Source organism: Coptis chinensis, chromosome 4, assembly GCF_015680905.1.
Source record: "Coptis chinensis isolate HL-2020 chromosome 4, ASM1568090v1, whole genome shotgun sequence".
Classification (NCBI taxonomy): Eukaryota; Viridiplantae; Streptophyta; class Magnoliopsida; order Ranunculales; family Ranunculaceae; genus Coptis; species Coptis chinensis.
The window spans coordinates 82,160,698-82,232,786 of NC_141459.1; the positions used below are offsets into that span (position 1 = coordinate 82,160,698).

Genomic DNA, 72,089 nt, shown 5'->3' on the forward strand with positions numbered 1-72,089 from the left:
ATTGTTGCACTACCGCCCTAATCCCAAATTACGTGTTACGCTTATGGGCTCCATATTATATGCTTGTTGATTTCCCCGTGTTTAAGATATCTAATGCCCGTTGATTAAGTCAAGTTACTAACAACTACATCAATCAACTTCTTAAGTCCTTGAGTAGTACCACTCAACCTCATTGTCATGTCGGAATAAATCCACCTGCAGGGTTTACATGACAATCCTTATGAGCTCCTCAAGGGGACATCATCAACTCGACTTCCTGCGGGTCACGGATTCCTTCTACAATCAACAGCACACCTTACATACAATGTCATTACCCAATCCATCGAGTTTGTTGATTCACAAATGAATCTCACTCATTGATGATTTAAAGCAATGTACAATGCACAATGCACGTAAGTGCCCGTTATTATATCTGGATTAAGAGGACAAACATCCATAATAACAGAGGTGTTTGTTCTCTTATATAGTCAGTATAAAGAGAAATAACCTCACTTGGTCCTGTTCAATACACACAAAGTGTACTAGTATATATAATCCTATAGTCAAGATAGACTAATACCATATTATACTACAACCTTACCAATGGTTTGTCCAAATGCATCTAGTTTATGAACGTTTACTTATACTTTATAAGGTACTGATGATATGATCTTCTGTGTGTCACCACACACCATATCATCTACAACATAAAGTATTAGACACATGCATATAACTAATAACATATATAATATGCATAACATTTGCCCATATGATTCTCATTCAAAATATAAAAAATTAGAGTTAATACAAAAGTAATGCTTTTAGTATATATATAACCCTATCAAAGGCAACCCTGGGAATTTGACCCACACAAAACCAGTAGTTTGTTTGTGAGTCTCGCAGTTGAAGTTAGGCATCCATCTGTAGAATCTCACCATTTGTCCTTGAAGCTTCCATGGGCCACCAACGAAAATCTTGTTGTGGTATGCCTCATTATTGAACTTGAACAAGATGTAACCTTTTCCCAGCAGTGCAATCTTTACTGCCTCAGTTAAGTCCCACTCCTTGTTGACTGCAGCTCTGAGTGTGTCTAAGTTAGTGGATTTATCCATTCTCGCAATCAAAGCATACTTGCACGCATCAATTCCTCTCTCCACCGAAGCTAATGGAAGTTTGATCGCTGGGTTGTCACCCTTTCTTGTCGGAACAGGTAGAGAGGCAACATCCACCGATTGCTTCAACCTCCCTCAAGCTTTATCAGCATTTGATACTCTGTTTGCCTCCACCGTATTATTGTTGCTCTTGTTGCCTTGCCTTGACTCCACCTCACCACTTATAGGAAACCTCATCTGATGTCTACCCGACCCTAATCCAAATGGAACCACATCCATTTGTTCCTATCAAGAAAGCTAGAGACTTGAAAACTTTTGTTTCTTGTTTCTGCGAACTCTCACTGTATACAGTAGAGGATTTCACCAACAGAGTAAAGAAAACAATTTGTTTCCACTAGTAAACTCGCATTGTCGACAATGAAGGATTTTACTACTAATGGAAAAAAGGAAACGAAAGAAGAAGATAAGAACTAGACGAAGGGTGTTTTGTTTGCTATTATTGGTAAAAAAAGATGGCACCAGATCAAAACAGTTACTTAGTTTATCTCACTCCCTGCCGCTCCTAAAGTTGTCCCCATTCCTCTTTGATACACCTTACCTTTAAGCTAGCACGTAGTTTTAGGGTAGTTTAGGGTAGGATATTTACGTCCCCTGCATACAAGATTGACAAATCCTACCCCACCCCCTCTCAAAAAATAGAGTTATACATCATATCACAATAACAGGATTTATTTTAGCCAATTAAATTTCCATTCATAATCAAACTTCATTTAAGGCATGTAAGTCTAATTGATAAAACATGGTTTGTCCATCATATTCGGGAATACCACTTATCATAACACTAACAGTCATTCATGATACATTCAATAAATACCTTGGGTTATTGCCACCACATTCAAGGAATACCTTTCATAACACTAACATGTCATTCATGGCACATTCAATAAATACTTTGGGTCATTCCCATCATGTTAAAGGAATACCCATCGTAACACCAATAGGTCATTCATGGCACATTCAATGAATACCTTGGGTCATTCCCACCACATTCAAGGAATACCCATCGTAACAACAACAGGTCATTAATGGCAAATTTAATGAATACCTTGGGTCATTCCCACCAAATTCAAGGAATACCCATCGTAATATTTACAGGTCATTCATGGCACATTCAATGAATACCTTGGGTCATTCCTCACATTCAAAGAATACCCATCATAACACCAATAGGTCATTCATGACACATTCAATGAATATCTTTTAAACAACCACTATTACATACACAATTTAATACTAATATTATATATATATAGTTGTCACTAAAACTAATATATAATATGGTGGTTGCACCTTTACATAAGGTCCTCATTATCCAATCTTTCAAGATTAGAATCAAGCCTTACGTAGCTCTTAACCAATCAATATCAATATCCTTATATGTACCTTTAAAGAAAACAACAATTTATACTATATAGAATCACATACAATAAGTTTCAAATACTCCCACAATCATATACGTAAAGTTTCATACCCAGAGATACACTATGAACCTTTAAATCCAAAAACTCAAAAATGGGTATTTATCTACTTTTGATTCTCCAAAAACAATCTTATGAACCATGTCAGTTCCAAATTAAACCACAGTCTAAAAGTAGGCTACAAATACTCTATAAAACACCAAATAAAAGTTTAAGAGACTCTTAGTTCATTACTAGACATATTTCCCAAAACAGATTCATGCACATAAAGGATAACATGGTAGGTTTTCTAGTCAACTTGTAAATGCTATAGTTTTTCCTACATTCATCCAAATGACATGTAACTTAATTATTTAGAAACTAGGGTATGTATAATTACTTTTTCATGTAGAACTTGAAGTCCCAACCTCAGCCCATCTAGAAAAAAACTTAAGTCGAAAACGATAAAAATCCCAATTTTCAACAAACTAGATTTCTAACGGACTATCTTCCGAATGACACAACTCTTTCCACAGGTATCCAAATGCATTGAGGTTTTTTGCATTGAAAATCTAACACACAGAACTTACTTGATAATTTTTACAAAAATACTCAATCTCATTCTAAATATGTGAAAACTAGGCTCGAACACAGTGCCCAAAAACTGATTTCTATCGCACTATTTTCTGCCAGTCAAACTTCCAGACGCCATAATTAATTCCATGGGCCTAGGAATCGAATGAGGCCAAATGAGTTAGAAAGACGACTCATAAAACTCACCTTTTCATGTATTATAAAAACTCTAACTCTCTCCCTAGCTTTATGCAATTTGTGATTAAACCCTATATAGAAAATTGTTTTTCGACGAATATAATTTCTGACGCATAGAATTTTCAAGGTCATATCTTTTCTGTCACTCATCCAAATTAAGTGAGGCTCACTGTGTCAGATAAAATACTCTCTAAGGTTTCATAAGGTTTTGGTTTCACACAAATCTACAAAGTATAGTGTCCTATACGCGTCCTACAATGCAACATGTCCAGAATATGTGCACAAACAATCATCATATATTGAAGTCATTTTTCATAATCTTAAACACGAGTATGAACTCGGGTCAAAGTATGAGGTTGTACCTCAGTGAGTCTAGATTCTAATGGTTTTAGAATCAACATAAAAGAGTAAATGTTTTATTTTATAAGATTTTATTACTGCAGACTGCTCAGTTTCAGTCCCAGTTTTCATGTCAGACTTCAACTTCAATTGCAGTATGTAAAACGACTAGATATGAAATTTTACCAAACATGAAAGTTGTAGATATGTGTGTCTACAGTAAATAGGCGTTGGATTCATATCTAAAAGATCATAAACAAATTTTCTATGCTTAAATTACCAAGAATAGTTCTGAAATTCTAAAAATCAAAACCCTATAACATGAATCCAATGACTTTACATCTTTCAAAACAGTTGGAGGCCTATATCATACTACCAATCAATTAATAAACACATGGTTTACTCAATAACGTATACAAATACTCCTCAACACAACAACACCTATATATCAAGGCTAAACTTTTGGTGCCAGTAACTCAGTATACCGAAAGTCTCTGATTAAACAAATAATTTCGATCTCAAAGTTCCATTATAGAGAATTAAATACACAACTAATCTAAACAATAGTAATAAATCAATTATATAAAAATAAGGTTTAGAATACTCACCTGGTGATATCAAACATAGTTTACGTAGCAAACGAACCCGAAACCGAAAGTACCGAACTCAAAAATCGATTACGCATTAATAAGGTTATCTCATTCCTTCCTTTCTCAAGCATTATCAAGCAGTAGGCCAGGCTCTCTTCTGTTTTTCTCTCTCTTTTTCCTATTTACGTCTCTTTCTATCTCGTTTTGCTTCTCTCCTATTTATTTTTCAAAATAAATAATAGGGTTCGGCAAAACCCCCAAAACACCCGAAACCCTCATCCCTTATTTCTAGCAACTACTCATCCCCTTCCCACGTTTTTATCTTTATCTTTATCTTTATCCTTTCTTTTATTATTATTATTATTATTATTATTATTATTATTATTATTATTATTATTATTATTTAACTTTATATATATTTCAAAAAAAAAATAGATATAAAAATAGGGGGTATTATAGTGGTGCTCAAGCAAGTAGACGTGTGGTCTTTCTATTTAGACATCCTTTGTGTCATCACTCAATAATCATTCAGATGAGACTTTTGGCAAGATTCTTACAGGATATGGAACTTAATTGTTCTAACTTTGGTCTCGGAAACTCACTGTTATATACAATCAAATGTTTATGCATGAAATTCATGAAAAGATGCAGAAACTATTGTACGTATATTAGTCTAAGTTTGAAGAACGAATCCTTACTCTATTGCTATAATGAGAGTTTTATACTATTTATTCATCACAAAAAAAGGAAACAAGACTTTTAGTACTAAACATAAAAATATTTTTGGTCATTTTGAAAAAAAAAAAATTTAAGAAAGAAAGAAATATACTAATATGAGAAATGCCCAATTTTTGCAAAATGTTACTATATCATCCCCAAACAGAAATATGTTTTGTCCTCAAAGTATGAAAAGATAAGAAAAGAGATAACCATAGCAATATGAGCAAAAATAGCAGTACACTTGTATTTTGTTCTTCAGGATGAAAATATTCCACCCCCCAAACAAGTTTGGAGCGTGGGTTGTTGGATATAGAACGAGAAATACATGGGTTATGTAACTAGTAAATTACGTAATTACTCTACTATGAATTTTTTGGGTTTTTGTATTTATTTTTGAAATTATGTATAATGCAGAAAATCAAAATTTTTGGCATGATGTATATATATTATCTTCTATTCATATACCAAATTCCGCATAAGAAAATCTAACATGCATATATGATTATTATTACACTAACAATTGAAGAAATAAAAAGTGTTAAATGTAAAATATGTAAATAACTATCTATACAGACACATATGAAATGTGTGTGTGTGGGGTTTTATTTTATTTTTTATTTTATTTTTAAATATTTTTTTTCCAATTAAAATGTATCTCTAACCATATATAGGGTTTCTACAATAGGATAAAATCATACGTTTATCCAGTATTAAATTTTTTTTTGAGGGTTGAGGTAGATCCCTATGGCCTACCTGTTGATTAAACTTCAAAGAATTACATAGCTCCCTAAGAGTACGTATGATCATTAGAGGGAGAATCATCACTACAACAATACTAGGCTCTAAGCCTTAAAATCATGAGAAAGTCATGAACATAGCCTACTTGGGTGCACACACAAAGAATTAACAACATAAAATCATCTAATGTCTGCCACCAAACAAAAGTTTATCCCTAATTAAGATCGGATGATCATTCCTTAGATGTTTCGCATACCGGTTATAGAAAAAGTCCCACATTCACATGGCGTTTATGTTAAACCAAGAGTATCATCCGAAATCTACTTAATGTATCCATCGAGTTTTAAAATGCAAGAACAGGTCCTCAAAACCAAAAATGATAGCATGGTTTAATGGGAAAAATAGGGTAGGTGAGCAGGTCTATACACCAGTTACACTTGAATTCATCCCTTGCCTACAACTTTTGCCCCCTGGTCGATCTTCTGTATACAGATTTAACAAAGTTGGGCTTGGACTTGGGATAGATGCCACTTTAAAACTCAAATCTATTGGTACAACCATGCAACATTCAATCTCTTGTTGAACTTAGTATGAAGACAACATAATTATGTTACCAATTTATAATTTTCAGAAGTCATTGAGCTAAGGTAGTTTGATAGTACGAGTAACTATTGCGATTGTAACATATTAACTACTCCCACACATCCCCAATCTTTACTATTTTAAAAATCCCACTTCCACCTACAGAGTACTACAATAGTGAAAAAGTAATAAAAAAAATGTGTGACTCTTGGTCACTTTTTCTTGGACAGTTTTATCCTTACTTTATATCATGAATTTCTAGAGTACTATAAATCTTTTACTAATTTAAAAATCCTGACCCTGAACTACAGTCCCGCAACAGTATTTTATTATAGTTTATGTGTAACTCTTCGTCCATTTTTTTGGACGGTTTTCTCTCTATTTAAATTATTAAATTTTAGTAGTTGTTTTGTCACAATACGGTAACAAGTATTGTATTGTAAAGGTATAAAAGGAAATCGAAAAAAGGACAGTTGGTTGTTGCATGCTTCCTGCAAAAAAATCGTGGGCTCCATATAAAAAGATTTTGGCATCACAACGTGCTACTCTCACACGTGCGTCTGCACATGCATAATGCTAGTAAATATTTAAAAATCTCACCTCTACCTACAATATTACAATAACAATAGTGAAAAAATAATAAAAAATGTGTGACTCTTGGTCACTTTTTTCTGGGTGGTTTTATCCTTACTTTATATCATGAATTTCTAAAGTATAGGATTGTAATAATTGTTCTATTGTAGGGTCAAACATATAATTAAGATTGTTGTTCTATTTGTTGCCACGGCTCCATATCAACATTTCCGCACAACATGTTTCTTTCACATTTGCTGATGTCATATTTAACTTTTTAACAAAACCAATTATTTTACCATTTCTATTTCTATAAATTTTACAAATCCTAAAACTCTATTTCTACTTATTTTTTTTTTTTTTTTTTTTTTTTTTTTTTTTTTCCTTTTCCTTTTCCTCTTCTATCTTTTATTAGTTTCCATTTTTATTTATTTAATTTTTGTGAACTATCCTTTTATTTCATGTTTAAAAAATAATATAATACTTTTTTTCGGGAGCCAAAATAAAGTAATAATAATAATGTAATATGCTATAATGTACAAAGTTTTTGTTGTATATATAAAAATATGAAAATTAATCTAGTATAAATTTATATGATACATAATATTTTGGTTTTTGACAGAATTTGGTTGATAAGCGTTCATGCGTATAAGTACACGCTCATAGAGCGTGAATAATACTAGTAATGATATTCACAAGACCTCATGTCCTGATTGGTGGAGAGGCTGCTTAGGAAAACTGTTTACGTGCCCAAAAAAACTGTTTATCTGGGCCACAAAGTGTTTGGACCAATGAGAAGCTGTTGTTTGTGAACAACTCTGTCCACAAATTCGTTGTCATTGTTTTATTGTTTCCAGAAAAAATAAACTTTAGATATGATACTTGTGAGGGACTAATATACACAACCAACATATATTATACACGAGTCCAGCACAACTCGTCACTATATCAAGACTTGCCAGGTCGCTCATACCATGACCGCAACCAGGTCACTTATACCAAGACCACAACCAGGTCTTGTAATGCTCAAAGATGGAAATCCAAACGTTACAACAATTCTGTAACAACAACCATGCCCTTTATTACATCTGCATTAAAGCTCATTCAAGACCACATTAAGTGGATGGACTATAAAATCAAGAGAAGACATGATCTAAAGAGGAGGAGAATTCTATGCTTCTTCTCCACTCTCCATCTTTCTCTTAGGTGCTCCAGAAGAGACAACACCAAATCATTCATCCCAAATCGTGAACTACGTCTGACTTGATTCTGGCTCCCCCTAAGAGACCTAGATACGTAGGCAGTTCGTCCTGAATGAGCTCAGTAAAATCCATATCAAACCTCCTTCTTTCCCAATTATCCGATAATTTTAAGGTCTGACCAAATCTTACCTTTACATTGGCGCCATCTGCGGGTTGAAATTCTTGAGAAAACTACACTTTTTACTTGTTATTCTCAAGCCCACGAAGCATGGTGATGGTTGTTCCGAAGAGATCAATCAAAAAGCTTCCTTACCTATGGAGTTAATCAATACACGAAAGATAAGTTTCCCTCACTATACAAATTTTCTGTTTTGTTTGGCTACAACATAGTACAACCGAAAGTTCAATTCTGTTTTGAATTTTCTTGTTTCGATCCGATCAAATATACAATCTCCAGTTTAGTCATGACTCATGAGTCGGAATAATTGCCGCCTATTCAATAGTTTACGAGTCACATGACTAACAGTTTATGTGTCATTTGCATATTAGATTGCTTACAATTACATTAATTGAATATGGGGTCTGGTAGCATCAATTCCTCATGGTCTGAAGTAGCCTAAGACGCTTAATACATTTGTTGTCGGCGTCTAATCTCTTAGACTAGTTGCAGTACTTCCACACATACATGATTAGTGTTCCAGTTCGTTCAGATCTATAGCGACCTCACGAACATTTCTCATCCTAAGTATTATTATTATTATTTTTTCATGATTATGAGATTAATTAATGTATACAAACGCACCTCATCATGAGTTTAAGGTTGGTAAGTTTCTATACAAACGATTAATTAATGTATACAAACGACTTACAAGTGCATACACGTTACCAATTAATTAATTAATGTATACAAGTGCACCATCAAGTCTTAGACTCTCTTTGTATATTTAATTTTTGGTTTCCGCTGACATGCGACTCACAAATGCATATACGTTACCAACGTACTTGCTGCATATGTTCGAAAACTTCTAATAATTTCTATACACTTCTTTGATTCATTCAATTTATATTGAACCAGTACTACTAAGTTAATAATGTTCTTTTCAAGGATCGATCACCAAAATTGCCGCTCAAATTCTGACTGGAGGCTTCGGCTACGTCCATTGCCTCACGTCGTTAACACCATTAAAATTTTAAAGTTTGCAGATCTTTCGGGCTATAGATCAACCTGCAACCTTTTCAATTACATGCCTAACCATGGCGAACTGAAGCAACAATTGAGAGTCCAGGCAGACCAATTGGCCACTGGCCTAGACATATTGGCAACTTTCGATTTCATTCGAGATTGGGTTTACAAGTCATCTCTTACCATATCTAGATTACAATTTATTGATACATATCATATTATGAAGGACTGACAGTTTCCTGACTCCATTGGAGGGTAGTTCAGGGAATAACCACTAAGCTACTGGCAGCGCTCTCCACATAAATGTCGAAGTAAGTCGAAGCAATTTGGTTTATTTGGCAATAAACCAAGACTACCATAAAAAGGGAGCGACCATATCAGTGACAAGCATACCAAAATCAACATAGAGTACCTCCTAAGTACCACCTTGCAACAACCCCGCCAACTAGTGTCGATCAAACTCGAAGAGGCTACTAGGCCACTCATCCGAATTTGAGTCTCTTCTGAACTTGAAGTTTTCGGAAAGCTCGATCTACTGCAGGTCGATTACACTCTGAGCTGGGGCTCGCACTAGCCATTTGATGCCTCAGTCTAGTACAGATCAAGCAAGCTCTAAACTGGGGGCTAGCCACAACCATTTCCGAACTGGGGCTAGTTATTGCCATCTAAACTTGTTCAATTCAGTTATTATTTGAGCTCAATGATCTATGCTCTATGCATCTCCAGAATTACTAATGTTAGTTGGTACTAACTCTTTGGTGCTAGCTTGCATTTTTACAGGTCAATTAAACTCCAAAACTGGGGCTAGCTATAGTCATGCCAATTCAAGGCTAGCTATCAACTACGATCTCCAAATAAGGATGCTCACTAGAGCCACCCGCTCACTAGAGTAGGCAGACTCACTCGGGTCACGACGCCCACCTGGGTATAATGCTCACTCAAACTAAAACGCTCTCCAGAGCTTAAATGTTCTCCATATTTAAACGTTTACTCAAGCTTAGGGCTACATAGCTTTAACACTTCTCGCTAGTTGGAAACCTATATTTCAAGGGTCAACTAAGTGTAGAACGCTCTCTAAGAGAAAAACATTCAAACGAACTCAAACGTTTTCCAAAGTTCAAACGTTCTGAATGACTAAACGCTCACTCGAGCTCAGAGGCTAGCTACATAACCCATCAATTCTCGCTAATTGAGGACCTACACTTCTAGGATCAATTCAGTGCGGAATGCTTACATAACCGCTAAAAGGTACCTCGACCAACTAGAATAGAACGCTTACATAAACGCTAAAAAGTCCATTGACCAACTGGAGCATAACGCTTACATAAGTGCTAAAAGGTCCTTAGACCTACTGGAGCAGAACGCTTACATAAAAGGTCCCTTGCTAAAAGGCCCTAAAAGGTCTTGACCAACGAGCGTAATGCTTACATAAGCTAAAAGGCCCCTAAACCGAGCTAAAAAATGTCCATTGACCAACTAGAGCATAACACTTACATAAGCGCTAAAAGTCCCTAGATCTACTGGAGTAGAACGCTTACATAAGCGCTAAAAGGTCTCTTGACCAACTAGAGTAGAACGCTTACATAAGCGCTAAAAGGTCCCTAGACCTACAAGAGCAGAACGCTTACATAAGCACTAAAAGGTCCATGGACCTACTAGAGTAGAACGCTTATATAAGCGCTAAAAGGTCCCTTGACCAACTGGAGCAGAATGCTTACGTAAGCGCTAAAAGGTCCATGGACCAACTGGAGCAGAATGCTTACGTAAGTGCTAAAAGGTCCCGAGACCTGCTGGAGCAGAACGCTTACATAAGCGCTAAAAGGTCCCCGCCCTCTATCGGAGCGTAACGCTTTACATAAAAGTTAAAAAGGTCCCTTGACTAACTGGAGCAGAACGCTTACATAAGTGCTAAATGGTGCCTTGACCTACGCGCACTCGAGCAGAACGCTTCCATAAGCGCTAAAAGGTCCCTAGACCTACTGGAGCAGAATACTTACATAAGCGCTAAAAGGTCTCTGGACCTACTAGAGCAGAATGCTTACATAAGCGCTAAAAGGTCCCTTGACCTACTGGAGCAGAATGCTTACGTAAGCGCATGCGCTAAAAGGTCCCTTGACCAATTGGTGCAGAACGCTTACATAAGTGCTAAAAGGTCCCTTGACCAACTGGTGCAGAACACTTACATAAGCGCTAAAAGGTCCCTAAACCTATTGGAGCAGAATGCTTACATAAGTGCTAAAAGGTCCCTTGACCAACTGGAGCAGAACACTTACTTAAGTGCTAAATGGTCCCTTAACCTACACGCACTCGAGCAGAACACTTCCATAAGTGCTAAAAGGTCCCTTGATCTACTAGAGCAGAACGATTACATAAGCGCTAATATATAGGTCCCTTGACCTGCTGGAGCAGAACGCTTACATAAGTGCTAAATGGTTCCTTGACCTACACGCACTCGAGCAGAACGTTTTCATAAGCTCTAAAATTAAAGGTCCCTGGACTAACTGGAGCAGAACGCTTACATAAGCGCTAAAAGGTCCCTGGAACTACTAGAGCAGAATGCTTACATAAGCGTTAAAAGGTCCCTTGACCAACTGGTAAAGAACGCTTACATAAGCGCTAAAAGGTCCCTAGACCAACTGGAGCAGAACGTTTACATAAGCGCTAAAAGGTCCCTGGACCTACTGGAGCAGAACGCTTACATAAGCGCTAAAAGGTCCCTTGACCAACTGGAGCAGAACGTTTATATAAGAGCTAAAAGGTCCCTAGACCTACTGGAGCAGAACGCTTATATAAACGTTAAAAGGTCTATTGACTAACTGGAGCAGAACGCTTCCATAAGTGCTAAAAGGTCCCTTGACCTACTGGAGCAGAACACTTACATAAGTGCTAAAAGGTCCCTTGACCTGCTAGAGCAGAACGCTTACATAAGTGCTAAATGGTCCCTTGACCTATGCGCACACGAGCAAAACACTTTCATAAGCGATAAAAGGTCCCTCGACCTATGCTCACCGAAAGGGCGCTTACTTAAACACTAAAAGGTCTCGACCTACGCCACTCGAAGCGTAATGCTTACATAAGCACTAAATGGTCCCTTGACCTATGCTCACTCGAGCAGAACACTCACTCGAAAGCACTATGGATCCATAGACCTACACTCACTAGAGCAGCACACTCACACGAACTCGAAAATATACTAGAGCAGAATGCTCACTTGAGCTCCAAATGCTCTCTTGAGTTACAATCTTCTCACTAATTAAGGGCCTACACTTCTAGGATTAATTTAGTACTTGTCAAAGCAGCATTATTTTCATCTTCAATCATTATGTAACTGGTGTGTTTCCCACGTGTGGAGTTAATCTCTCATCAGATCGTCCTACGAACGACCTAAATGAGAGGGGGTTATGTGATGGACTAATATACACAACCAACGTATATTATACACGTGTTCAACACAACTCGTCACTATATCAAGACCTGCCAGGTCGCTCATACCAAGGCCTGCCAGGTCGCTCATACTATGACCACAACCAGGTCACTTATACCAAGACCACAACTAGGTCTTGTAACGCTCAAATATGGCTAGACGTTACAACAATTTAATAACAACAACTAAGCCCTTTATTATATCTGCATTAAAGCTCATTCAAGACCACATTAAGTGGATGAGCTATAAAATCAATAGAAGACATTATCTAAAGAGGAGAATTCTATGCTTCTTCTCCACTCTCCATCTTGCCCCTAGGCGCTCCAGAAGAGACAACACCAAATCATTCATCCCAAATCTTGAACTACGTCTGACTTGATTCTGGCTCCTCGAGAGAGAGCTAGATACGTAGGCAGTTCATCCTAAACGAGCTCAATCAAATCCATATCAAACCTCTTTCTTCCCCAATTATCCGATAATTTGTAAGGTCTCTGACCAAATCTTACCTTTACAATATTGTGAATGATCTTGATATTTACTACTCTGTTTGTATTTTATTGTATTTCCCCTATTATTGTTTCTTAACGATAAACAAAGTTTTTTACTGTATGTGGATTTGACATCTTACTTAACTCACGTATTGCAATTCCGTACAAAGAATGATTAATAATTAGGCAACTAACTCATGATTTGTGAGTTGCGTATATGTTTAACCTCACTTGAAAACATATGAGTTTGCCGCTCTGCGCACATTACCGCATGTATAGATACACCCGAAAGATCTATCTACAATTCTACATACTAATCTTTTGTTTTTAAGACATTTTCTCTCCACAGTAGATACCCCCGGCCCCACCACAACTGCCTCCACACACGACACAACTGCCTGATAGGGTTATATACTAAAAGGCATTACTTTTGTATTAACTCTAATTCTTTATTTTTTGAATGAGAATCATATGGGCAAATGTTATGCATATTATATATGTTATTAGTCATATGCATGTGTCTAATACTTTATGTTGTAGATGATATGGTGTGAACACACATAATATCATATCATCAGTACCTTATAAAGTATAAGTAATCGTTCACAACTTAGATGGATTTGGACAAACCATTAGTACGGTTGTAGTATAATCTGGTATTAGTCTATCTTGACTATATGATTACACTAGTACACTTTGTGTGTATTGAACAGACCAAGACGAGGTTGTTTCTCCTTATAATCGACTATATAAGAGAACAAACGCCTCTGTTATTATGGATGTTTGTCCTCCTAATCCGGATATAATAACGGACACTTACATGCATTGTACATTGCTTTAAATCATCAATGAGTGAGATTCATTTGTGAATTAACAAACTCGATGGATTGGGTAATGACATTGTATGTAAGGTGTGTTGTTGATTATATAAGGAATCTGTGTCCCGCAAGAAGACGGGTTGATGATGTCTCCTTGAGGAGCTCAAAAAGATTGTCATGTAAACCCTGCAGGTGGATTTATTCCGACATGATAATGAGGTTGAGTGGTACTACTCAAGGACATAAGAAGTTAATTAATGTAGTTGTCAGTAACTTGACTTCATCAATGGACATTCGATATCTTAAATACGAGGAGATCAACAAGCATATAATATGGAGCCCATAAACACTGACACGTAATTTGGGATTAGGGCAATAGTGCAACAATGGCCTTTAGTGGAATAAGCCATTTGTTGACGGACTTGGGCCGTGTGTTCTGGGCGAACAACATGGAAAGTCCAAGCTTGTGAGGAGGATCAACCATAATTTCTTCTCATGGTCCCTGTTGTAGCCTATAAATATAATACTCTCTCTCTGGCCGAAATTCACTATTCATTGTTATGAAAAAGAGGCAAGAAAAGTAGATCTGAATTCGTTTCTGATCTTGAGAGAAAGAAGGGGGTTGGTAGATCGTTGTCCACACAACATCCAATTTATTCTAAAGGAATACAACAGAAGATCAAGAGGTTGATTTCGGATTTTATAAAGCTTGGATTCTTAGAGTTATCTAAACCGATTCTCAAAGGTATGTTTTCCAATCACAAATCGTAGACACTCATTAATTTCGCTGCGTGTGGTGTTTGCGGTTTGTAAAAATAGTCATTCTGAAATAACGGTTCCTACACTGCCCACCCACCCCCACTAACAAATTAAAACTGAAAATGATCAAATACTTCAGGTACACACAATTACACAACACACACCCCACCATCTTTTAGATTTGCCAAGTCATAATTTAGATATAATGGTTTTTATGTGAGTGTGGGGGCTACACCGTTATGTTTTAGATCTGGGCTACCACGAGAATATCCCTATAGGGATGAGTGTTCTGAGACCGTTGGATCCGAAATCCAACGGTCCGAAAATCAAAAACAAAAAGAAAGAGAGAGAATATGGGTTTGTTTTTTATTTTCGGACAGTTGGATCTCAGATCCAACGGTCTCGGCTGGCGCCCTATGAGGATATCCTCGGGGCCTATGTTTTATTAGATAGATAGGCCAATCCCATTGTCTAATCATGACATGGATGGTAGAAGGTTCCATATTCAAATCAACACACGTGGTTTCCCAAATGTCATATTTCTTGAGTAGCAAGTTGCACGTCAACACATCCAAACACAAGTCTTCTATTATGTCATCAGTTACGTCCACAGGTCTTTCTTTTTTTTCTTTCCGTCCACACGTCAATAAACGAGAATTATCGACTCCTCATACTAATATTTAAAAAAAAGGAAAATACCAACTTAACGTACACTCTCGGCCATGATTCAAAATGATACTCAATAATCCTGGTCCATGTATGTTCTATGAGAGAAATGCTAATAGTCAGTGATGGGATTTTTATGAGTGCTAATTTTTTTATCAAAGATTCTACACAAAACTATTTTCTGGATACTTGAGATTCTGGAATCTGGACCAGCTAATTGTTTTAGTCCTTTTAAGTTTTAACTGTTTTATGGCTTTATCTAACTTTTAAAGAAAACTGTCTCGTGAACAGTGATATTTTCCTCTTATACCCCTGAACATATTTGGTTATTACAATTATTATTAAAAGGATATGTTATGGAAGGATCAGACCGGAAAATTTGGACCATTATCTTCAGTTTTGCAAATGATGTCCAAAAAGCAACACATGGACTGTTTTAGTCCATTTCAGTTTTGTGAAAAATTACAGCATTACCACTGCCCAAAAAAACTGCCGGCTCACGTGGCATAGCCACGTGTCAGTTTGCTAGTATTAGGTAATACCCAAAGGGTACATGGTCCCAGTACCACATTATCATTTATCAACACACTTCTGGATATAAATAGTAGAGAATAGCTGCTTACTTGTACAATTGTACCACACTCGGTATCTAGTACTTAACTAAGGTACACTGTGATTGCATTTGTGCAGACTGCAGCAGGACAAAAGCTTGAATGAAAATGGTGGGGGGAATTCTGTTCACTTTGCTAGTGACTTGTGCTGTTATCTATATTTCTTCATGGGCTTGGAAAGCTTTTGTGTGGGTCTGGTTAAACCCCAGGAAGTTAGAGAAGTGCTTGAGAGAACAAGGCATAAAAGGACCCTCTTACAAATTCTTGTCTGGAAACCTCAAAGACATGGTGAGTGCAACCCAAGAAGCAAGAGCCAAGCCTATGGAGTTGTCTCATAAGATTGTTCCACGTGTCATGCCTTTTGTTCATCAGACTGTTGAAAAATATGGTATGTTCAGCTTCTTATTTATTTATTTTCAGTTTTTCTCAATTATTTGTTCTTGCCATTTACACCATTTTATATCAAGTATTTTGTGTTATGGATTCTGGGGAAGTGGGAAGGAAGGAGGGAGGAGGGTTTCTTCAAAGAGGGCACTCACATCCTCGAACAATAAAAGGAAATTTAAAGAGGGTCTATTTCAAGAAATTAGAAGTGTCCTTTGACTTTTTGACCTTTGTAGTAGTCCAGCTGTCAATATTTGACTTTCTGAACTAGTGTATGCAAAATGTCAGCGTATTCTAGTTTTGAAGCTTTGTAGAACCAACTCCTAAGATGACGATTTGTTCTTGGGTCTGTCCACAATCCGCTGAGAAAGTTTACGTTGAGGAACTTACAGTTTTCTGTAACATTGTTATATGGACCAAGATTTTCGGTTCATTCCAATTTAGAGGCCTTGTCTAGTTTAACAAGTAGAACTCAGTGTATAGTTGGTATAAAATATAGAAGATTGTCTTGTCGTTTCTCCATGCTGTGTGTGTTGTTGAGATTCACTTTCAATGTTTTCATATTAGGCTTAGGAGTTACGAGTTCGGATAGCCCTTATTTTCATAAAATCTGGTAGAAACATTAATGACTTAGGAGCAAAGCCCGTTTTTTGCTCCCTCTATTGATAGATTAGGGGCCCTCCTGCCTTCGTTTTAGTGACTCATAGGGCTTCCCTCAGCTCAGACTGGTGTCGTCACCTCCTCTCCCAAGACCAGAATGATTATCCCTGCCGGATGGGTCTACATCCATTCCTGAACGTCGTCGGGTACTGTACACAATCCGCACAGGTGTGTTGCACCCCCCTGAGTGGACGAGAAAGAAAGGATTTTTCGGAGCAACCCCCCTGCTTGAAAATGTGAGGGCGCTAGCTAGCCCCTAACAACAGTAAGGGGGCCAAAACAACCCAGCGTAGTAGGCGCTTGAATGTTAGTTCCGTCAAGTGTGCCAACATGCAAACTACGGATTCTGACTACACTACATGAGAAAAAGCATACGGCTCTTTTGAAGAATTTGAAGAAAGAAAAGATAGAGACTCAATACAAATGAATGAGTGAATGACTGTTCATCTCTCTGGAATTCCATCTCTTGTTTGGTTTCTGGTACTGGTTTCAGTTTCGTTGTTCGTTCCGTTCCGCCGAATTCTATCTATGTTTCTGCAATGGCTGCAGATACGGGGCCTCTGAAGTCTAAAGAGCTGCCGAGAAGTTTAAGCCCTCACTAGAGCATTTTCAACGAACTGTACCGCTGTACATAATGGTTGGATATGTCAAATAGCCGGGCATGGTCCAAAAACGTCGGTGAACCCATTAATTAAGTGGCTGTTAAAATTGAGAGTATGTAAAATTCCTGTTGAATATAGTAGGAGTTGAACGAGGTTGTTCAAAATTGTGCTTCTTCGGACTGCAAATTATTTGCAGTCTCACCGTGAAACAAAAATACGGAATTACCTATACAAGGACGGCATGCATTTTTTCATCCAATAAGTTTAACAATTGGCCACAATTTACTTGCTGTCCGAACCTTATTATAACAGAGTTTTAACTGTTGGCACAGCTTTAAGACATTGCTAAACTGGCTGTTAAATGTAATATGCCTCTTGTGGATCTTCTTCACAAGCCACATTTCCTTGGGGAATTTCTCCAACGTGTATACATGAGTAACTCTGAAATATTTTCAAGAGTCCAGATGTTTCATTGTCGTGATAGCAACTTGGTGTTGGTTCACCTGTAATCCTCATTTACGCAGTATAATTGGAAGACTAGAAACTTTAAGTCTTGAACAGGTGAGAATTATTCAAAGAATTAACTATAAAATTTACAAGATAGAAACTTATACACATACTATTCCTGGCAATATGAAAACACGGTATTCACAGATGTGTATGTGATGTCCGAGCCATATATGTGAGTTTCAACAATGGCTAAAGTGCATCGCCCAAGTAGGAAGCTTATTCCGACAAGATAATTTAAAAGTAGTACGTGGAAGTTTCTTGAAATGCACGTGAATGACAGAGCAAGTGATGTGATGGAGTGAATTTGCTGGGATGGGCAAGATTAGCAGGAAATGGGTCCAGATAAGTCTCTTGCTGAAGATGCTTTAACAAGTATATTGTTATTTGTTATCGACAGCATGAACTTTGACTGATTAAGAAATTATTTATATAAGACACGATACTTTTTTTTTTTTTTTACTTTTACTAATTGTTAAATGATATTCCTTTTTATTGAAAATTGCAGGTAAACTATCTTTCACTTGGTATGGTCCATATTGCAGGGTAAACATTATGGATCCAGATATGATAAGAGACATTCTTTCCAATAAATTTGGTCACTTTGAAAAGATACGAACGAACCCACTTGGAAAGTTGTTAATAACAGGGGTTGTAAACTACGAAGGAGAAAAATGGGTCAAGCACAGACGGATTCTTAATCCAGCCTTCCATCTTGAGAAACTGAAGGTTGCTCTCTTTTTGCTATTTAAAAACGAGTGCAAGTATGTGGAGATGCACCATTTGTATATCTCGTGGACACCACATGGTGATTGGTTGGTTTGGAAAAGTCTTTTCCTCTTTTAACCTTTCCACTTTTTGTTTTTGATTGGATATTTGAACCAACCAAGGACCATGTCAAGAAGAATAAATGATATCTTCATTTGTCAAGAAGAAGATTCTAAAGATAGTAATATATAAGTTAGATAAAAGTATTGAACCTTAGCCTTATTCTCAGTTGGAATTCTTCTTCTTGATGTTAATTACTCATATCTTCATTGTTGTTCATCTTGATTCCAGATGATGTTACCAGCCATCTATACTAGCTGCTCTGAGATGGTAAACAAATGGGAAATGATGGTTTCGCAGGATTCATGTGAAATGGATGTGTGGCCTCATCTACAAAATCTAACTGCTGATGTAATCTCTCGAACAGCATTTGGTAGTAGCTATGAAGAAGGACGACAAATATTCCAACTCCAGAGTGAACAGGCTGGGCTTGTTATTAAAGCTCTGCAGTCCATATACATCCCTGGCTTGAGGTACTTACTAGTCTTCAATTAAAGTTAGTTAATTTTGGATAGAGCAATAGATTTTCTCCATCCGAGAGAAGTGAATTCATTTATTTGTATATTCATCGCTTTATGTGGTGTACATAATTAAGATTAGTTATTATGCGATGATCCCATTTTTTATGTAAGTCTAGGCACTCTGTATATTATAAAACAAAATAAGCCCTTTTTGGATGAGTCTGTCTTTTTTCTTTATATCACCAAAGAAGTATATATAGAGAATTATAAATAGGAAGGCCATAAAAAATGATTTAATGATCAATCATACTGTGGACGTAAGAATGTGTCTTGTTCGTTGTGACTGAAAGAAGTGCACATCAGTATTTGAATTCTTGATAGGGCTTCAGTGATCTATATTACTGCTAGACTCCTTTTGTGTACTCATTTTTACGTTCTTGATTTAACCAAAAATAACAATGTTTAGACTACCAGTGACAATATGATCAACGCCGTATGATGCTAATCAATCCAATTTACCTTTTCTGTGTATCATGTGCAGGTTTCTTCCAACCAAAAGAAACAATAGGATGAAAGAAATCTATGGAGAAGCACGAGTTCTTTTAAGGGATATTGTTAATAAAAGGGAGAAGGCTATGAAAATTGGAGAAGCACACAACGATGACCTACTAGGCCTGTTAATGGAATCCAATTTCAAGGAGATTACAGATAATGTGAACTCTAAGAATTTTGGGATGACTATTGATGAAGTTATAGATGAGTGCAATTTGTTCTACTTTGCTGGACAAGAGACTACTTCAACTTTACTTGTTTGGACGATGGTAGTATTGAGTATGCATCCAGATTGGCAAGAGAAAGCAAGGGAAGAAGTTTTGCAAGTCTTTGGAGGAAAAGATCCAGACTTTGATGGGTTGAACCACCTAAAAATTGTAAGTGTTATTTTTCACCATCCTATCTGCTTGAGAGTGTATTTCACAATACCTTTTATTGAAATTGGGTTGACCGAATTTTTTGTGTGTATTTAGGGGGGAGACCCTAATTTCCCATCTAGTTGGGGGTGGGGGGGGGGGAGGGGGAATCCTAATTGGCTCATCTAGTAGGGGGGTAACACTAGTTCACCCCTTTATTGTATATATGAAATTTTGACGTGGTCATTGTTCATCACAGGTTACTATGATCTTGTATGAGGTTCTTCGGTTATACCCTCCTGCTGTTTTAATGGCTAGAGGGACTTACAAGACAATGAAACTAGGAGAGATTACCCTACCAGCTGGTGTACAGCTTGCAATGCCAACGCTTTTAGTTCACCATGATCGTGAACTTTGGGGTGAAGATGCTGAAGATTTCAATCCAGAGAGATTCTCTGGAGGGGTTTCTAAGGCTACAAAGAATCAAGTTTCATTTTTTCCCTTTAGTTGGGGTCCAAGGATATGCATTGGCCAAAATTTTGCCTTGCTAGAATCAAAGATGGCTATAGCCATGATCTTACTGCGATTTTCTTTCGAGTTGTCATCCACCTATGTTCATGCTCCGTACACTGTCATGGCTCTTCAACCCCAACATGGTGCTCAGCTGATCTTACATAAACTGTAAGTTCTGCCCATATAAATCTAAATCTTGTGAAGTTGAGATTAAATACAGTTTTACAACTACAGTCGCATACGTGGAGGTTTATTGCTTTGAGGCATCTGTAAGTGTTAATGTGTGAAAGTATATAGTTTATTATGCTTTAAGTCAGTTTGCATAGTAGAAGTGTGGTCTATGGTCAGTTTTCATACTCTGTACTATGAACTGTATTTTATGATACCAGTTGATGGCCATATTTTGAGCTTTCCTTCCAGTTCCTTATTCATGTCAAATGTACAAGTTAAAACATATTTTTGGGTGACGACATTTCCTGTTGCAATACCTAGCATGATCTTCCAATGGTACATTTAATTATGGGGTGCACAATGACGACTCCTATTTGTGTTTATGCTCATGAAATGTCCGGACTCCTCAGTAGGGGATAACCCTATCACTGATGCGTTTGTTAAACGAACACTACTGAGTTAGGTCTCATGACCGAAACTATCTCCAGTCCAGTACTGAGTAGCAGCGTATATAATGACTATCACCCCTTACAGCTTTGAGACGGTCTGAAAACGCAAACAACCACGGCTCCAGGTGCATTGGGGGTTCTGTGCTGGTGGCTAAGGTCGGGGGTATAGTACGTATTCCAACAGCAGATTGCTCAAGGCCTATGGAGCAATTACGCGACACTCCTGAAGATCTTTAATGAAAATTGTTGAAGTATACAGGCGTGTGCTTATCATATGTGTAGTAGGTATATGCGTGCCTATCGGTTCGGTCCGGTCGAACGGACCGTGTTTAGTGTTTTTTCTATTTTCGTGTATTAGACTTATTTTACATGTAACTTAGAGCAGGTAACAGTAAGAATAAGAACTCTAATTCTCTAGCCTCTATTTTAACTTCTTCTTCATCAAATATATTAAAGACCTTTAGTATTATGATGTTGTTATGATTCTCCATCCTAGCATCTCACAACATGGTATCCCGAGAGCGCCTAGTTAGAGATCCATCAAAGACCTATGAATAATCAAACTTAAAGTTTAAAGCTTAAGTCTTTTTCAATCTCATTGTCTCGCTTCAAGACAAATATCTATTTATCTCTTCTTCAGATTCAAGTTTATTTTACAATGGTCAAGTAACAATTGTTCCGGACCCGATGAGTTTGGAAATACATTTGTTTTCTCTGTTGGTATGACTTCTATGAAATTGGAGAGTGTTGCCAATTACCTTCAATGGGCAGAAGCAATTAACGTATACCTTACTGACAAAGGTAAGGAAACACATCTTACAAATTCACCTGTCACCACAGATGAGAAATCAAAGGTGACTTGGACAAAAGATGATGCCTTGGTTAAGAATTTTGTGTGGAATACTATGGAAAAAGATGTATGCAATACTGTTCATTTTTTTAAGACTTCTAAGAAAATCTGGGAGTATCTACAAGATCGAATCGTATATATTCTTAATCTCAAAATACATCTCGTATCTTTCAGTTGTATGAAAATATATTTGATCTGAATCAAGGAGATAGGTCTATTTCTGAGTATTATAATTCTCTTCGCAGCCAGTGGGAAGAATTAAATATTTATCATCCGTTGACTACATATATCACTTTCTGAGGAAACAAAGAGAGGAATTTCGTCTTCTAAATTTCTATCTAGCCTACGCCCCGAAGTTTGCTAATGTGAAGGCTCAAAAGTGCCGAATCAAAACTCCCAACTTTGTCTAAAGCTTATTCTCATATTTCAGATATTACTTCTCCTTTAAAATCCACTAACAAGGCAACCTTTATTAGTTCCTCCAAGTAACAACAACAATACATTTTTTCTTTAGTCGAGGTAGTAGAGGTAGAGGTGGCGTAACTAGTCGGGATGGAAGAGGCCAGAGCTGTGGGAGTGGATCGAGGTCGGTATGGGCATTTGGCCACCATGTGATCATTGTTGTTGGCACACAAACCATGGTTATGATTTTTGTTGGGAAGCATTTGGGCTAACCGGCATTGTCCAAAGCCAACAATGCCACGCTTTACGATAACGGGGATACAAATTCAAATTCAAAAGGTGCAAGACGACTTTGCATCCCTCTTGAAAAGGATACAAGCTATTCCAGCCCGGTTCTTGAAAGTTCGTCTAATGCCCCCACAACAACTCTAGCGAATCAAGTAACATATGTTTTCATACCGCTGGAACCAACTCTTGGGTCATTGACTCAGGGAGCTTCGATCATATGACAAGTAACCCCCTGTTGTTATCCACTATTGATTACACCATTAAAGTATCATATGTTACATTAGCAAATGGTGCTAAAGCTAAGATTCTTGGTCGAGGCTCCATTCAAATTAAATCCTCATGTGTCTCTTTGTCTTGTCTTGCTTGTTCAAAATTTTCCTTTTTAATCTCTTATCCGCTCATAGTCTCACCCAATCACTTAATTGTTTTGTCATGTTTTCCTCCACTCATATTGTTTTTCGTGATCCGCATACAAAGGAACTAGTTGGGGGTTGGTATGAGCGGTATGGCATCTACTACTTTCAAAGTGTTTTAGCTCAACGAAATGTGCCCTTACACTCCTTACGCTCTCGCCTCGCTTCATAGGGCTTAGTCATCTACCTCACAAGAGTCTATGTTGTCTAGTCCCTAGCATTCCCCGCAAGTGTCCAATCTTTTTCAAGGTGAAGTTTGTGAGTTAGCTAAACATCGTCGGTTACTTACAAAACTAGTTTAAATAATTGTTCAAGTGGTCATTTCCAATTAGTTCATTCCGATGTTTGGGGTCCATGTAAACCACCGGCCTCTTGGGAGTCAAGTATTTTATTACTTTTATTGATGATTTCTCTCATGTTTGTTGGGTTTATATAATGGAGAATCGCTCTCAAATCTTTCCCCGTTTTCCAAAAATTATGCTTAAATCACTAATCAATACTCTGCAAAGTTGAAAGTCTTTAGGAGTGATAATGCCAGGGATTATGATTCTACTCTGTTTAAATGTTTCTTTGCTGATAACGGTATTACTCATCAAACCTCTTGTGTTGACACCCCACAACAAAATGTGCGCGGTTGTTGAGAGAAAGAATCGTATCCTAACTTCGAAGTTACCTGTAGCTTAACGTTTCAAAGCAATCTTCCAAAGTTTTATTGGGCGAAGGCAGTCTTTACTCCCACATATTTAATTAATCGTATGCCTTCTTCAGTGTTAGGTGGAAAAACTCCTATGTCTGTTCTCTTTCCTAGTCAACCATCTTTTTCTCTTACTCATAAGGTGTTTGGGTGTGTTTGTTTTGTTCATAATCTTCAACCTGGTCGTGACAAATTAGACCTTCGTGCTACTAAGTGTGTCTTTCTTGGGTATTCTTGTACACATAAGGGTTATAAATGTTACAATCCTCACTTTCGGAAGTTTTATATTTGTGCTGATGTAACCTTCTTTGAGGATTGATCAGCTCCCAAATGTACATTTTATTACCTTTATATTACTGCATTACAGCCCTTCTTACGTATAATGAAAAGACAACTCATAGTTTTTATTGTCTTTTTTAGGTTACAGAGCAATTTAGACTACTTATCATAAAAGCTGCGTCTTAGCACCAAAAAGAGTCTTATTTACACTTATTATGAAGACTCGAAGCTGCTATGAAAAAGTGCTGAAAAAATCAAAGTCAAAGTCAAAGGTCAAGGACTCCAAACCAGACAGCTGAAAGTCAAGTCCTTAACTCAGAAGACCAGAGATAGATGTCTTTGACACAAAAGAAAGCTTTCTCTAAAACCTATCTTGATCAAGAAGAAATCCAAAAGCAAAAGGAAAAAAGGAAAAGCATAAAGCAAACTTGGTGAGGTGTCTCAAATGTAATGGGAGAGGGCAAATCACTCTTTTGTAAAAGTAGGTGTATAAAAAATCAAAAGTAGGATGAGAGAATACACCTAGACTTATTCTAGTGTCATGTAGGATTTTATTTTCAAGTGATTTTACATTCAAGTTATTTACTTTTTGTTCTTCATTTTCAATCTAGTTATTTCTTCAAGTTTTTGTTCTTCATTTCAATCAAGTTATTTCTTTCAAGTTTGTTCTTCATTTCCATCAAGTTATTTCTTTCAATATTTGTGCTTTCAATCAACTAGTCTTTTCTAATGTTCTTCAATACAACTAGAGTTAGTAAAACAAGTCTTAAAGCTAAGAAACCTACCTTTTCTCTTTTAAGACTCCCTTTCATCCAAGTTCTAAATAATTTATGGTGGACCTCATTCAATATCTTTTGAAGACTCCCACAACTACAACTTCAAGGATGTATCATTATTATTCTCTCAAGGGGACAGTGTCTAAAGAACCTTTCAAGGAAGTTTTGCATTCTCCTACTCCAGTACTGGAAGAGCACATAACGTCAGAACATATGCCTGATAGGCACGCGCCTATTCCTGCAGCACAAACTGAGGGCGTGGCCTACTGCCATCTCCTACTTCAGTACTGGACGACTGTTGACTTTCTAGGCCCAATACTGGAAGAGCACACAAGTTCAGCACATATACCTGATGGGCGCGCGCCTATTATTGCAGCACAAACTAAGGGTGCGCACCTACTCGATGCAGCCCAACTAGATCATGTGCCCTCGCCTCCTTGCTCACTTTTGCCCCCACCTCCTGCGCCTTTACCTGCTGATATTCCTGCTCCTCCGTCTGCACTTGACATTCCTATTGCTCTCCGGAAAGTTGTACGCCTTCCTAGTAGCACATGTCTTCCTCGTCAGTATGCTCAATATTCTATTTCTTAGTTTACCTCTCATGATCATTTACCACCGCCTATCAAGGCATTTGCTATCTCGTTGCTCTCTGTCTCTGTGCCTACTAATTACAGAGACGCCTTATCTCATCCTGGCTGGAGGCAAGCTATGGAGGAGTTGAGTGCATTGTACTCTAATCAGACTTGGGTGCTTACTCTTCCTCCTGGGAAGACAGTGGTTGCTTGTAAGTGGGTTTTCACAATCAAACACAATTCATATGGCAATCGCTCTCATTTAAAAGCTTCGGTTGGTTGCTAAAGGTTTCACTCAAATATATGGTATTGATTACTCTAAAACTTTTTCTCCTATGGTAAAGTTAGACTCTATAGTATTTGTTATCTCTCTTGCATTCAATCACAACCGCCTCTATACTAGTTAGATGTGAAGAATGCATTTTTGCACTGATGACCTACATGAAGAAATCTATATGGCAATGCCTCCCCGGTTTTGTTGTTCAAGGGGGCAAGTATGTCGGCTACAAAAGTCTCTCAGATGGGCTCAAGTAATCTCCTAGAGCTTGGTTTGCAAAATTCAATCAGGTGGTAATGGCTAATGGCATGACTCGATGTGAGTATAATCACTCTCGTATTTTTATAGGAAGACCAAGCAAGGCATTATTATATTAGTGGTGTATGTCGATGATATTGTTGTTATTCTTTCTTTGACAAACAAGGCATTGCTCGCCTCAAAATTAATCTCTCAAAGAATTTTCAAACCAAAGACCTTGGAGAAATGAAGTACTTCTTAGGCATTGAAGTCACAAGGTATCCTGGTGAAATTCATCTTTCACAACGATAGTATGTACTGGATCTGCTCAGTGAGACTAGTAGTCTAAGAGCACGCACCGGTGGAGGTCTCTATGGATCCAACAACAAACTCCCACCAGATATGGGAGAGTTGTATGCGGATGTTAAGGGATATCGTCGATTAGTGGGCAAACTAATCTATGCCACTATCACTTGTCCAGATATTTCTTTTGCTGTCAATGTAGTATCTCAGTTTATGCAAATGCCTAGAGTTCCTCATTTTCAGGCTGTTATTCGCATTGTGCGATACTTGAAAGGTTCTCCAGGACGTGGACTTGTCTATCGTTCAAATGGTAATCTTGATGTTGTTGGATATGCCGATGTTGATTATGCAGGGTCAGTTTTTGACAGAAGATCTACTACTGGGTATTGTACCTTTCTGGGAGGTAATTTGGTCACCTGGAAGAGCAAAAAGCAAACAATTGTTGCCAAGTCAAGCACAGAGGCCGAGTATAGGGCTATGGGTCAAGGCACTGGTGAATTAATGTGGATACGCAATATGTTACATGAGTTGGGTTTCTCAGTTCAGTTGCCTATACCACTCTATTGTGATAATCAAAGCCCATTCATATTGCCTCCAACCCAAGTATTTTCATGAGATGACAAAGCACATCGAGGTGGATTGTCATTATGTTAGGCACAAAGTTGAAACTAAGGAGATACGACTGCCATGGCGCCATCCAATAATCAGTTGGCAGATATCTTCACAAAGCCACTGTTTCATCCAGTATCTACTCGTCTTTGCAACAAGCTAGGCATGAGTGATATCTATGCTCCAGCTTGAAGTGGGGTGTTGAAGTATACAGGCGTACGCGTCTTTATCATCTGTAGTAGTTATAGGCGTGCGCCTATCAGTTTGGTCTGTCATAACGGACCGTGTTTAGTGTTTCCTATTTTCGTGTATTAGACTTATTTATATGTAACTTAGAGCAGGGTAACAGTAAGAATAAGAGCCCTAATTCTTTAGCCTCTATTTTAATTTCTTCTTTATCAAATACATTAAGACCTTTAGTACTATGATGTTGTTATGATTCTCCTAGCATCTCACAACAAAAACGAGACTAGAACTAATATAGATAAATTGGTAGCCCCATATACCCCTAGTGGACAGCACGACATTCATTAGCATTGTAGGATCTCAATTTTATAAAATTTGGCAATCGGTTATACCCTATAACTCTTGGAGTGAAAATGTTGTTTCGAGATGGCCATTCCCATGTCTAATTGAAGCCTGCATGGACACTTTCATCATGCCATGAAGCCTGAATGGGCAAACTTAACAGGCCTCATATTATTCCATCATGCAAAATCTGTTTTGCAAGTTTAACTTTTGTTTCAATTTTCATTTTTGTACTACAACTTTCAAGTGGCAAGGTATCCAAATAAAGGTCTCGATTATGTCATAACTTAGAGCATCTTTAGGAGTGATATCAACCTAGCATCAAAACACTAAATTTCCAACAATTTGGTGTTTTTTCAACTTCAGGAGAGTCACATGTTGATGAAAACATCAAAAAAACACCAAACCAAACACCAAATCAACCAATATTTGGTTCCAAGTTTGATGTTGTATCAAATCACTCACGCGGTTTTGCCAAAACCACGCGGTTTTTCCAACACCGCGTGGGCTTAGGCTTCTATAGGCGCGGTTTTGCCAACACCGCGTGCGTTTTTTCTGAAAATTAGAACTGTGATGCTTAGAACTTGAAAAATTATGAATTGTGCGTAGAAGTTGAGAAATTTATAATTGTGCAATTGAAGAAATTAAGAATTGTGATTCAAAATCGAAAAAAATTAAAGAAATTAAAACCCTATGATTATGATTATGATTATGCAGTCCAAAATCTATGATTATGATATAAGCATATAATATCCAAAATGATCCAAAACCTATCATATTACATCAAATTTATTTAGCTCTCTTCTTTCGCCCCTTACCACTGGATCCCTCTCCTCTCTCTATTTGGATATTCTTAAGCTGCTCCTCTAATTTCCTAACCTGAGAACCAAGATCTTCTCTATCTGCATGAAGGTTAACTACCTCAGCCTGAAGTTCATCATATCCCTGATGTTGTTGCGTGTACACCTGCTGAATATCCTCATACGCTTTTGAGTCTTGTCATACGCATTTGGGATTGTTGATATGTCCGAGAATATGCCTCCTCCCTTTTCTTGGCTATAATGATACACGGCAGTCCTCATCCCATCAAACATACAAATATGGTTCTCATATCTTTCCCGAATCTCAGCCTGAAAATCCAAGAAAATACATTGTGAGTACATATTATATATATAATGAATAAGAAAAATAAAATAACTAAACTCACCGCGGTATATCGATCAATCATGCTCTAACTCATGGCAACGAGCACGAGGCACCTCAGGAATGGAAATGTAAGTAGCCTCCCCATCAGGTCCACACACGACAAACATCTGAGGATTACTGGCAGACACAGGAGCTGGATGATATGCATTCAGAGGTTGTGGGTTGTAAACAGGCTGTGGCGGATGAGGAATACGTAGCTCACGTCTCATCCCTTCCAGGCCCACAAACTCGAAGTTGCTAGCCCGACCAACAGGGAGGCAACAACGGACCCATGGAGACACGGTTCCACCATCTATAATACTGATCAGCAGTCTACTCAACAACAAAAGAAGACGTATCTGGCCAAGAACCACCACTAGCATGAACTTCATGAACTTGAATTCTACCCCACGACTTCGCATCACTAACATCTGGCATGGGAGCACATGGAACTCCATAACGTCTAGTCATCTGCCTCCAACGTCTGTCACCACATTACCAAACCATACAGTCATGTGCGGCAAACACAACTCTGTGACGTGACAACACACAAGCATGCTGCACAACTGGATCGTCAAAGGCAATAGTCAAACGCCAAGGTCTCCACTCAATAGATGACAATGATCTAATAGCAATCTGAGCACGAGCCATACAGACATTATTTCTAATATGCCCCCTATTACAAGTCAAGTGAGGCCCTGACCAACTACCAAATCTAAGGCGAGTATCAGCAATCATGTCTATGTTAGGACAAAGAGTTCGAAAGTACTCATAAAACCAAATCTCTAAAAGTCCCGCGAATCCCGCAACTCCGGTGACTTCTACTTCCGAATGTATGTGAAGTTTTATCTAACGCCGCTATCAATGTGGCATATACTGAGCTACCCAAGTCATAATCTCTCATAGCATGCAAATCAGATACATAAGCATAATATCCCAACCATATCAGAGAATGACCATTGGGAAACGTAACATGCCCAATAAAACATCAAAAAGCCCTAACATATACATCAAGACCCTCACTACCGTGTAGAATGATACCAAAGCTAACTCCGCCGTGTATCGGGATCTAAGAGGGTTCCATATATGCAATCTTTTAATATGAGATAGCTTAATACCGAAAGAATCATAAGCATCCGCATCCCAAGCGAGGAAAACTCATAAGCATACTATCCATATTTTCATAATTTGTATGAAAAGGTATCAGTTGGTTATACCGATACTCAACCCAGAAATCATAGTAAAGTCTAGTAGTGTGAACCCTAACTCCACACAAGGGAAATGAAATGTATGAGTCTACTCCACCATCTTTCTACTAAAGCTATGACCACTGTCCAGTCAGCCTTCTCATAATCCACATCAACCAAAAGACCCAAAGGTGTATACAAAATATTATCTCTAATATGTACAAACTCATCCAAACTCTTAATAACCTTCCACCATTCTCTAACACCATGTAAAGCCGATCTAACTCGGTAGTCAATAACATGCTGATATTATGAAAAAAAATAATGCGTATAAGATAAATAATTAATTGGTCCAACTCAACTAATTAATATTCAAAATATTTAATCAAAACTAATTAATTGCCTGAGTATTAGCCACTGCACTCGACACGTGTTTTGTATCACGTGTAGAAAAAACAACTTCCATATCAAGTGCTTCACCGGGTGCAAATTGTCAATCAAAGTCGCTTCATCGATCCGATCGCATCTCGATTACATAGGGATGGCTATCGGTCGGTAGCGACATCCGGTTCTTCTCCCCACTCGTCTTCTCCCCATCGTATTCTACTTCCCTCGGGTTCTTCTCTCATCCCCAATGTCGTATGTGTACTTCCAATCATCACCGTCGAAAAGGTTCAAAAGGATCCATATCAAATTTCAAGAGTTTAGGTAGGTTTTTGTTTTTTTTTTTTTAACTAAGGAGATGGTTTATAATTGAGAGAAGAGTTGAAAGTGATTGAACCGCGCGGCTTTAGTCCCGATTATATAGCAGTAGCACTGTGTTCGAACACCGCGTGGGCTTGGGCCCTTTGTCGGTTGGGCTTCTATGGCACGGTTTTGAAAAACGCGATAAAGATATGGTAGCGGTTTATCCAAAACCGCGTAGTTTAATGTCGAAAATTTGATGTTGCTCCTAAAATTGTTTGGTGTTTTTTTGGTTTGGTGTTTTTTTTGTTCAAGATTTTAATGTTTTTTTTTGTAGCTCTCCTAAAGATGCTCTTACTTCCTATAGTATTCTGTTAATCGGTCCATCAACCGTGAGTCCATAATTGAAACTAGGGGCGGAACTTGGGTCGGGTTAGCCCAAGCCCAATCGGCTAACACCTAATTTTTGTTGGTCGTGGGCTAACATTTCAGATCCGTGGTCCAGATTTGGTCTTGTAAAATCAAAATCTGACTCAATTTCGGGTTGGGCTCGAGTTAGAATACCAAATAACCGAAAAACTTAAGGCCTTTTGTATAAATACATATATATATTTCATTCATTCTATTATGTTATATTGTTTTATTATAAGGATTTGTTCTTGTCAAAAATAAGGTTGAGAATATTAATTTTAGAGAAAATAATTGAATCAACTTTAAAATAATCAAATCTCTTTGATTTAGTTAGAATATTGAATTTCAGTGTTATTTATCTCTTAATTTATTTATTTAATAGTGAAAATGCGTTGAGTTCTTCACTGTTTAATATTAAAATCCGAGAAACTTGACCAATCTGAGTTATGCTTGGGCTGAAAATTTAAGAATTGGATTTGGTCTCGGGCTCGGGTTGAAACATTTGAAACTCGAGTTGAGCTCGGGTTAAACCTCAACCCGACCCAACCCGCCTGAGTTCCACCCCTAATTGAACTCCTCAAAGCAATGCTAAGAAACAACTTGTGAATCCATGCCTACACTGCTCAATTTCCGGGATATAAATAGAGCGATTAGCCGACTACTTGTACCAAAAACTCACTCATTATCTTGTGCAAAATAAAAGCTTGAAAGAAGAATAAAATGGGGAATGCAGCAGAATTTGCTTGTAATTTGTGCTGTTTTTGTGATTTCATGGGCCTGGAAAGCTTTTGTGTGGGTTTGGTTAAAGCCCAAAAAGTTGGAGAAGTGCTTGAGAGAGCAAGGCATAAAAGGTCCACCTTACAATTTTATGTCCGGGAACTACAAAGAAACGATGAGTTCACGTCAAGCAGCAAGATCAAAACCTACGGAGTTGTCTCATAACATTGTGCCACGTGTCATCCCTTTCATTCATCACACTATTGAGAAATATGGTATGTTCATCTTCTTTTCTTCTTTAAGATTTTTTTTTTATCTTGGCATCTAGGCATCTAGCTATGATTTTAACTATAAACTTTAAGAACTTTTATGTTTGAAGTCATATATGGCTAGCTTGCTCAGTTGCTTATTCTGCCAAGTTGGTCATATACTCATATCAGTTAAGCTAGTATGTAGTATGCACGAAACACATTTGAAGCCTTGTAGAACTTGAACCAGCTTCTAACGTAGCTAATAACATGAGGATGTGCTCTAGGGAATGTCCACATACAACATTTCAGCCACTAAGAAAATTTACTATTTTGTTCTGTGGAGCAAGATTTTCTGTTGATTCCAAGCTAGCTAGATGTCTTGTCTAGTTCCACAGAAGACCTCAGTGTCATCATTGTTTTTGTTGGTGTATAGTTGCGAAGTGTTTCTGTGCGCGCGAATCTGTGGTGGAGATTCAGTTTCCATGTTATCTTATTATACTAGGATAACCCGTATTTTTTTTTATAAATTTCGCTACTACCTAAAACAATTATCTTTCGATCTTCTGTCAAGTAGTCTGGAAGGTTATTGAAGGACATGATGACAGAGGAAGTAACAGAGTGATTTGCTAGGAGGCAATAGGCCGGCCGCCGGTCTAGGCATGTCTCATGTGGAAGAAGTTCCTAACGTGTGCCGTGTTTTTTACATCATGAACTTTAACTGATTAAAAAATGTCTTACATAAGAAATGATAATTTTTTTTCTATTTTTACTATTTGACAGATGAGATTGTTTTTTGATTGAAAAATGCAGGTAGACTATCTTTCTGTTGGTATGGTTCAAATCCCAGGGTAAACATTACGGATCCAGATATGATAAGAGACATTCTTTCCAACAAATATGGTGACTTTGCAAAGATAAGTCCAACCCCACTAGGAAAGATGTTAATAACAGGGGTTGTGACCTATGAAGGAGAAAAATGGGTCAAGCACAGAAGGATAGTCAACCCAGCCTTCCATTTTGAGAAGCTCAAGGTTGCTCTTTCTAATGCTTATGCATAAGTGCATAACTATAAATCTCTAATAAGATTGGAAACTTAGCCATGTCGATCCTTTGTTTGAATCCTTTTGCATGTCATGATGCTAATTAGTATTTTCCTAATGGTATTGAATTATTGATGTCGATGATTCCAGATGATGTTACCAGCCGGCCTTCTATACTAGTTGCTCTGAGATGGTAAACAAGTGGGAAATGTTGGTTTCTAGGGATTCATGTGAATTGGATGTGTGGCCTCATTTACATAATCTAAGTGCTGATGTAATCTCTCGAACTGCATTTGGAAGTAGCTATGAAGAAGGGCGACGGATATTCCAACTCCAAACTGAACTGGCCGAGCTTGGTACTAAAGCTGTTAAGTCCACATACATCCCAGGGTTCAGGTAACTAGTTTTAATTTCTACATTACTGGTAGGTTCCTTTGGTTTACTCGATCATTTATAGTTTTTACATTCTTGATTTTAACGAATGAAGCACAACTATGTGTAGACTACGGTGACCATAATGATCAATCAATATGACTATATGAGATATTTCTTATCACCCGAAACGGTTATAATATGCAGGTTTCTTCCGACAAAAAGAAACAATAGGATGACGGAGATACATAAAGAAGTGCGAGCTCTGCTGAGGGATATCATAACTAAAAGGGAGAAGGCTATGAAAACTGGAGAAGGGCACAACGATGACCTATTAGGCCTGTTACTGGAATCCAATTTCAAGGAAATTTCAGATAATGCTAACTTCAAGAATGTTGGAATCACTATTGATGAAGTTAATGGACGAGTGCAAGTTGTTCTACTTTGCTGGGCAAGAGACTACTTCGAATTTGCTTGTTTGGACGATGATAGTATTGAGTATGCATCCAAATTGGCAAGAGAAAGCGATGGAAGACGTATTGCAAGTCTTTGGGAAAAAAGCTCCAGATTTTGATGGGTTGAACCACCTAAAAATAGTAAGTGGTGCACTTCAAGAATCCTATTTGCTTGAGCTTATTAATTTATTATATCCATTAACATAAATACAAATATTTTGATGTACTGATGTGGTCATCGTACCTTCTTCTCAGGTTGCTATGATTTTGTATGAGGTTCTTCGGTTATACCCTCTGATTGTTTTACTTATAAGAGGTACTAATAAGAAAATGAAACTTGGAGAAGTCATTCTACCACCAGGAACTGAAATCGCACTCCAAACACTTTTAGTTCACCGTGATCTTGGTCTTTGGGGTGAAGATGCTGAAGAGTTCAATCCAGAGAGATTCTCTGGAGGAGTTTCTAAGGCTACAAAGAATCCAGTTTCATTCTTTCCCTTTGATTGGGGTCCAAGGATATGCCTTGGCCAGAGTTTTGCCTTGATAGAATCAAAGGTGGCTATAGCCATGATCCTACAACGTTTTTCTTTCGAGCTTTCATCCACCTATGTCCATGCACCGTACACTGTCATAACTCTTCAACCCCAACATGGTGCTCAGCTCATCTTACATAAACTCTAAGTTCTGTTCCATGTTAAGTCCTGTGAAGTTGTTAAATACAGTTTTACAACTACTGTCACATACCTGGAGGTTAACTTAAGCCATAAAATGGTATCTAGTAGTGTTAATGTAGTCTAAGAAAAGTATCTAGCATATAATTTTCTAAGAACAGTACAGAAATTACAAGTCTGTTATGCTTTTGGTCGGTTCGATGCAGGTTTTGAGTTAAATCGAGTTTGTGTGTTGTCAGGCTCATAGAGTTCTATCTTGAGAGTTCGGCCGAGGTGTTTGGGCCTTGTACACACCGCAGAGCAATAGCCCAGTAGTTGTTATTTCACATGTTTGTTTTGTTTACGTTGCCTATATAAAGGCTAGGTAGGGTTTTGAGAAAGGGACTTTTATGAATTTTGAGTTATAATACGAATAGAGATTATTCTATTCATTGTTGCGAGGGTTGAGTGCTACTTGAGTCTATCGCCCTGCATAATCTGGTATCGGAGCCAACACTCTTTCCTGACATCATGCCTCGTGGTAGACGCGGAGCAGGTCGTGGAGTTCAAAGAATGGATCCTCTTGCAGATGTGTATGAGCGAGTTCGTGTGGCCGATCTCCAATGACAGGTTGATGCACTCACCGCCTAATTGGCAGCCGTTCAGCAACGGCAGCCAGAGCGTCGTCGTTCGCTTTCTCTAGGGATTGAAGAAAGTAATGATGATGATGAGGGTGAAAACCCTTTTGCTGATTTAGACCGACCGAGTTTCGAGCAGCCAGACAACAAGAATCAAGGCGCTGGGAATCTGGGATAAAGGTAGAGATTCCTGAGTTCCAAGGCAATCTACAGCCTGATGAGCTTATCGACTGGATTTGTACTGTAGAGGAGATTCTCGAGTTCAAAGAGGTCCCTGAGAACAAGCGGGTTCCTCTTGTGGTCACGAGATTTAGAGGGAGGGCTTCTGCATGGTATCAACAAACTAAGGCCACTAGAAACTGACAGGGCAAGAAAAAGATTGAAACTTGGGAGAAGTTAAAGAAGTACATGCATGCTGCCTTTTTACCTTATAACTACAAGCGGGATTTGTATAACCGTCTCCAAAGTTTAAGGCAAGGAGCTCGATCCATAGATGAATACACCAAAGACTTCAATCAACTGGTGGTTCGGGCAGATTTAGTAGTGTTGGGAATATATAAGTGCGGAAACAACGTTACCCACAACAAACGGATCAATCCTACACAAAGATCGATCCTTCACACTAGACAAGACTTCAACACCCTCCAAGCAATATCCCAACACTTCTCAATATCAAATAACAAGCATATAAAGTAAAATAATTAATGTAAAGGAAGAACAAACCACAAGACGAGATATATCGTGGTTCGGCAATTTGCCTACTTCCACACTGCGAGTTCCAAGCTTTACTAGATGTCTTGAGTAACAGATTACAAGTCTCTCAATTCACTCACAAAGAATGAACACTCAACTTACAAAGAATTGCTCTCTTATAATCTCTCTCTTTCTTGGTTTTGGAAAAGTTAGGTTTTCCAAAAAACTGATTTTGTTTTTATACCAAAAAACCAAAATCGCGATTCTTACCGAAAATGTTCCCACAAAAAATGACTGAAGTGAGCGCCTCTTCGAAGCGTGTGTGAGCGGCGCTTCTTCTTCCGGGCGGTCGCTAAAAACACTGGACTATGAGCACGGGTCGCACCCATTCGAAAGCCGAAGGCTTCGAATGTAAAAAGAGTAAAACTTCGCTTTTTTTCTCTACATTCTCCACCTCGGTGAGGTTTTAACACATAAAACCAAGCCCGAACACATCCATCAAGATCACATCCAAGAAGAACACCTCCAAAGAAGGAAGACTCAAGCGAAATCAACTACCCCGGCGGCTATGCCCACACCGGGCTCTTTCAAACATGTAGGATTTGGAGCAAGTCCAAACAAAGGTTGGAACTTAACTCCGTGACAACTTTCGTCGGCATATCGCCAGGTTGTCATGGGTGTCTACTTTCTCAAGTGCTACATCACCATCCTCAACGACATCCCGGTATAAAGTGATAACGGACATCAATATGCTTGGTCCGACCATGATGAACTTGATTCTTCGCCAAATGAATAGCACTCGACTATCACAATACACAAAGAACACCGCTCGCTTCAATACCCAAATCATCTAGAAGACCTCGGCCATAGTGCCTTTTCATCTCCTGCCATCGCCATATACTCTTGCCTCGGAGTAGATAGAGCAAACTCAGAAGCCTGTAGCATAGACCTCCAACTAACCGTGCACCATGCATCATAAATACATAACCAATGAGTCGATCATCGCCTATCTAGATCACCGCGATAATCGGAATCCACAAACCCACCGACATAACAAGTGCCTCCACCATAAGCTAATCCCACATCCAAAGTACCCTTCAAGTACCTTAGTACCCATTTCACGCCTCCCAATCTTTGCTTCCCGAATTTGCCATATACCTGCGACAACACTAACTGCCTTGTAGAAATGTCCGGGCGCAGTAACACCATAGCATACATCAAACCGCCTTCACGGCACTTGCATAAGGAACATTTGCCATATGCTTTTGTTCCTCCACCGAACTAGGAGAGAACTTAGTGAAAAGCCTAAAATGCCCAAAAAAGGTGTAGAAACCGACTTTGTATTCTCCATACCAAATCGAGAAATTACTTTCTCAATGTATTTCTTTCTTGAGATACAATTATCCGCCGCTTCTTCCTATCTCTCAATCTCCATGCCCAAGATCTTCTTGGCTCCACCTAAGTCTTTCATCTCAAACTCGTGAGCTAAGTTGAGATTTCAACTTGTCTATCTCCACCATGCTTTTGGAAGCAATAAGCATGTCATCCACATAAAGCAGGAGATAGATGAAGTCATTACCACGAAGCCTTAAAAGTAGACACGCCAGTCATACTTACTTCGGTGTACTCATGTTGATCATGAATGTGTCAAAGCGCTTGTACCATTGCAGGCGATTGCTTTAACCCGCATGAAGGACCGATTCAATTTGCATACATAATCTTCTTTCAAGAACGACAAACCCTTCAGTTGTCTCATATAGATCTCTTCTTCCAAGTTCCCATGCAAGAAAGAAAGTTTCACATCAAGTTGCTTAACTCCAAGTTGAGTGAGCAACTAAACTTAATAACACACGAATGGACGTATGTTTGACCACCGGGAAAATACCTCATTGTAGTCAACTCCTTCTTTTCGTGAAAACCCTTTGCTACCACTTTGCCTTGTACCCAGATCATTTGACTCGTGAAGGATGATAAAAGTTATTTTACGTATTCTAACTATCTATGCGTAAACACAAATAATCGAATTACGTAAATACATGTTTATATCAATATTCCTACTCTCAATAACGAAGTAATATATTAGAGTCAGGATTCGTTCCACTCTTAAACCCTCAAGACTTAAATTGAATTCAACTAATCAAACCCAAAAGGAACAATGGTGAGAGTAATGATTTGATGTGAATTTTCTATCCTACCATTCCCAACAATTGAATCTAAACAAGACATAATATAAAGATTTGAACTTTATTTGTTTAAACTCAATTTGAAACTACTCATGCAATAATTGAATTAAACTAATAATGACAAATAAGTAAATCTAAGAATTTAAGCTAATAAATAAATGAAAATGAAACTAGATTATGGAGAACTAATTAACTTTATTTATCTAATAGGACAATAAGAACAAGATATGATTGAATGAATAACAACTATTTTATTTTTCTAATGAATGATATTCAATGATTTAAATAACTAATCTAAAACAAAGAATGAAACTAATTAATGGAAGGAAAACTAAGTAATTAACTAATCTAGATCTAACTTTTTCTAACCCTAAACTCCATTAACATTAGCTTCCTAACCTAACTGCCATTAACAAAGAGTCAAGCTTTTGTTTTTATACTTCCAGATCCAAAAATCGTGCATGGGCTTGGAGCCATGTTTTTGGGCCTGATTCTCAGGCCCAAAACCCAATTCTTTCAGTCCAAAAAGGCCTTTTTAGCTAGATTCGGCTTCAACAGACTTTTCGTCCACTTTTGCTTCTCTGATTGGGTCAAGGCTTGGACCATTGCAAAGCTCTTTCCGAGCCGGTCGTTTTGACATAAGGTAGGCCCAATTCCGAGGTCTGAGTCCAAAGATATGGCATTCGAAAGTTCTCACGACTTTTGCTCCTTTATCTCGCTAAAGTGGCACATTTCTCGCATTATAATGGACTTTGAAGCCCTGAAATGTATAAAACACGTAATCAGATTAACTCTTACTTATTATTCACATAATTGGTCTAACAAGATGATTATTAAGGGGTTAAAACTACAGCTTTGGGCTCTTATCAAACCACCCCCAAACAAAGATTTTGCTTGTCCCTCAAGCAAAGATGAGAAATTAGAATAAGTGACCAAAAATGGAGTTCTAACTACTCTCGTTTACTGAGTGCGATTGCATTGACCATATGCAACAAGGCCTTAAACCACTAAGAATTCCCTAGTGGACGAAGTTATAGCCTCGTGAGAGTTTTTCAAATGAAGGTACTCACAAACTTCATCTATACTACAACGACTAAGAAATAAAACTATTGTTTCCTCATTCATGTCTCAACTATCTATACATCTCACTAGCAATTGAATACAGAATAATCATGTCGAAACCTAAGCTAATATATGCATAATAATCAATCATCTACTTAATAAACATATATACAATGAGTAATGCTATGAAATGCTTAGCGTGTCCGTTTCTCAAAACTTCGAATAAGCGTTCTTAAGTAGGTCCTCACATAAAAGTCAAGACAAAAATCACTTTCGATTTTTCCTCCAAGTTTTCATTTACTCCAAGCAGTGCGGTGGGCACACTTTACCTTACAATCTCAATGACACACAAGGAAGCCGGAGTCGATCAAACACAACCGCCACTTACTATCACACTAACTTATTCCTAATCGAGCTAGAGGTCTTTATTAGGTGTCATGGGATTAGGAGATGGTTTAAGAAGGAAGGAAACGGATTTACAAAAGGACAAGTCCGAGATAATAGAGTCTTCATATTATATAACTTAGAGAAAACCTTGTTATTTTCTTTTTGCTTCTATACTTTGTTTCTATCATTAGCCATATTTTTTTCTTTTTCTTTTCTTTAGCTTTTTTGACTCCTTTTTATTCTATTTTTGGAGTTTTTATTTATTTCTATTTTTCTTTTTCTTTTCTTTTCTTTGGATGGAAACTTCTTTTCTTTTCCTCAAGCAACTAACTAATTTTTGTTTACACAGTTTTTCTTCTTCTTTCTTCACTCATTCTATTCTCGGACTTATTCTAGATCGGGTAAGTTGAATTTTTTTTATTTTGTTTTGTTTTTGTAATGTGGTAAAGGAATTGTGGTTTATGGAAGGCTAAAGAAAGGCTCGAGGGGCTTAATTAGCGGAAAATAATTCATAGGTTTGAATTTTTGGCTATATCGATCCAAAGAGGGCCTAAATTCTCGCTTAGGATATGGCATAGTGATCAAGCAAGTGGACGGTGATTTCTCTATCCGATTTTACTTCTCCCTTGTGTCATTTCTCAAATGTTTCGCTCATATAAGGCTTTTTAGGCTATATTCTCACGCGATTTGTAGAATAAGTACTCTAGCCTAGATTTCAGAAACTTACTACTAACAATCATAGATACTCATGTAATATATTTATAGATAGATGCAAAGATTATTACCTACATATTAACCTAAGTTTCTAACAATTATTCGATGCAAAAAGCTACGTGGAGACTTCTAGATTGTTAAGAGCATAGAGAAAGAAAACAATACCAATATTCCTAAGTGTATAGCATAAACTTATTTATTTATATTTTTGAAATTTTTAACTTGAAAACAAATGCATATTATACATATCTATATCCTAACAGATGCCTTAATTACACGTATTTCTATGCCCCCACAAACAAGAAGAAGAATATTTTGTCCTCAAAGCATTTAAATAAAGAGGGTAGAAAAATACCATGGAAATGCGTGAAATTCGAACATCCGCAAAACAATGTTAGAATATACTAATATAGGAAATAAAACCGACGACGAACTCTATAAGAGTTCCACCCATTATGGGGTTAATGTAATTAAATTGCTTGGGACATAAGCGCATGAATCAAACTAAAAACTTACCTCCACTCCAAATAAGTTTACTCGGCCATCCTCCTCTTCTATAAAGAAGTGAGGTTCCTTCGCGATCCCGCCATGCCATTATAATTTGCCAAGCTTGCCGCCATTTATCATCTATGGTTGCTAACCTATTAAGTGCCACTTGGTCCGATGGGGTGTAGGGTGCAACCTCGGTGAGGTCAGATCCGCCACCCTTGCCAAGTCATTGCGACGGAAAGATCGAATAATACTATTGGTGGGTCGCACCGTGTCTACCCTAATCCAATCCTTGAAACATGTACAAAAAATAGGAAAGAAACATAGCATAATACGTGAAATTAGAACAATAGCATAAGAAGGTACTTATGCCTCATGGTATGGGCTCGCGCTAAACTAGACATCAAAGTTCTGGGAAGGTCATAGAACCGGGCGCCCCGCGGCTAAAGCAAGGAAAACGCTGCAAGTGGGCGCCATTCACGTAAGAAAACGCCATTCCCTAAAATGTTTAGCATAATCCAAAACATAACAGTTCCTATGTTCATGGACAAGGGCTACCAAGAGGCGACGTTATATTCCCCTTGGTCCTCGATAATGAAAATGCCCTGCCCCATACGACTCATGCAAAACTCATAAGTGTAGACATACATATTATCTACCCAATAGCACCATGGGTCTTGTATTTCAGCGGGCATGGCAAGTCCAAGAACAAATGCTAGCAAGAACCATAAGCGGTTCCCAAATTTCACGTGTGTGATCACCTCGCAAAACCAAGCACCATAAGTAGTGCTTTGAAACAAATCTTTGAAAGACTGTTCTGGTATTATTATAGGAGATGTCATCTCGAACTACGCTCTAGAACAGCTGCGAATGAACCGAACAACCCGCTGAAAACCGGAATTTTTCTGGTCGACGGAAGTCAGCACTGAGGCCAACTAGGCGCGAAGTCAGCCTGTATTTGGAATTCCGGTGTTTGAGCCGAAGTCGCTCGCTGGACCTCGAAGCGGCTTCCTGAACAAAATTTCGACAAAAGTGTAGGAAGCGAAGGCCTCCTGCAGCCCGGTGGATTCGTGAAAAATGCGACGAAAACGGGAAACGTGGGAGTGAAAGGTGAAAATGGAAGTTAGGTGTAGTGTGGGTTGTGAGTGTAGAATGAATGAAGTTTTTATAGGTTTTGAATTGTTAAAACGAATGGGTAAGTTGCCAAAAAGCTTTAAAGGCAATTTTTAGAAACAATAAAATTTCCGAACCCAAAACGGAAACAACTCATATTCTTGATTCTATAACAACCCTAATATCTTTTACATAATTTGGTTAGACTAGTAACTTCTAAACTCTCTTAGATTTCATCATACCACCACATCTAATCATAGGTATGCCAATTATGACAATATTCTCAACCTTCACTCCAAAACAAACTCTAAAATGGAGGATCTTCTACAAATCATGATAGAATAAATAATACCACCCCCAAACAATTCGGAAGGTGGGATTAACAATAAAATCCATGCACAATTTGAAAAGAACAACATTATATTAAAATTGAAATTCAAACAACATTTAACTACCAAATTCAAAGTTAACTACGGAATTTAACAACGTAACATCCTATCTACTAAAAATAATAAAAGACAACATCAAAACAACAAACAAAGAGAAATCTAGCTACTCTTAAAGGGAGCGAGGTGGGGATAAGAATAGGAAGTTTAGGAGTCCAAGTGAATGATCGTGAGTAAATGAATGGTTTTGGAAAATACTTGGAATGTGGATAAGTGTTAGAAGAAAAGGGTGGGAAGAATGATTGGATTTTATGAGGGATTAACTCAGGTGGATGGTGGTATGGTGGTGCTCTAGGTAGTGCTTGAGAAGGTGGATCATCACAGTTCTTAGAAACTCGTCGTCGAATTCCTCATCTAGGGTTGTTCACATCCATATAATTATGGTATTCATCTCTATCTTTGAGGAATTCATCTATCTCGCCTATTGTGAGGTTTGGTCCATCTCTTGTATGGTCGGGCGGGTTGAAAATTCTTTCTCTAGTTCAGCTTATGTTCAAAGAGTCAAAATTGTGATCTTTGTCTTCTTCCATAAGAGGGTATCTACTAGTGTGGGGGACTAAAGCGTCACCGCGACTAATGTGAGGTACAAAACTCTCAATGGACTTCACTTCTCCTTCTATAGGCAAACCTAGTTGTCCCTGCTTTTGTCTAAACATGTTAACTTCTACGAAAGATTTCCAAAAGAAAGAGTCATTGAGCCATCCCGACAATTGATTTGAGCATTGGCGCCAAGAAGAAAGGACGCCCTAAGATGATGGGAATGGAATCATGAGCAACTTCGTGTCGAGAATAACAAAGTCGGGCCGGATAGTAAAATCCCGAACTTTAACGAGAATATTTTCAACTACACCCTTAGGATACTTAATAGAACGATCGGCTAACCGCAAAGTCATTTTGGTTGGTTTGAAGTTTTGTTAGACCCGCTTTGTTTATATAAATAAAAGGGAGTAAGTTAACACTCGCTCCTAGGTCTAATAAAGCGGTTATGTTATAAAGGTATCACCTAAGGTACATTGTACCGTAGGGATCGACCGTGGTCCTTGTACTTAACAATTCCATTATGTTCGAGATAAAGAGGGATATTGTTCGCCAAGGAAGGCTTCGTGGGGTATGTTGGTTTTCCTCTTCTTGGTGCACAACTCTTTTAGAAACTTAGCGTGTCCCGGTAGACTTTTTTATAGCATCTAGAAAAGGTAGGTTGATAGTTAGATTTTTAAACACTTCCCTAATCTCATCAAAATTCTCGCCCTTTTTGAACACAATTAGTCTCTCGATACGGTGGTTTATCTTTATGCCTAATATGAGGGGGGAACATATTTGTTAACCGCCGCTTTATCTTTTATCACTTTCAACTAGGTTTCCATATTGGAACCTCTACAGTGTGGGGTTTTCACTTTCTATTATTGGGTCTTGTAATGTTTTCCCTTTGGTTGTGGTTTAACCGGTACTTCTACAAGTTGTAAGGTCTTCAGTTTCTATTATAGTATTTGGTATGGTATCATTTTTAGTTTGCGGGTAATCTTTAGGTATAGTCACTTGGTTATCAACTACTAACCTACGAACGAAGGGTAGTGGATTGTAGGAGGTCCCTTTGGTTTATATTACCATTACACTGAATACTTTTATTTCAAAGGCGGTGTTTGTTTGACTTAGGATTAGGCATTGCTTGACTTGAAACACCGGTTTGGTTATTATTTTGGTTAGAAGACATGTCAATAACCTTTTGGCACAAAGACCGCATCATTTGCATCGCTTTGTTTCATCATATTAGAGTTTTGATCATGCCGATCTTTCATCAAGTTGGAGTTTTGTTGCATAATTTGATTTTGTTTCTCCAACAAGGTCACTACTACTTTGTCCGTAGATGGTTGTATTGGAATTAAAGCTTGTTGGCGCTCATGTCTTGATGTTGATAGTTCTCGGTTATGGGTACTAAACCTCTATTCCGGTCACCTAAGTTCCCTTGTCCTTGATGTTGAGTTAATTGGTTGAAGTGTGATGGTTGTGGTGGTGTTTGTGCATAGACAAGAGGACAATAGAAGTCGGAATGCTCAAGACTACAACAACATATTACAACGAGTAGAGTTAATGTTCATGACCGAGTGGGTTGTTGTTGAACGAGATGGCATCTACCTTTTCAGTGAGGGCATCGATAAGAGTTTTAAGCTTCGGGATCATGTTTAACCTCAAGAGAAGAAGGAGAGGAGCGGGAGGAATCGTTACCTCCCAATTGTTGTTCCTCTTAGATTGATCTTCTAAGAATGTATAAGCCTCCAAGGCTCCTTTACTAAGAAAACTACCCCTCACCATGATATCTAGAACCTCCTTATGATAATGTGAAAGCCCCTTGAAGAAAGCACGAACAAGCGTGTCTTTCGAAGATTATGATGCGGGCATTCAATGAGGAGATCGATGAAAACGATTCCGTGCCTCCGAAAAGGATTCATGAGGATTATGGTGGAAGAAATGAATCTTGTGAAGCATTTCATCCGTCTTCAGTGGTGGGTAAAACTGTTCCATGAACAATTGAACAAGTTGAGCACATGAGTCCACGAGAGTTTGGCGTTTGGGCAGTTAACCAAGACGCCGCCTTTGTCGGCTAGGGTGAAAGGAAACACCCTAAGTTTAACTTGTTCGGACTTACGCTAGGATGATGATGGAATGTAGTGAGAACTTGGTCTATCCTACGATGTCTTTGGTAAGGCTTCTCCATGGTCTAAACCATGAAAACCCGGTAACAAGTTAAATATATTAGGGGATTCAAAATCCCCACTAGGTCTGCAAGAACGATGCACCCACTTAGGGCCATCGTTTAGGGCTTTATAAAAATCGAGAGAGAGAAGTCTCTTGTTCTTTAGCCATTGATGCAAATGTAGTGTGTGAAATTCTAGATAGGCGTGTTGTATTTATTTCTTCGAAAAATAAGCCTGATTCTACTAGAATTAAAACTCCTCTGACAGAAGAGGCGAGGAGTGAAAGAATGAGTACCTGAATGCTTCCTTTGCTTCGCCATTTAAATAGCGTCTTGTATACGCGATTTCAGTGTATTTAACAAGTTAGAAACACTTTATAACTTTAAGGAATAGAAATTTGAACTTTCCTGTGAAAATCGGGCTGTTCACGATGAATTTTCCTTTGTAGGGCGCGGGTTGGGCGCGAGTTGGGCGCGAGTGCCCTCGCTTTGTCGAATGTCCAAGTTTTTGGGCGGTCGCGCTCAGTTTTGGCGCGGGTCGCGCTCCAGGGTTTTCAAGTTTTAGGCCTTTTATCGTACTCCAAAAATTTGAAATTTTACAGTAATTTTCTAAGACGTCTATCAAGTAGCCTGTAAAATTTCAGATCAATCGGAGCTCTGAAAGTCCCTCTACAGCCCTTCAAAGTTTGCGAAACGGTTTTCGGACACAATACAAACAACCGAATGGTTAACCCATCAAAAAATCCAAAATTTCCAAATTTTTACTGGAGACTCCTGACAGATCCTACTTGTTCCTGTAAAAAATTTAGAGCAATTGGAGTTCTACAACCTCTCCTTATTGGCTGGTGTTTCAGATATTAAGTGTTTGCAACACTGCAGAAACACACTGGAAACACTCTACTATTTAGGAGGTCAAAACAAATCAAAAATTCATCAAATTTTTACTACAAACTCCTTAGTTAGGATAGATATTCCTGTAAAAATTATAGAATTTTTAGAACTCCCTAAGTAACCTTACTCGTCTGTTTTTCAAGAACATACGGTGTGAAAACTGAAATGCAGCACTGTAAAGATCGTATTTTTTTGCACAAGGTAAAACAACTTTGAAAAATCTGAAAATATTTGAGTAAATCAACAACACATTAAATAATATCTATTCAAATTTTCAGAATTTTCGAAAATTTAGAAATACCTTCACTGCAGTGTTTTTCTCTGTGAATCCGCAGCCTCTATGCCCTAAAACAAAGGAATTCCCAAAAATTCAAGAAACAAGAATGAAAAATTAAAAGGGTGGGTGGGTAGAGAATGGGGGATTGCCCCTTGGATTCAAGCAATTGAATTCTTGTCTTGAACGAGATTAAGATGGCAGCGGCGCCATTTGATAGTGGTGAGTATTCTAACTATCTATGCGTAAACACAAATAATCAAATTACGTAAATACGTGTTTATATCAATATTCCTACTCTCAATAATGAAGTAATATCAAAGAGTCAGGATTCGTTCCACTCTCAATCTATCAAGACTAAAATTGAATTCAACTAATCAAACCCAAAAGGAACAATGGTGAGAGTAATGATTTGATGTGAATTTTCTATCCTACCATTCCCAACAATTGAATCTAAACAAGACATAATATAAAGATTTGAACTTTATTTGTTTAAACTCAATTTGAAACTACTCATGCAATAATTGAATTAAACTAATAATGACAAATAAGTAAATCTAAGAATTTAAGCTAATAAATAAATGAAAATGAAACTAGATTATGGAGAACTAATTAACTTTATTTATCTAATAGGACAATAAGAACAAGATATGATTGAATGAATAACAACTATTTTATTTTTCTAATGAATGATATTCAATGATTTAAATAACTAATCTAAAACAAAGAATGAAACTAATTAATGGAATGAAAACTAAGTAATTAACTAATCTAGATCTAACTTTTTCTAACCCTAAACTCCATTAACATTAGCTTCCTAACCTAACTGCCATTAACAAAGAGTCAAGCTTTTGTTTTTATACTTCCAGATCCAAAAATCGTGCATGGGCTTGGAGCCATGTTTTGGGCCAGAGAATCAGGCCCAAAACCCAATTCTTTCAGTCCAAAAAGGCCTTTTTAGCTAGATTCGGCTTCAACAGACTTTTCGTCCACTTCTGCTCCTCTGATTGGGTCAAAGCTTGGACCATTGCAAATCTCTTTCCGAGCCGGTCGTTTTGACATAAGGTAGGCCCAATTCCGAGGTCTGAGTCCAAAGATATGGCATTCGAAAGTTCTGCTAACTTTTGCTCCTTTATCTCGCTAAAGTGGCACATTTCTGCACATAATGGACTTTGAAGCCTGAAATGTATAAAAACACGTAATCAGTATTAACTCTTACTTATTATTCACATAATTGGTCTAACAGTATGATTATTAAGGGGTTAAAACTACAGTTTTGGGCTCTTATCAAAGGACCTCTTTCTTTCTGAACACCCATTTACTGCCGATAGTCCTTTTGCCCTTTGGCAATAAAACTAGATCCCATGTGTGATTTTTATCAAGAGATTCCATCTCTGCTTGCATAGCTACCAACCAATCTCTGTAATGAGCATCTCTAACAGCTTCCTTGAAGCTATCTGGCTCATCATCTTCGATATTCAGTGCATATGCCACTAAATCCACCTGACCATAGTGTTTCACCGGCTTCGTGCGTCATACTTGTGCACTTCTTTAACTTGTCTCGTGGCCTAGGGTCAGCCACTACAAGTTCGCGGATGTTCTTGCTCTTCTTCCCGTTCTTTGCGTGATTCCATGATTTGGTACCTCATCATGATCTAACCAGGTCCATCTGGCGCATCGAACAACTCAAGCTCATTAGCTTGAACTTCTATGGACTCACCATTCTCGCCCTACTTCCTTCGCTTACTTGAAGATAACACGGAATCTTATCAAAGGTAACATCTCTGCTGACCAGGAACTTGTGGTTTTCTAGACACCACAATCGATATCCCTTTACCCCATTTGCAAAGCCTAAGAATATGGCCTTCTTAGCTCTAGGATCTAGCTTGTTGTCCCTCACATGGTAGTAAGTCAGTCGATCCAAACACTTTCGCCAAAATACTATAATCAGTGGGTTACTGACCCGACCACACCTCATAAGGTGTCCCGCAATCTATAGCTGGTAATCGGTGACCTATTGTACAGTAACACGCCATGGACACTTGATTCGCCCAATACTCTTTGCCTAGGCTGCATTAGACAATAAACATCTTGCTCTTTCAAGCAAAGTTCTATTCATCCTCTCTGCCATTCCATTCTCACGTGGCGTGCCCTCGATCGTTTAATCCGGCAATTCCCTGTTAGCGCCTGAGAACTCTTGGAAAGGTCCATAGGTATACTCAAGTACCATTGTCGGACCGTAATGTCTTTACCTTCCTATCCGTATGCGATTCTCAACCCTTGCCTTCTTCCACTTTAAATGTCTCAAACACTTCATCTTTCGATTTCATCATATACACCCACACATAGCGAGTATGATCATCAATGAATGAGACATAATAGCGTTACCTCCCTTTGGAAGCCACCCCGGAGGGTCCCCAAACATCCGTATGCACATAATCAAGGATGCCTGTTGTCATGTGCGTTGACTTGAACTTGACTCTGATCGCTTCCCATAGACGCTTGATGCTCACGTAACCCCATACTTGGCTTCTTCAAGTTCTTCAAGAACCCTCGCTTGCACAACTCAGACAAACCCTTTTCACTCATATGCCCTAAACGCATATGCCATATCTTAGTGCACTCATAATCATTACTACATGCACCCACTGCTACATCGCCTATCACCGTACTACCTATCAGAGTATACAAGGTTCCATATTTTTGACCATTCATAACAACTAAAGAGCCATTAACAATATTTAGGACTCCACCTTCGCTTACAAACTTGTGGCCTTTTGGAATCCAAGGTACCAAGAGAAATAAGACTTTTCTTTAGCTCAGGAACATGTCTCACATCGGTTAAAGTCCTCACTACACCATCATACATCTTGACCCGTATAGTTCCAATTCCTACCGTCTTACAAGCAACGTCATTACCCATTAAAATGGAACCACCATCAATGCTCTCATGAAGTAAACCACTTTCTATTCGGGCACATATGATAGGAACATCCGGAATCAAGAATCCACTTTTCGGGTCATATAGTCTTGTGTGGACACACGTAGATCGAACTCATCCTCTTCTTCGCCCGAAGCATAATTTGCCTCAATTTTTGCCTTACCTTTCTTCCGACCATCTCTCTTGTTCTCTTTCTTGGTGAGGACAATTACTTGCATAATGTCCCTTTTCATTGCAATTGTAGTAATCGCATATATTTTTAAAGGCTTCTTTGACTTGGACCTAGAATTCTCATTACTTGAATAATTCTCGTTCATACACAATTTCCTCTTGCCACTAGCCCCCGACCTCATCATCAATGCTATTCTCTACACGTGTCTTCTTCATCAACTCATAAGAAAGAAGTGCACTTTGAACTTCGTCAAGATCGACGACTTCTCTGCTCATGAATGTAGTCATTAGATGCTCATAGCTTTCCTCGGCAAGGAGAATATTAAACATGCCGCTTGATCCTCATCATCCATCTTCATACCAACATTCAAATAATCCGCTAGACGTCGACGGAACTCACTAACGTGCTCTTGCATCGTTGAACCATCGACCATCATGTACCGATAAAGACGCTTCTTACGGTACATCTTGTTCGTCATGCTCTTGGTCATATACATAGACTCTAGTTTGAGCCAAATACCGGCAAAGCGTATTTTCTCCCATCACACTATACATAACCTCATTAGCAAGACATAACCGGATTGATGAACAAGCTTGAAGATCGAACTCTTCCCAATCATCATTACTCATACTCGCCGCCTTAGATTTAATCCACTTTAAAGCCTTGTGCAAACCTTGTTGGATGAGGATGTCCTTTACTTGGACTTGCCAAATCCCAAAGTTATTCTTCCCATTAAACTTCTCTACTTCAAACCTTGCGTTTGACATCTTGGGAGCCATCTTTCAAGTTACACACAATAACCCAAAAGAAACAATTTCACCTCGGAATTTAATCGAACACCTTGTCTACACAAATTTTGAGCACTAAACTCAAAATCCTAGGTCGTATACCTAAGCTCTGATACCAATTGTTGGAAATATATAAGTGCGGAAACAACGTTACCCACAACAAACGGATCAATCCTACACAAAGATCGATCCTTCACACTAGACAAGACTTCAACACCCTCCAAGCAATATCCCAACACTTCTCAATATCAAATAACAAGCATATAAAGTAAAACAATTAATGTAAAGGAAGAACAAACCACAAGACGAGATATATCGTGGTTCGGCAATTTGCCTACTTCCACACTGCGAGTTCCAAGCTTTACTAGATGTCCTGAGTAACAGATTACAAGTCTCTCAATTCACTCACAAAGAATGAACACTCAACTCACAAAGAATTGCTCTCTTATAATCTCTCTCTTTCTTGGTTTTGGAAAAGTTAGGTTTTCCAAAAAACTGATTTTGTTTTTATACCAAAACCAAAATCGCTGATTCTTTGTGAAGCCCACAAAAATGACTGGCCGAAGCGCGACTTCTTCGAAGGCCAGTGGTGGCGCTTCTTCCGAAGCTGGTCGCTAAAACATCGACCATGAGCTGGTCGCGTTTCTTGGCTCCGTAAAAAACGTGAAAACTTCGTGTTTTTGTAAAAAAAGAGTAAAACTTCGCTATTTTTTCTCTGAACTTCCAAGATACGCTGAATTTGTTTGATCCTTGGTCAGTTTTGGAATCCCATCAAAGGGCTTTGTGTTTAGAGAAGCAGTTTAACCGCAGGGGAGGAGTTTCATATACCACGACTGCTCGTCCAAACATTGTGCCAAACATTGTGCCTTCTAATAGGCCCACAAATCTGCAGGGTGGCGGACAACAAAGGTTTAGGGATACAACATGTTTTAGTTGTGGTGAGAAAGGTCATATCGCTTCTAATTGCAAAAAGAAGAATTTGTTTGTCGATAATGAAGACAAAAGAGAGGAGCAACTTCATGACTTTGATAATCCTTTGTTTGATGTTGGTGAAGAAGACTCACCCGAAGAAGTTGTTCACGGTGATCAAGGAGAGCTCTTAGTAGTGCGTCGGGTTTGTTTCACACCCAAGGATGAGGGTGGTGATGGTTGGCTGCACCATAACATTTTTCACTCGACATGCACAATTGTCGGGAAGGTCTATCGTCTTGTTATTGACTCTGGTAGCTGTGAGAATGTGATTTCTGAGGAAGCCGTGAAGAAACTGAAACTACCAACTGAAAAACATCCCAAGCCGTATGTGTTGTCCTGGTTGAGCAAGACTACCGAGGTAACGGTTTCTAGACGTTGATTAGTGAGTTTTTCTATTGGTTCTAAGTACAAAGACAAGGTCTGGTGTGATGTGGTAGCAATGGATGCCTGTCATCTATTGTTAGGAAGGTCGTGGCAGTTTGATAGAGGAGTTGTACATGATGGACGGCAGAATACCTACAGTTTTATGGTTGACTCAGTGCGCATTGTCTTGATGCCAACTAAGACAGTAGTTCCAGCACCGAGTACGGAGGTGAATGGGTCCTCTAGCCTTCTGTCTATGCGTCAGTTTGAAGAGGAGATGGCCGAGTCGGGCGTGGTATATTTATTACTAGGACAGGCTAGTGGTGGTGTTGGTGATGTACCGGGTTGTGTTCAGGGTCTGTTAGATGAATTTCAGGATGTTTTCCCTGCTGATTTGCCCAATGGGTTGCCGCCTTTATGGGATATTCAACACCATATCGACCTTGTGCCAGGTTCTGGCCTTCCAAATCGCCCACACTATCGCATGAGTCCCCGGGAACATGAAGAACTCAAGCGACAGGTTGGTGATTTAATTGACAAAGGTCACATCCGTGAGAGCCTTAGTCCTTGTGCCGTTCCAGCTCTTTTGATCCCAAAGAAGGATGGTAGTTAGCGTATGTGTGTGGATAGTCGAGCTATTAATAAAATTACTGTTAAATACCGCTTTCCCATACCTCATCTGGATGATTTATTAGATCAGTTGCAGGGTGCCATGGTGTTTACCAAGTTGGATTTGAAGAGTGGATACCATCAGATACGTATTCGGGTTGGGGATGAATGGAAAACGGCTTTTAAAACTCGTGAAGGCTTATTTGAGTGGTTGGTCATGCCGTTTGGGCTTTCAAACGCCCCTAGCACGTTTATGCGAGTGATGAACCAGGTGTTGAAACCATTTATTGGTCGTTGTGTTGTCATCTACTTTGATGACATCCTGATTTATAGTCCTGACTTAGAGTCGCACTTACGACAGTTGCGCGAGGTTTTACATGCGTTGAGGGCTGCTCAATTGTATGTGGCAGTTCAGAAGTGTTCTTTTTGTGTTGATAGTGTTCTCTTTTTGGGGTATGTGGTTTCCAAGGATGGCATTTTGGTGGATGAGACTAAGGTGGATGCAGTTCGACAGTGGCCTAGGCCGGCCAGTTTACATGAATGTCGGAGTTTCCACGGGTTCGCATCATTCTATCGGAGGTTTATTCCCAACTTTAGTACTATCACCGCACCGATTACTGACTGCATGAAGAGTGGGAAATTCATTTGGACTGAGGCAGCAGATGCGAGCTTTGCTTTGCTTAAGTTAAAATTGATCACCGCACCAGTTCTTGCATTACCTAATTTCTCTTTGCCGTTTGAGGTTCATACCGATGCTTCTAAGGTGGGTATTGGGGCTGTTCTTAGCCAAACCCGGCGTCCTGTGGCTTTTTTTAGTGAGAAATTAACTGGCGCCAAACAAAACTATAGTGCCTATGAGTTGGAATTTTACGCCATTGTTCAAACACTTAAGCATTAGCGTCACTACCTAATTCACAATGAATTTGTTCTACATACTGATCACGAATCTCTAAAGCATATTGGTACCCAGGATAAGGTTAGCGTTCGCCAGTTACGCTGGTCCAGTTATCTACAAGATTTTACTTTTGTGCTTAAGCATACATCGGGTGCTCAGAACCGTATGGCAGATGCTCTCAGTAGGCGTGTGTCTTTGTTGGTGTCTATGCGAACACAAGTAGCTGGTTTTGACAGTTTTCGTGATTTGATAGCTGATGATCTTTTCTTCTCTTCTATTGTGGCTGAGATGAGGGCGGGTAAGCGCTCTGATTACCTTCTCCATGATGGGTTTCTTTTCAAAGGTAGACGTTTATGTGTTCCGGATTGTAGTCTTAGATTGCTGATTATTAGAGAGTTACATGGCGATGGGCATTTTGGGCGTGATAAGACATACAACCTTGTTTCTGATTCTTACTTCTGGCCTAATATGACTAGAGAGGTGCATAAATTTGTGGACCGTTGTTGTATTTGCCAGGTTACTAAAGGCAGTGCTAACAATGTTGGGTTGTATATGCCATTACCTGTTCCAGTTCGTCCATCGGCTGATATTAGTATGGATTTTGTTGTGGGTTTACCTCGCACCCAACGGAGTATGGATTCCGTGTTCGTGGTTGTTGATAGGTTTTCTAAGATGGCACACTTCATTGCTTGTAAGAAAACCACTGACACTGTGAATGTTGCTCAACTTTTCTTTAAGGATGTCTATCGTCTCCATGGTTTACCTGAGTCTATTGTGTCTGATCGGGATACTAAATTTTTGAGCCATTTTTGGCGAAGTTTGTGGAAGCTTGTTCATACCGACCTTAAGTTCAGTAGTGCATATCATCCTCAAACGGATGGTCAGATAGAGGTGGTGAATCGTTCTTTGGGTAATCTCCTTCGCAGTTTGGCAAGTCAGAATACTAAACGTTGGGAGCATGTGTTGTTTCAGGCAGAGTTTGCTTTTAATCGTTTAGTGAACAGGAGTACGGGTTCAGACTTACAGTCCTTTCCAGATTGTTTACGGCTTTCATCCCCGCTCTCCTATTGATTTGGCTCCTGTTCCGGATTTATCTCATATGCATGGTACTGCTGGCGACTTCATTAAGGAAATTCACGCTGTTCACGACGTTACTCAACAGCATTTGCTCGACTCTAACTCGAAGTATAAGTTCGCTGCTGATCGCCACCGCCGAAATGTGAGCTTTGCAGTGGGAGATTTTGTTTGGGTTGTTCTTACTAAGGATCGGATTCCAGCTGGTAGGTACAATAAATTGGGCCCTCGCAAGATTGGTCCTCTGGAGGTGATTGCCAAGATCAATTCCAATGCATATCGGTTGCAGTTACCTGATCATATCCGTACTTCGGATGTTTTTAACGTGAAGCACCTTCGTCCTTATTGTGATACTTCTTCAGATGAAGACAAGCCAAATTCGAGGTCGAATTTCTCCCACGCAGGGGGGAATGATGCAGTTTGAGTTCTGTCAGAGGTGTTTGGGCCTTGTACACACCGCAGAACAATAGCCCAGTAGTTGTTATTTCACATGTTTGTTTTGTTTAGGTTGCCTATATAAATGCTAGGTAGGGTTTTGAGAAAGGGACTTTTATGAATTTTGAGTTATAATACGAATAGAGATTATTCTATTCATTGTTGCAAGGGTTGAGTGCTACTTGAGTCTATCGCCCCGCATAAGTTTCCATACTAGAATTGCATGTGGTTTGTTTCCGTACAAGAATTGCATCAATGATATTAGTTGATGATTATGTTTTGAGCTCTTCTTCCAGTTATTATTTTGGCATGAAATAAGAAGAGACAGACAATTCTGTGGAGCAAACTTCTTTATTATGTGTTATTTTAGTACTTTTGGTCTTCGATTTGTTATGCTCCCCTTCTTGTAACACAATACCTGATGATGCTTTACTATCTCTCACCCTTCAATGCCTTGCCAATGTTTGCGGCTTTGCCTGGAGCAATTCTGTTTCCACTTTTAAGTTCTGGAGGATTTATTGATCGATCAGTAGAACATGGAACATGAAACATGAAACGAAGGAATGTTAGCATGAGACACTTCATTATCATACTTTGACATAAAAGGTGCAACCTTTGGCTCCTCAATACTCGTATATGTACATGCTACATCTTGTTAATGTTCACTTGTGGTATCGACTATCAAATACTACCTTAGCCAGTTAGCTCGATTACATCTTGTTAATGTTCACTTGTGGTATCGACTATCAAGTACTACCTTAGCCAGTTAGCCATCGAGCCCTGAATATATCATGTATCATATATACAATCATATATTCATGTGACAATGTCAAAAAATGCTCTTGGTTGACAATTGTATATGATGATACATATAAGATTGCCCGCAACTTTTGATGAAGAATCTGCACCTAATATCATTACTTTGATTTACAAAACAATTAATTTACATTTTTCTTGACCTTGAGATCCCTCTTCTTTGTTTTATCGTGTTTCGTTTTCTTTGACGTCTTACCTATCTCACTTACAAAGTTACAAGCATCTTGGAACAGTTTTGACTAGGTATTTGTAGCAACTCAATTTTGAGTTCGACTATAAGACCAAAGATAGTTTCTGTATGTCTAAAATATTCATAGCAGAAGTCGTTCATTGGCATTTTGGAGGAGCATTATATAAGGAATAGCTATTGTATGAAAGTTCCACTCTCATATTATCTTCATACTTTGTGTCGTCCCTGTGTCTGTGTGCAACAGAGAAAAGCTAAGAAACCAGAAAATAATGGGAGAAATTTTACGAACTTTGTGTGTGATTTGTGCTGTTTTTGAAATTTCATGATCTCATCACTTAATAAGGACAACATTTAACGATGAAATGTTCCCAATTATATAGGGACTTAACCTGGAAAGCCACAGGGCTTTAAAACCCTGTACCTTGCCAATTACATAGTTACTTTGGCTCTCCAATACTCCGGAAGAATTGGTTGTTTTTGCTCATATCATGTAAGGCAACGTGTGGCCTGAGTACCTGACCAGCTCACTGCCTACTTGAGAAGGGAACAATTTCATTGCAAGGAAAACTATACAGATTTGGTGACAGCGAAAAGGAAACTAATAATCAAACTTCCATTTATCCTCCAATGACTACGGAATCTTTGCACATATATATACAGCAAAAATGAGTACCATACCAAAAACATACTAGACTGGAGAAGCCAAAAAAGAGAATTAGGTAACTGCAGATGGTACAGGAGCAGTAATAGAACTCAATTATAGCTTAGGAAAATTGGTACGGAGAGAAAAATTGGTGACTTGTTTAGGAAGATCCTTGCGTGAGTCTCTGCAACTCATTTTGGTCAGTCAAGGTCTCCATAAGAAGAGGAGGAGCATATTGGGCTGTTCCTTGGTGCTCTTCAGAATCTTGGCAGAAAGAAAGAATGATGGTGTCAATTGACATCTCCACCACAGCAAAGAAAAGAGTTGCAACAACATAACCAAGCCACCAACATACCTGCATCAAGTATAAACAAGACTGGATCAGTATATGTGGTTTTTTGTAAAAACAGCCAAGTGAACCCACAAGTTAAAAAGAACAATCGCAAGAAGCTGGACCAATTTAGAAGAACATGGAAGTGCTCCCAAGAATTGTGTAGTGCACCCAACTTAAAATGTCATCTGGCATACGTTATGTTTTGACTGAACATATATATAACGTGTTGATTAGTGTTACATGTATTTCTTTGCACAGAAATACATTGACACCCATTCCCCTTTCCCTCCCTCCCTCCTAAATGAGCTAACTTTTGTATTAAAATGATGTAAAAATAAAGTAAGAAAAAAGAAGGGGATAGAGCCACTCCCATTAGGGCCACTACAAAGCCATATCTCATCCTACAAGTTGAATTAAGGGTTGATATTTTGTAGATATGATCTCCCCACCATGAATAACATGCCCACCAAATTTCGACTCATTCAAATATGTCTAACCTAATCAAATGTTATTATCAAATTGGAAAATTCTGAACCGTTACATAAATGTTCAAAATTGAACAGTAGTTTTCACAAGGTTGGACATATCCAAATAGGATGAAATTATATATATATATATATATATATATATATATATATATGGTTTGTAGTCAGTATATATATATATATATATATATATATATATATATATATATATATACTGACTACAAACCATGCATAATCATATTTTTCGCTGACCTGGTTCTATAGTTTCATGTGGTAGAATTAGAGTTTGGTGGTATTAGTAAGTCTATATTAGAGTTGCAGTCTAGGAACGTTTAGATCTATTGAATAACAAAATCTCGGTTTCCATAATACAGTAGACCTGTAGGTAATCAATCTTAGTGCTTGAAAGGTGATTACAGTATTCATGGTTTCTTTCAAAAGCAATAGCAATCTCAATGACAATCTATGATGCACGGATACGAGTACAGATTCCGATACGACGACACTGGTACGGGGTATGATACGACTTTTCTAAAATATTAGGATATGGGTACGGCTAATTATTAGGAATATTTCCTATTTTAAAAGGCTTTTAAAATAGTTTAAAATATGTGTATTCTAAAAATTCTTAGTAGTTCTTTAAGTTAGGAACATGTGAAAAACTATTATAACACATGCCAAATTCAATACAACTTGAAGCCTCAAGAAACAATTTACATTTTCAATGGAGCAAAACTATCGGATCAGGTCTATTTCAAGGATTCCAGCTAGAATCCATTTAGAGAGGTTCAATCTCTTTCGAGAAAGAAGAGAGATTTGGAAATTTTGGTCATTCAAGTGAAATAATTTTGCTAAATCTCCTCCGCAAGCTTCTCTCTCAAAATTTATTGGGATTCTTTTTTTTTTGGGTAAAGAACAAGTATCTTAGAAGTATCCGGTACCCGTATCAGTATCGTACCCGACCGATACGGGTGCAATGACATGTGCAATGACATTTTAGGAGTATCCGTGCATCATATATGACAATAGGAAAGCAATGGCAGTAGTGATGGCAATATCAATTGCAGCGGCACTGGTACTAGCAGTAGCATCCAATGCCGGCTCTACAGTTCAAGGCACACAAGTGACAGCGGCCCCATCTAACTAACCCCCCTTTTCTAATTAGGCCCAGAGATGTCAGGAGCACTGATCATGTCCCCACTTAACTACCTTGGACCGGAACAAGGTGTGGGGTGGTGGGGGTTTTTCTGAAAGAATTAATAGCATATATAGGTCACGTATTTTACGTGTTTTTTTATTTTTTGAAACCTCTTAATTTTAGAGGGTGACGCTTACAACCCAAGCAACTAGGATTTTAAAGAAATGAACCCCCACCTGCCCATATGTAAGTGGGAATCGAACCCACGACCTCCTGATACAACCACCAGGGCCTTCACAAGCCGAGCTGCAGGACTCTTACGTGTTTTTTGAATTTGGGGGTAACGAACTAAGTCGCATTTTTGTGAACGTACTTTCCATTTTGTAACGACGTTAACTCTGTGGATTCCATCAATTCCTTTTACGTGGCATGTTTTTTTTTTCTTTTGATGCAATCCACAAAGAGTTAATGTTGCAACAAAATTTATTTCTTTACCCAAATTCAAAAAACAGGTAAAGTATGGTACCCATTTATGCTACTATTTCTTTCTGAAAAGGCCTCGGTGCTAGTTTACAGAGATCCACACTCATATACTCTACTTCATATCTTGGCGATGTGGAACTATTGATGTCAGTCCACAAACCCCCAACAGCCTCTTCCCTCCATCCCATTGCCATAGGTACATCAAAAGAGATATTTAGGACAACTCCTATGATTTAAAATGAGGATTTCCAATGTCCTAATAGTGAATTGGGGTTTAAATTATGATAACTTCTAGCAGCAAAAAAATGTGTCAGGTGTAGTATGCAACAGTTCAAATCAACATCGTGTGTCTCAAAGATCTAAATGGAAAAAAGCTTACCAGTACTGGGAATATTGGAGAAGAGATCTTGTTGTGTGCAGATCTATATTTCTGAGTATCCAACATGAGAAATGCAAAGACAGCACAGAAGAGGCTGACACACAACTTCCCTAAGAAGAGAATAACATCGCCAATAACATTAACCCTTCCAATCCGAAGAATGTTATTCATGATTAACCCTGTTGCAATTGATGAAGCCTTGCAGAATCCATCACCCGTCATGGCGATCTGCATGTAACAAGAACAATAGCAATAGTAAAAAAAACTGTTACAGCTAATGAAGAGAAAAGTTTGGGGAGAAAAGAGAGTACGACTTAATTAGATTCGGCCTTCTCTCACCCTTTTTATATAGGAAAAATAGTCGGTCTAAAATATAGAACTGTAACAGCAATAAATCAGGGTCTAGTGATTAATGAACTAAAACTAAACTAAGTTATGAGTAAGAGTATAAATCATCTTCTCAGCCATGCTATACCAGGTGCAGGTATGGACCCCTTGCAAGGCCTATTCTAGAACCTCAATTCCCGTGAATATATAGTTTTAGTGGATAATTAAAAAGAAAATGAATTATTTTTTGACTGAAATTCTCTGTTTCTCTTTATCCAATATATTTAGCACTCGAAAAAGAAAGAGACAATTACCCATCTTTTGGTAAAAGTAATTTGTTCCCAAGAAATCATAAGCAGTACATATCACCAAGGATGTCTGGATTTTAGACCCATTGGCCATTTTAACTCCATTTGTGTCTTATTGAGAACAAGAAAAAGAGACTGCTTCCACTTCTCTCCTCACTACTAATGTTTAAGTGTAATCTCCAATTAACTACTTTACCAATAAAAAAATGAAACGAAAAATATTACCATTATGTACGCATTGCGGTTTACAGACTTAATGGTCCAATCAATACACCCTAGGAAGCATAGAGAAGTACCAGATGCCAGCTTCCCCATCGAATTATCTGAATATGTGTCTGTACCTTTCAGCTTGCGACGTATTGATTCCAGCATATACCGGATCCACTCGACAAATGATACAACTAGTGACCCAAGAGCCACAGACCCAAGATTGTAACGAATGAGACGCTTCATTGAAGAAAATACTGAAAGAAATGGAATGTCTTGCTGCACCTGAAAAGTCCAAAAAGTCCAACAGTCCAATCAGAGTTGAGAAACAAGGTAGCATGAAAGTAATTTAACTCTAAGTAATACTCTGTTCTCTTGAATTTGACTACTGTTAAAAACTAAAGAAATTCAACACACCCACGTCAAGTTTGAAGTTGATTACCAGTGGTAAACATGTTTCGAGCTATAAACATCATGAACTAGAAATAACAACTTACAGAAGTCCCCCCACGAGTCCAATAGTAAGAAGCAATGGAACCCGCGATAACAGTTGAAGAACATGCAACAAAAAACTGTGTAGCCCAATAACATCCAAAAAGGTGGAATAGGACAGATACTGATATATGAGGGGTATAATGGATGCTGTAACCACAACATCTATCACAGCTAATCCTGTTAGAACCAAGATCATATGCACAACAACTAGACCTGCAGTCGTTCTGAAGAATTTGACCTGAGCTGAACAAATGGAGAGCTGCTGAGATCCAGAACATGTAAAAGATCGCTAGGATAGCATATGGTATGACAGGAAAAACAATGAGAGCTTGAACCTCTCCAATGACCTTTGCAGCAACCTGCAATCCAGTTAAGATAATCATAACAGAGGATAACACTATAATATTGTCTTCCTAATGCAGCTAGCACTTGAGGTTCACATAACACTGGATGAATAAAAAGAAACATTTAGGTCATCTTAATTTATACTTATTTCTAGTAAAGGTAGAATGAGATAATGATCTACAAATGACATTAAATCATGTGACACAGGGAGGTCTGGAAGGAAAAGACAAAAGGAATGGGAGACCAATGGCAAGTTTTGATCAGTTGGATAACCAAAATCACCACATCTGAAGGACTCTTTTTTCCATCGCCTTTGAAGCCTGCTCTCTGAATAGCATCCTTATTCTCCCTCTCCAATAGAGGATCACATAATTCCGAATTATCCTAGTGAGTTAGAATGCACTTGTGTAGAAGCAATGATGGTTACAAGGAGCTAGCATAAGAAATAGTGGCTCAGTTCTTCCCCTCAACCCAATCAACCGCAGTTTGAAAGAATATTTTTAGTAGATCTTAGCTGCAGCAGTGAAAAGAGATGTAGCGAGTATTTTTATTATATGATCTAGGAAATATACCTGCCAAGTACCTACAATAATTGAGATTGGACATCTTTTTGTACATCTTCGTGTATCGGCATAAGTAACAGAGAACTACATTATGAAGCAAGGACTGATTTGTTAGTAGATGATCTCCCCAGCATGGAGACCATTCGAACAAAATCCAGCTAAACTGGAAATCCTGACGTTAGAAACAATGGATGGTCCAGAAAATCCCAAATTTTGCATACCTCTTTCAAGTAAGAAGTATTCAAACTACCCAACTTTTTGTGAGGATGAGCTCCATGATGGGGAGATCATCTTCAGAAAAAACATTGGTAGCTCGTCCCTTTCTATAATTTTTTTAATATATCAATAAAATAGTAGTATTTGTTACTAAAATAAACAGCACTCATTTTGTTGTGTGCACCCATCAATTACTCGGTCAAGATGTACAGAAAGATCTGTAGAAATATGTCCATTCATGATGAATTAAGGCCTCATTTTAGTGATGTGATCTCCAAACTTCAACTCATTTCTACATTTTGAACATTGTGAAATGAGTGTTACCAAAACAATTGGACCTTTTGAGTTTTGATGAATCCCAAAATTCAAAAACATCTACTGATAAGGTTAGGAATCTTGGAACTAAATTAGCCCCTAAATCACCTAATTGATCTTGTAGGTTGCGATGTTACAACCATATGTACAAAACCCTGGGTACCTGATATAAATCCCATCACATCTACATATATTTCATCATGGGATAAATTACCCCACATTGGGAATTTAAAAGCCTAGCACTGAAATATACAAACCCCGAGGCTCCACTCATTGCCAATTGGTTTTGAGTTGGATGCTCCAAAGTTTAAGATGGTGTCAGAGCAGGATATGTTTGGCCCAAAGGGCCCATGTGCTCCATGTGACCCGCTAAAAATCAGAAATCCATGTCTTAGGCTCAAGTCACGCCACACACGAGGTGGCATGCTGAAATAGATAGTTCCACATCGGGAGTTTGAAACCTAGCATTAGGACATATAAATTTTGGTGCCACTCCACTCCTTTCCAACTGGTTTTGAGTTGGATGTTCCAAAGTTTTAGATGTGGATACATACATTTGTAAACATGTGAGTGTGTGTTTGTATGTGGTAGAGTTCTTCTATTTATGGGATATTTCTGGGGGGAGTCCAAAGGCCTTGTTCCCATGTTGCTTGTGGGCAGTCCATTTGGGGATTTGGGGGCATCCCCGTCTTGAATTTTTCTGGCTGTAAACACTGTTATATATATATATATATATATATATATATATATATATATATATATATATATAAGAATACTATGCAAGTGTCTGAGAGAGGGTCGGAATCAATCAAGGTGGTATTGTCGTTTCTCTTTTCTTCTCCATATTTTCGTCTTTTATTCTTTTCAATAACGCATATATATTGTAACTGCATGCATTCACTATAATTCAGTCTTACTTGCCTTTAAGACAGATGTACCCATAAGAATGCGTCGAATGATGGCTATAGATGAGAGAATGGCGACAACCATTAAAATAGTCACAAGAACAGCGACAGCATGAAGGTGGTTTTGTTCCTGAAAGAAAAGGCCATCATATAAGCATAATGAAGTTCAAGATCTTGCAAACAGAAATTGCATAGCTGATTATGCACACTGACCCTTCCATATATGTGTATGTATGGATCATGATCTCCAATAATAGGGGTGATTGCATCATTCCCAATCCATCCAGCTGAAGTGTGAAAGTCAATATGCTTAGAATTATAGTCCACATTAAACAAGCACAAATGTGAAGAAAATGAAACAGCTTGTGTTTCGAACTAAAAACTTTTCATATATAGAGGCAAAAATCAAATGAAAGAAAATTCATTTACAAATTAGCAGATGCAAAGATGATTTGCTAACAGCATAACGAAAGATATGGAACAATCACAAGTAGACTGGAAATCAGTTTCTATGTTGAACATCAGTACTTTAGGTGTAATTAGGAATGTTACCAATCGATAAACAAAAAATTGCAAGATGTCCCATATTCTAACACATCAAGGACAAGTGTACGTACTTTTGTAACAATCATTAGTGCAACATTTTTCTTCAAAATGTGATAGGGAGTTTTGGGGGCGTCAATAACATGGATTCAATCAAACTACCTTCAGTTGTCCAGTTGTCTCTTTATTGGAGTGTGTGTGTGTTTTGATACAAATATAAGGCAGAAAAATTCCGAATTGGTCATGTAGTTTCAGCCGGTGCCCATTTCATTCTTTTCAAGGGAGGAAAGGTCCCTTTAAGTGGTCACAGGTCACATTAGAAAAGAGAGGGTTGTCATACTTCTTCTCAAATAAGGCATACTGATGATTCTGTGCAAAGATGCAGGCTTCTGATCTCCCTCTCAAGAGCTCTAATATTACATGGTCGAAGAGGTAGGAAAGCCCAACCCTTTCAAAATTAGACAGATTTCCAGTTAGTAGTGAGTGGGAAGACAACTGGCTACCTTAATTGGATGTGTGATTCAGAGTACAGCCTCGAACCACCCATCCTATCTGTACAGTTATGGAAGTGGGTAGGGGCAGACCCTCTCCGTTTAGATTTGAGCTCGTGTAGTTTTTTGAAACCTAATGGACAAAATTATTGTGAAACCTTGGCAAGATGCGCCTATTTCAACCTCGAGAGGGTGGTGTACACATGGATCGCGGAAATTTGTGGATTATTTTAGTTCTAAATTTGTTGTCTAATTCTTTGTAGCAGAGAAATTGACAAAAGGCATCCGTTATTCTAACCCTCAGTCACATTTTTTTTTCCTGTAGCACTTTTTATTTCCTTGCCTTAGTACGATTATTGGCTAGCAAATAATCTAAGTTGCAAATAAGGCCTCTGGCCCCAAGTGTACATCAGTTCATGGTGAAAACCCTAATCTTCGAAATCAATTTGTGTTCAAAGTCGAAGTTTCCACCAGCTATTGATATCAAACTATTAAACATTAGAAGGATGGTTGAAGCTTGGAGGAAAGCCGCTCATTAGTGATACATATGGCGCTAACTTGACGGATATTGGCAATCAAGGGTTTAACCCTTTAATAACCAACACCCATAAAACAGAGAGAAGTTTAGAGCTTAAGAAGCAGCAGAATAGATATTATTTAGTATTTAACAATTGTTGACTGATTTAGCTTGAACTGGATATCGAGCCGAACGGTTTGCAGAGGCTGGAAGCTCATTACAGGAAGGAAGTTTCCCTGATCGTTCTGGAAATTAATAATTATAGTTTATTCAAGAAAGTAAGACAGGTTTGATGACAATATCTGAGACCCCGTTTACAGGGCTAGTTCTGTATGCAGAATATAAACGGGCAAACAGAAGACAATATACTACTGACCTTTTAAGTAATAGAACATTGTTACTGAGATCATCAGAATATTAAATAGAATAACTGTTATCCATGTCATGGCAGCAACAAAATGCCGAATCATCAAGAGCCAAATAATTGACAGAAAGAGCGGCAGAATTCCTCCACAAACAATCAGTACTGGCCATGCCTTTCCAACATCCGCCACATACCTCTGCAAATATAAGAAAAAGTCATATTATGACTTTATAACTTTACCTTTATGGAATAAAAGTTATGCACATATCAAAACAAGAAGAGAATAGACGAGTATGTCTGAATACAAAGAAATGAAGATCATTGTATGTAGATAAAAGGGATGTTGGTAGGCACGTTGGGTGACTTAAAGTTCAATTGGATCTTTATTATCATAACATGGGCAGCTCATGAGTTTGGACAAACAATATCCGCCATATAAATCAAATTCGCAAGCCAGATAACTATTCTACTATTAAAAACAAATAACGGTAACATAAAGCTGTTTTTTCTGCTCCTACTCATAGTAAACCAATCACACAGGCTATTTAATTTAGTTTTATTGTTATTGGGTTTCCTGATTATATCGATGTATCTACTTCTTATCTATCCGGGAAAAAAAAATCCCTCTAGTACAAACAGTAAAAATAAATCTTCAAAACCACATTAGATGGAATCTGAAGCATGCATATGAAAACAGTATTGTTTTCAGTGTGAAAGTGATTGGAAGTTTCATAGGCATGGGAAGTCGGCAGTGTTCGTCTGTGTGTATATCCCCCTACATGGAAATAAATATCACTGCACTAACCTTTAGGACAGCAGACCGAGAATTGATGGATTTGTGTATAGATTTGTCTATTATGATGTCCTCATTGATATTAACTCCACCCATCTGCTTCCAACTCCCCAAAGATGCATTTGATGCACGTGCGATGAATTGACAACTCCAATAAACTGAAAATTAGCTAGAATAGATAATAAGAATATGAAAGACATCGTACGCAAAAAATGTTCGCTAAGAAATTATAGAAACCTAAAATAAAACTGATAAGCTGCAATAGAAAGTAAAGAACAACGTATACAAGACAGAAAAATGGGATGTCTAAGGACTTATAGATAGGAACAAAATCTAAAAGAGTGAAAGTAAATTGTCAAAGAAGATTTTCTTTTTTCGGGATGAAAAATGCAATGCATATAGGGATATCAATGGACGGTGTGTGTGTGGGTGGGGGGGTAGTTTTTGTACCGTGTCTCTCCTGTTGAGATTATTTTTCCCGCCTCTAGGTGTGTCCGACCATTCTCCCGGCCTCCTCTTGATATTCATTAAATTGTGCCCTATCCGGTAGCGGGGGTTCTGACAGTTTTGTAGCATGTCTCTCCTGTTGAGATTATTTCTCCCGCCTCTAGGTGTGTCTAACCCTATGTTCATCCCTCCGGCCTCCTATTGATATTCATTAAATTGTGCCCTATCTACAAGCTAGAGTTTTTAGAGTAATCAGCAAATCCTGTAGCATCATAGCTTTGGTTATAAGAGATCGAGATTTCAAGTCTAAGTGTAGTTGCCCGAATTCCCTGAAGTATGCCCACCTGTAATACTTATCGCGTGCCTCCACTAAGGGAGAGTGCTGAGAACATTTCTTTCCAACTTCTCAAAAATACTCGTTCAAGAAACTCAGTAGAGGAAATTGGAGACAACATTCTCCGTATTGAATTTCACCACTCGCTACACTAGTGAGCTTTCAAACATAGACGTACTATTTTCGAGAAGTCACAAATTATTTGATTAGTTTAGAGATGTCACAAATTCCTAACCAATAGCAAAATCATCAATGACCACCCTTCAAACTCTCTCTTACACCAACATAATATAACCATTGATCTAAACTATTTGAAAGTGCAAACAAAGGAGGCCTTCTAACTTTCCATCCTCAAGCAATAAGATGGCCTATATAGATTCTTCATGTCACTCTACAAACCGTTTTGTGGGATAACAATATAAGGATCCACTTGATTGTCATACTACTTTAAAGCTGCTAGCTTTCGATGATCCTGGATACATTACTCTGAAGCAGTTATAATAATGATAGTTTGTTTGAAAGCCTTACTGTGCACTTGCTAAGGGCTACCGTGCAGAACAGCAAAAAGAAATATCAGCATCGTAACTAGTGTACACAGTCACGTAAACGAATACGGGTCTTTTAAGTTTCCAATAGCATCACAGAAAAGATTTTAAAGATAACTTTATACAATACTAAATCCATCGTAAACAGAGTTACAGTAGAAACTCTGATGATTTTTTTTTTTATTGTACGCAAAATCATTAAATAAAACAAGCACAATCCATTTCTCTTTTCTACTGCAGTGAAGGTCAGTAATATTGTCTGATAATACAGATACTAAAAAAAAGAAAAGGCCAAAAATTCGCCTGAGTGACTTGTCATACTTTAATTTACATTTGAGATGAGTTTTCGCATTACCCCATAATATGTCACATGTATAAACAAAATATGACCAAGATGTAATCACAATATAATCCCTTTAAACCACATTAGAGTTTGTATCACTTACCATTGATGCTCGGAAATATTACAGGATAACAAGGACCCTGAAGTTGAAGGGAACTATTTCTCATTTCTGGGGTGAGGAATTCATAATAATCATAATTTCTATCAACCCATTCATCCATTGAGATGTGAATAACATCTCCTTCTGGATAATCGCATACCCAATTCAGAGAGTTATCAGATGGAGAGGGGCAGTCCATTAAGCAGATGCTTCTGGCATTGGCCAGCTTGAATTGGCTGTTCTTAAGGCCACTTACATAAACTTGGTTGGGATTAAGCCAGTATCTAAGCTGCGATTCACGAAGATCAGGCTTTGCATGCCTGTTTCCACATACATTTCCTTTGTAGTCCATCCCATGTGTGAGCCTGCAAAGATGTATGCACTATACATCATTAATTTCAACTTGAATATAAATTACACACACACATATATATCCATATACATACATACATTCATACCAATATTGTGTTTCCGTGATGTGTGTGAGCAACCAGAAGAGTAACATCCCTAAATAAGCAAAACTGTACAAAGAAAAATGAAAGCTTGTGTGTGCGAGACGAAAATAGTAACGTCCCTAAACAAGTAAAGTTATTCTAAGACGAATGAAAACTTGTCCTTAAAAAGAGAATAAATTGTACTATAGTAGGACTGATTCCGTCGAAAGATCTGGAGAATCATCAGTGGAAAACATTGTCATAAAATGAGACTGAGAAACCAAGAATGTAAGTTGTACAGAGGAAACAAAATATAAAAAGAAGATTGCCACAATGATAAATGAAGGTGGCACTTCACTCGCTGTTAATCCATAAGAAATTTCCCCAAAAGAATGGAACACAGCAAATAGGAGGAAACAATTTTTAATAGTTGGTACAGACAACAAAGCAGCTGATTCAGTAGCAGTAATGCATTTCTTGAAAATTAACTTCACCACTACCACGACACCAGAGTTTAAGAGCATCCACTTCCCAAGTCTATCTTCTTGACAAGGTGCTCCAAGTGACCCAATACTAATGACTTAGAAAGCTATGAAGCTCTCTCACAGTAAAAAGGAATAAATAAGAAATCAATGAAATTACAAATTGTTTATAGCATTAATTATCCAATAAATGTGCATTAAAATAAGAAGAAATAAATTTAAATATGTAAAATGGAAGTTAGACATCTAAATAGTCAGTACGTCCCTAAAAGCCGAACATGTGCTGCTCATATCAACAGTTACCACATTCCTAAAAATATGTATAGATCAGAGACTATGCGACCCTTCATCACCAAAACATGTGCCTCAGACAAAAAGATCATATTGAGTCACCCATGTAGTGTAACACCAAAAGAATGGAAATGTGCAAATACTATAAAGGATATTTGCTCACAACGAGACTGGAACAATTGTTTGTTCTCCTAGCCTAGTATGACCGATCCCCCAATTTTATGCACTTACGCTTGGTGATTGAATTGATTCCCCAAATCAGAATTGTCCCCCAACAATGCTTTCTACTGGAATCTATTCCTTGATTGTAGGCTCTATCCCTCCCCCCACTCACATAAATAATGAGAAGTCAGTGTACTAAAGTGTTTTGGTTTCCAATAAAATGTATATGCGTGTATAGTCAAATTCCGCAAGTCAGGAAAATAACGAAAGAGGACTCATTTAAAGAGTAATAGGAGACTTCAATCTTATGTTCAACCACAATGAGGAAATCTGCTTCCTTAAAAAATCGAAAGTACTCCAAACAGAAAAAGCATCAGAATCTTAAATATTCGAGAAACCAGTTGGAGCTAAAAGTGACTACCACCTCTGAAGTCTGAATGCACATGGGAACATCAAAAGTGTGGAATATAATATGAGACACATTCGACAATAAAGTGTAGAGACGACTACTTCAAGCTACCATTTTGACAATACTATTCCTGAGTTCAAACTAAAGCAAGAATGCTACATTAAATAAACACAGTAAAACATTAAAAAAAAAAAAAATGAATTTTTGAGATATAAAGTTAATGCATTTCCTACTTAAAAACAAGTAAGAATTCACTGTAAGAAATAAATGGGTAATGTCTGTTTTTCCATACCTTAATGGGTCTCCTTGGTTAAACCCAAAGCTAGAATTAACAATCATAGCAACCCAGAAAGCAATGAAGATAATAAGAAACACAACATCTCTACATTTCCTCTTGTGACTAATGATTCCACTACTCATTTCACCATTACCATCACTTGCTGGGTACCTCCCTATAACTGCCCCCAATGGTCCACCCCTCATCTCTCTCTCTCTCTGTAACACACACTCCAAGAACACCCACAGAACTAGAAGAGAGGGTGTTGGCCTTTTGGGTAAGTGGAAATGTGGAAGTGAGAAATGTGAAAAGGATAAGTCTCTTTTTTTTGTTTGCTTTCTTTGATGTGAGATTGAGACAGTGTATACTGTGAGTGCTTTTCAGAATCTTTGTCTTATAAGTCAGCATCTAAAATGTAGTAAAGTAAGATTTGCTCCTAGATTTTATTTTGAGATGGTATTCAGGTGGTACAGAAACACATTGCGGATTCTGGCCCTTCCATCTTGTGGTGTATTTTGCATTGACCAAAAGTATTTAAATTTAAAAATAAAATAATGTTGGAATATTTTGACCGGCTAATATTTAAGACGTAAGTTATGGAGGGTGTAGGTGAGATGGGGTCAAATAGGTTAATTATAATATGGAGCAGCTGATCATGTAGTTTTGCATTGGTCTACGGAACAGATAAAATAAGGAGTTTTGTACTACTTTTGTCATGGACTAGTTTGAGACGGCTGGAGACCATGGTTCATTGTCTTACACCATGCTACTTAGTCTAAACTATCAATTAACCATGGTTCATTGTCTTACACCATGCTACTTAGTCTAAACTATCAATTAATCGGGCACTCATCAAATTGCATTGGGCAGCCTCCGGCCCAAGCCCGACAATTAAGTCCAACTACAATAGCCTAATACACCCCCCACCTCAACACATACCGGCTACTCTTTTGCACCCCAAACCAAAAAAAAAAAAAAAAAAACACTTCGAGTTTTCTATTGTGTTCATACTTCGAGTATTGAGTTGTGAATCAACAATGGGAATTGAAGTTGGCGACTTCACCCAATTCGAGTCGTGCCCCATTTGAGTATATACTCAAACTTGATTTGGTTGATTAAACTTGATTAGGCTGATAAAATTTGATTGGTGGAAGATTAGGTTGATTAAACTTAATTGGGGTGAAAGATTGGGTTGATTAAACTTGATGATTTCAAACTTGATGTTTTTTTGGAGTTTGGGTGGAAGATTGGGTTGATTAAACTTGAGTTCAAGTTTGTCCAAGCTTGATAAAGTCGTTTTTTAGTTTGAGTTCGAGTTTGGGTTCATTAAATGGAAGTTGATTTTTAAAATGAACATCGTCACAAACAAACCGAATTTTTTAAGTCCAAACGACCCAACCATGTAGCCCAAGAGAGTCCTCAAACGACCCCACCATGTCGCCCAAGAGAGTCCCCAAACGACCCTGCCATGTAGTTTAGCAAAAAACCAAAAGTTTTGTCTCAAACGACACGCGCAGACCACTTGAGTGTACACTCAAACTATCGCGGTGAGGTCGTTTGAGTGTACACTCAAACTACGTGGAACGACCCCGCCATGCCGCCCAAGAGAGTCCTCAAACGACCCTGCCATGTAGTTTAGCAAAAAACCAAAAGTTTTGTCTTAAACGACAAGCGCAGACCACTTGAGTGTACACTCAAACTACGCGGTGAGGTCGTTTGAGTGTACTCAAACGACCCGAGGAGTTCGTTATGGGGAGACCGATTGGATTGGTTGTTGGGCCTGGGCTTTGATGGCAAACTTGTAATATGACAAATTTGTAATATTTCTTTTTTTTTTTGTTGCCCAATCCAATTTGATGAGTGCCCAATACAGGACCCATCTTTATTTAGTAAGGTTGGTATTAAAGTTAGTTTTATTAGGCCAAGTCAGCCCAAGTGAAGTCCCTCACCATAAAAAACAATAATCAAAACACAATTTCTATCTTAAGTAATAATTATTCTATAAAAAAACAAATGTGTTGTATAAGTTGTGTTCTATATAATTAGGGCTAGGAATGGTTTTATTATCGAAAAAATATTAATAAATGAAAATAAAAATAAAAAATTGAATGGTTCTGATAACCGATCCAAACCACACCAATGAAAACAATTTCAGTTTTGGTCATTCGGTTTCGATTTTGCAATGGGTTCAAATTTTGGCTCTGATAAGATATTGGTTTAGTTCGATTTGCCATCCGCGGAACTGATAGGATGTTCTTTTAGTAATATTTATGATTGGTTTTGTAAATCATGTGGCTTAAGTTAATTAATATAATTTAGGATTTTATAAATTTCATAGTTTTCGTTAATTGGTAAAATTCAATTCCCTGCTTCCTTCCGTAGTAAGTAGTTCGTTCCAACAATTTTTAAACATTATAAGAAAGATTTTAAATATGTCAACCCTTTATTGTTATTTGGTTGGACTCGAGATCTCTACAACCGGGTACAGAGATCATCTCTGTAACCTTGTTATCTCGTCGTTGATCCAAATTCGAAATGTGTGTGTGTGTGCCTCGATACCCGTGTGTGTGTGTGTGTGTTCCGAGATGTGTGTGTGTGTGCTGAGATACGAGATGTGTGCGTGTGGTCTCTAATCAATCTGTACCCGGTTATAGAGGAACCGGACTCTATTTGGTTTTCATTCATCAACTTGTCTTGGGTTTAAAAAGGCTATTAATTGTCGTGTGATAAGTGTACTAGCTCTTATTTGTACTCTTGTCGTTAAGTATCTTTTATTGAAACAAAGTTATTATAATATATTTTTTTTACATCCGTATAGATTTCGTTACTTTTACCTCTACTTGTTAAGTACCACGTGTCATGCTCTGATCGGTGCGAGAGTTGGAGTTTCTAAATATATGCA

General features: G+C 38.1%; 3 protein-coding genes and 2 pseudogenes across 3 annotated transcripts; 4 read left to right on the plus strand and 1 right to left on the minus strand.

Annotated features, from left to right (window-relative positions):
• The first annotated feature begins 15,983 nt into the window (after nt 1-15,983).
• LOC147505115 (cytochrome P450 CYP72A616-like) lies at nt 15,984-21,288 on the plus strand. The gene is made up of 5 exons (XM_086557713.1): nt 15,984-16,400; nt 18,674-18,894; nt 19,225-19,466; nt 19,996-20,383; nt 20,622-21,288. Exons 1-5 carry the CDS (start codon nt 16,115-16,117, stop codon nt 21,045-21,047), a joined length of 1,563 nt encoding a protein of 520 aa, XP_086413839.1. The 5' UTR covers nt 15,984-16,114; the 3' UTR covers nt 21,048-21,288.
• Nucleotides 21,289-31,917: 10,629 nt separating this feature from the next.
• LOC147505116 (cytochrome P450 72A11 pseudogene) lies at nt 31,918-33,216 on the plus strand (annotated as a pseudogene).
• A 781-nt stretch (nt 33,217-33,997) lies between these two features.
• LOC147505117 (cytochrome P450 72A397-like) lies at nt 33,998-34,814 on the plus strand. The gene is made up of 2 exons (XM_086604111.1): nt 33,998-34,166; nt 34,281-34,814. Exons 1-2 carry the CDS (start codon nt 34,056-34,058, stop codon nt 34,704-34,706), a joined length of 537 nt encoding a protein of 178 aa, XP_086460237.1. The 5' UTR covers nt 33,998-34,055; the 3' UTR covers nt 34,707-34,814.
• A 392-nt stretch (nt 34,815-35,206) lies between these two features.
• On the plus strand, nt 35,207-52,299 carry LOC147505118 (uncharacterized; annotated as a pseudogene).
• Nucleotides 52,300-56,106: 3,807 nt separating this feature from the next.
• On the minus strand, nt 56,107-69,543 carry LOC147505119 (choline transporter protein 1-like). Its single transcript, XM_086557714.1, has 10 exons — nt 69,203-69,543; nt 67,136-67,497; nt 65,376-65,521; nt 64,583-64,766; nt 62,869-62,942; nt 62,672-62,785; nt 60,314-60,670; nt 59,835-60,101; nt 58,975-59,202; nt 56,107-56,510 (listed from the first exon to the last, which is right to left on the minus strand). The coding sequence occupies exons 1-10, from the start codon at nt 69,391-69,393 to the stop codon at nt 56,316-56,318; spliced, it is 2,118 nt and encodes a 705-aa protein (XP_086413840.1). The 5' UTR covers nt 69,394-69,543; the 3' UTR covers nt 56,107-56,315.
• Between the last annotated feature and the right edge of the window lie 2,546 nt (nt 69,544-72,089).

Coding starts and splice junctions, on each gene's coding strand:
- LOC147505115 (XM_086557713.1), top strand. CDS start 16,115: ATGAAAATGGTGGGGGGAATTCTGTTCACTTTGCTAGTGACTTGTGCT. Junction 16,401..18,673: donor TCAGACTGTTGAAAAATATG/GTATGTTCAGCT, acceptor TGAAAATTGCAG/GTAAACTATCTTTCACTTGG. Junction 18,895..19,224: donor TCCATCTTGAGAAACTGAAG/GTTGCTCTCTTT, acceptor TCTTGATTCCAG/ATGATGTTACCAGCCATCTA.
- LOC147505117 (XM_086604111.1), top strand. CDS start 34,056: ATGATAGTATTGAGTATGCATCCAAATTGGCAAGAGAAAGCGATGGAA. Junction 34,167..34,280: donor GGTTGAACCACCTAAAAATA/GTAAGTGGTGCA, acceptor CCTTCTTCTCAG/GTTGCTATGATTTTGTATGA.
- LOC147505119 (XM_086557714.1), bottom strand. CDS start 69,393: ATGAGGGGTGGACCATTGGGGGCAGTTATAGGGAGGTACCCAGCAAGT. Junction 59,203..59,834: donor ACCGCAATGCGTACATAATG/GTAATATTTTTC, acceptor TGTTACATGCAG/ATCGCCATGACGGGTGATGG. Junction 56,511..58,974: donor CTCCAATATTCCCAGTACTG/GTAAGCTTTTTT, acceptor TACTTGATGCAG/GTATGTTGGTGGCTTGGTTA.